This window comes from Perca fluviatilis, chromosome 16 (assembly GCF_010015445.1).
Source record: "Perca fluviatilis chromosome 16, GENO_Pfluv_1.0, whole genome shotgun sequence".
In the NCBI taxonomy this organism is placed as follows: Eukaryota; Metazoa; Chordata; class Actinopteri; order Perciformes; family Percidae; genus Perca; species Perca fluviatilis.
The window spans coordinates 1370833-1442921 of NC_053127.1; the positions used below are offsets into that span (position 1 = coordinate 1370833).

Consider the following 72089-nt stretch of genomic DNA (forward strand, 5'->3'; position numbering starts at 1 on the left):
CTGAACCAACCACAGACACTCATCTGTCCTGCTGTTATTACAGACACTGAACTCACCACAGACACTCTCATGTCCTACTGTTATTACAGACACTGAATCTAACCACAGACACTCATCTGTCCTGCTGTTATTACAGACACTGAACTAACCACAGACACTCATCTGTCCTGCTGTTATTACAGACACTGAACTAACCACAGACACTCATATGCCCTGCTTGTTATTACAGACACTGAACTAACCACACAACTCATTCATGTCTGTGATAAACAGACACTAGAACTAACCACAGACACTATATGTCCTGCTGTTATTACAGACACTGAACTAACCACAGACACTCATATGTCCTGCTGTAATTACAGACACTGAACTCACCACAGACACTTGCTATATGTCCTGCTGTTATTACATACACTGAACTAACCACAGACACTCATCTGTCCTGCTGTTATTACAGACACTGAACTAACCACAGACACTCATATGTCCTGCTGTTATTACAGACACTGAACTCACCACATACCTCATCTGTCCTGCTGTTGCATACAGACCCTGAACTCACCACAGACACTCATGTGTCCTGCTGTTTTACAGACCCTGAACCCACCACAGACACTCATCTGTCCTTGTTATTACAGACCCTTGAACTCAACACAGACACTCATCTGTCCCTGCTGTTATTACAGACACTGAACTAACCACAGACACTCATATAGTCCTGCTGTTATTACAGACCCTGAACTCACCACAGACACTCATCTGTCCGCTGTTATGCTACACAGCTCCCACACGGAACTCACCACACACAATGTCCTGCTGTATTACAGACACTAACTCACACCCCATGTCTCTTTATTAAACACTACTGAACTCACCACAGACACTCATCTGTCCTATAGATTACAGACCCTGAACTCACCACAGACACTCATCTGTCCTGCTGTTATTACAGACACTGAACTAACCACAGACACTCATATGTCCTACAGTTTATTACAGACAATTGAACTAACCACAGTACTCATCTGTCCTGCTGTTATTACAGACACTGAACTCACCACAGACACTCATGTGTCCTGCTGTTATTACAGACACTGAACTACCACAGACACTCATGTGTCCTGCTGTTATTAAAGACACTGAACTCACCACAGACACTCATCTGTCCTGCTGTAATTACAGACCCTGAACTCACCACAGACACTCATCTGTCCTGCTGTTATTACAGACACTGAACTCACCACAGACACTTATGTGTCCTGCTGTTATTACAGACACTGAACTCACCACAGACACTCATGTGTCCTGCTGTTATTACAGACACTGAACTAACCACAGACACTTTATATGTCCTGCTGTTATTACAGACACTGAACTAACCACAGACACTCATCTGTCCTGCTGTTATTACAGACACTGAACTAACCACATACACTCATCTGTCCTGCTGTTATTACAGACACTGAACTAACCACAGACACTCATATGCCCTGCTGTTATTACAGACACTGAACCTACCATACACACTATCTGTCCTGCTGTTATTACAGACACTGAACTAACCACAGACACTCATCTGTCTTGCTGTTATTACAGACACTGAACTCACCACAGACACTCATCTGTCCTGCTGTTATTACAGACACTGAACTCACCACAGACACTCATGTGTCCTGCTGTTATTACAGACACTGAACTAACCACAGACACTCATCTGTTGTGCTATTACAGACACTGAACTAACCACAGACACTCATCTGTCCTGCTGTTATTACAGACACTGAACTCAACTACAGACACTCTATGCCCTGCTGTTATTACAGACACTGAACTAACCACAGACACTCATCTGTCCTGCTGTAATTACAGACACTGAACTCACCACAGAGACACTCATCTGTCCTGCTGTTATTACAGACACTGAACTAACCACAGACACTCATCTGTCCTGCTGTTTATTACAGACACTGAACTAACCACAGACACTCATATGCCCTGCTGTTATTACAGACACTGAACTAACCACAGACACTCATCTGTCCTGCTGTAATTACACACACTGAACTCACCACAGACACTCATCTGTCCTGCGGTTATTACAGACACTGAACTCACCACAAGACACTCATATGTCCTGCTGTTATTACAGACACTGAACTAACCACAGACACTCATCTGTCCTGCTGTTATTACAGACACTAAACTAACCACAGACACTCATATGTCCTGCTGTTATTACAGACACTGAACTAACCACAGACACTCATCTGTCCTGCTGTTATTACAGACACTGAACTCTACCACAGACACTCATCTGTCGTGCTGTTATTACAGACACTGAACTAACCACAGACACTCATATGTCCTGCTGTTATTACAGACACTGATCTAACCACAGACACTCATCTGTCCTGCTGTTATTACAGACACTGAACTAACCACAGACACTCATCTATCCTGCTGTTATTACAGACACTGAACTGACCACAGACACTCATATGTCCTGCTGTTATTACAGACACTGAACTAACCACAGACACTCATCTGTTCTGCTGTTATTACAGACACTGAACTGACCACAGACACTCATATGTCCTGCTGTTATTACAGACACTGAACTAACCACAGACACTCATATGTCCTGCTGTTATTACAGACACTGAACTCACCACAGACACTCATATGTCCTGTGGTTTATTACAGACACTGAACTAACCACAGACACTCATCTGTCCTGCTGTTATTACAGACACTGAACTAACCACAGACACTCATATGTCCTGCTGTTATTACAGACACTGAAATCCAACACAGACACTCATCTGTCCTGCTGTTATTACAGACACTGAACTCACCACAGACACTCATATGTCCTGCTGTTATTACAGACACTGAACTAACCACAGACACTCATATGTCCTGCTGTTATTACAGACACTGAACCTTTTTCGTGCTTTTCGGCCTCCCTCCCGTTGATTTCTATGCTCTAACCTGTCTCCTATAACGTTCCAACAGTGAGATTGGGTTGTCCCCTCTAGTGTGTGTGCCATTGGTTGAACTGTGTGTTTGTTGTATCAGATATGAGCTGCTGGTGGGACCTGGTCACATGGAAGCCAGGGCTGTGGCTGCCCGGGCTGAGTTCTATGTCTGGGATAATGTCTCCATCGTCCTGCATGTGGAGAAACAGGTAAGACACACACACACACACCACACACACACACACACACACACACACACACACACACACACACACAAACACACAACACACACACACACACACACACACACACATATACACACATACACACACACACATATGGGCCGTGTTCTGCATTATTACAGTGATTACCCCATAATTCTCTGTGTTAGGTGCTGACCTTTGGAGGCCGACTGAGAGAGAACCCGTGCGTTCTGCAGGAGAGGAGCGGTCCAGATTGCTAAGATCTTTGATGACTTCCCAACAGCTGATCAGCTTGTTGTTGAGCTGTGGCCCCCCAACACTCCCCACTGGAGACAGATGAAGAGCCATGACCAGCTGGTCCTCTTGTTGGGTCTCTGTGAATTATAGACAGTGGTCTAGACCTACTCTATCTGTAAATGGTAGAGTGGTCTAGACCTACCCTATCTGTAAATTATAGAGAGTGGTCCAGACCTACTCTATCTGTAAATAATATGAGTGGTCTAGACCTACTCTATCTGTGAAATTATAGAGTGGTCTAGACCTACTCTATCTGTAAATAATAGAGTGGTCTAGACCGACTCACCTACCTGTAAATTATAGAGAGTGGTCCAGACCTACTCTATCTGTAAATTATAGAGTGGTCTAGACCTACTCTATCTGTAAATTATAGAGAGTGGTCTAGACCTACTCTATCTGTTAATTATAGAGAGTGGTCCAGACCTACCCTTATCTGTAAATTATAGAGAGTGGTCCAGACCTACTCTATCTGTAAATTATAGAGAGTGGTCCAGACCTACTCTATCTGTAAATTATAGAGAGTGGTCCGAACCCTACTCTATTCTGTAATTATAGAGAGTGGTCTAGACCTACTCTATCTGTTAATTATAGAGAGTGTCCAGACCTACTCTATCTGTAAATTATAGAGAGTGGTCTAGACCTACTCTATCTGTTAATTATAGAGAGTGGTCCAGACCTACTCTATCTGTAATTGAGAGTGGTCTAGACCTACTCTATCTGTAAATTATAGAGAGTGGTCCAGACCTACTCTATCTGTAATTATAGAGAGTGGTCTAGACCTACTCTATCTGTAAATTATAGAGAGTGGTCCAGACCTACTCTATCTGTGTATTGTAGAGAGTGGTCCAGACCTACTCTATCTGTAAATTATAGAGAGTGGTCTAGACCTACTCTATCTGTAAATTATAGAGAGTGGTCTAGACCTACTCTATCTGTAAATTATAGAGAGTGGTCCAGACCTACTCTATCTGTAAATTATAGAGAGTGGTCTAGTCCTACTCTATCTGTAAATTATAGAGAGTGGTCCAGACCTACTCTATCTGTAAGGTGTCCTGAGATAACCTCCTGTTAGGGTGGGACTCTTATGAATAAAGTTACATTGAAATAAAACACAAACATACACACAGACACACACAGACACACACACACACACACACACACACACACACACACACACACACACACACACACACACACACACACACACACACACACACACACACACACACACACACACACACACACACACACACACACACACACACACACACACACACACACACACACACACACACACACACACACACACACACACACACACACACACACACACACACACACACACACACGAGGGAACACATTGGGAATGATTGAGATTGTCTCTCGGCACAGCTACCAGAAGACTTCACACTTTCAGACAGGTTGCTCACGTCACACCTACGTCTTCAAGCTCAGTTTGAGGCTGCTCAGTAACGTCAGCCAGCACCGGAAAGAGACTTCTGACATCATCACTGGTCTCAGACCAGAGACACGGGGCTGCCCAAATGCCGCGCTTGTCGCTACGGCGCTCCACTCTATTCCTCTGGGTGACGCTGTTTAACTTCAACATGCCCGCGCGCATCCTGGGAAGGTGGTGCTGCATCGGAAAAAACGCTGGTTCAAAAAGCTGCCGACGCCCATCTTTACGCAATGAATCTGTTGAACGTGACGCGACTATCCAGTAGAAGTAGACCAAAATCTTCTAAACTGACCTTTGTTGATCTGAAATGAAGACAGATTCAGCAACTGCACGGTCTATTTCTCTCCTCACATGTTTTGAGAGAAATGTTTCGGGAACTATTTTAGTACGATATAGATCGTATTCTCAACGAGCCGCCATGACAGTTTGGCTTTGAAATTCTCGAACAGCCAGACCCACGGACGCGTCGTCCAATTAGCTGCCGGTCAGGAGTAACCAACCATGGCTGTAGTGATCGCGGCACCGCCACCATTCAGTCGTGTCGGACATATGGATCTGTACCATCAGACACTGTTTCAAAAAGTCACCACATGAAAGATGTCTAATGTACTGATCTGGTAACTTTGCACCGGTAGCATTTTCTGGTGCTGTTGACGGCTGATGCAAAATACGTTGTTGAGAATGTAACTTTCTAGCAGGTCCCCCGCTTTACTTTTGTTCCTCTTCACTGTATCTTGAGAATTATGGCTGTCAAACAATAACAATTTTAATTGCAATTAATCGGCCAAATATCTATAGTTAATCATGATTAATCATATGTTTTATCATATGAATAACACTTATTATTTTGCATTTCAGAACTGTTTTTAAGTCCACATTGACAATGGAAAGCCATCCTTACCTGTGTATCTTGATTCCGAATCAAATGAATGCAAAGAAAGTTACTTTATGAACTTGGCCTTTAAGATTTGTAATTGTTTATTTTTTATTTACTGTAAACAAAAGAAACATGTGTGAATTATTATCATCACTAATCATTATTGCACAATTCCTCTAAGTACCTAACCTAACTGAGATGTAACACTTACACTTTGCTTACACAGTACAAACTAAATGGTCCAAAACCAGATGCCACAGCAGGACATTTGTAACCTTTACATTTTCCTAATAAGCAATGTAACAATTCTCCTGGACAGAAAAGGGTGTGGACAATGTCCCAAATGACAAAAACAGTCCCAATTAAAACAATACAAACAACACAGTCCTAAAACCGTATGCTGATATACAGAGTCAATATAGTGTGCAGTAACTCCTATGTAAATAATGTTTATTACTCACTGACGTCCAGTGATCACCGGGTTAATGAGACAGCGTTGGCACTTTGCGCAGTTCCAGTGTGGCGGCTTCTCCGGGAGTACAGGCTGTGTATGGTGAAACTACTGTCCCCCGACAACTTTCATTATTGGTAAATGATGCAAATGTTTTGTTTCATAATGACGACGGAGATCATTCTCTTTAAGAACAGCCCGCGCTTTGTTTACAGATAAGACATAGTGCCGTAGACTTGATTTCACTTAAAAATTTCTGGTGTTGCCAACTATTTTAAACTTTCTCTTGTCAGTGTGCCAATGCCTCATATGATCCATGTTAGCGAAGCTTCTCCTCAGCCCTCTTCTTCACTCTTGTCATCATAAAGATCTGTGCTGACAGAAGCTAAATAGGGCCCCTTCGCCCCTTCTAAACCTATAGTTAAACTGTGGCCAGATAGTGAACTGCAACTGACCAGAGCGGGCCAAAAGAAATTGTGCGGGGACAAAGAGACCACTAGCGGTGCCAGGACTTTGATTGTAGATGGGCCTCCAGAAAACTGGATAGGCCAGTTCAAATAAGCCAAAAATAACGGGTTCCCCCTGCATACAGACACTAACGCTAACGTTAGCCTAACTATTAGCCTACTACTTGCCTTGCTGGTGAGAGTGGTGGCTACGGGAGGACTTGATGGGGAGAGGGCGACGGAGCAGGATGGTAACTCGTCACTTGTAACCGCGGCGCCTAAAATAGCAGGAGTTTCCTCCTCCTGCTCCTGAGCGTTCCTGCTGAATTTAAATGAAAACGAGCTGCTTTGCTTTGCTTTGCGTCTCATATTAGCTAACAGCTCCAGTCTCTGTCTGTCTCACTGAGCTTGCTTGAAAATCTTGCGGCAAATGGCATTCATCTCATTGGATCACTTGCTGGTTACGATGCAGCCTGTGGGCGGGCTTAAAAGTCCACGTGGTGGGGTAGAAGCCGTGCTGATTGGCTGAGAAGCTTTCACTCAAAGCTTTCCTCAGGCTGCTTATTGGATGAACTGCTAGAATGAAAATCACTCACTACTCACTATAGGCCTGGATCAAAATGGGGGCCGGACCCACCTGGGCCCAATGGTAGCGCCCGGGTGGTTGAGACATGATATTCTGACCAGCGTGGGCCAAAAAAATTCTTTGGCAATTTTGCGCGCGAGCGCCCCCTTAAATGGGCAGCTCTGGTCCAGAGCAACGTATCAAGCACACAGATAATGGACCCAAGAGGCAAGACTCAAAGTGTAAAATACAATAGTTTATTTAGACTATATACAGACGATCTCGCACTGGGGAGAGGGGAAGACAGAACTTAAATACACAACTAAATTAGAAACAGGTGTAACACATTAGGGCGGGACAAGTAATCACACAAGCGGGAAAAAACTAACAGGAAGTAAAACAAGAAAACACCAGGGAGAACAGAAAACCTTCAAGATAAAACAGAAAATTTAATACAAACTCAAAACGCACGAAACATGACACAACGGGATCGGGTTTTTTTTTTTATATAGTGTCTTTGCCCCTACATCCCTGCTCACACTGCAAACATTTTTCTGCACAACCCACAGAAAGCCATCTCTGTTTCTGGTGATAATTAAATCCATCTGGGTGTTGAGAGTCACACTGCAGAGCCCTGAGAATCAGAAGAGCATGTTCTGTCAATGCAAACTTTTCTTTGCTTGATAACCCGTGCTGTTGTGTATTTAAGTCGTCGTGTTTTGTTGTATGCGGGAACACCAGCCCTCAGCTGCATGCTCTGATGCAAATGATGTCCAGGTACTGAACACCTGGACACTGTGGGAGAGAAGGAAGAGACAACAGAGGGGACTGTATGATCGTGTGTGTGTGTGTGTGTGTGTGTGTGTGTGTGTGTGATTTCTGTAACGAAAGTAAAGAGTCTCATTAAATTATGTACCTGTTCACGGTTGAATCACGTTTGGGTTTATGGGCATTATAAAGACATCACAAATATTCTCACTGTCAGCAAACATTCCCCCCATCTAAACTGCCCCACCCATGTTTGACTAGCTAACTACAACAATAGCACCTGTTCCCATAGCTCAAAAAGCTTTTCTTCGCCACCTTGTCCCACACATACACACCACTAATTAAAGGCATACTATGCAACTTTTCCCAGCTTTGGTTCTTTTCTAGTAGGCGTTCCAGTGGAACTACAGCTGTAGTTCCACTGAGACTACCTGTAGCTGGATCTGAGAGGGAGATTCAGACCTGCGTCCTGCAGTCCTCCAGACCTCGTCTGATCCTGGTGGTGTTCAGCGTCGGACCGTTCACCAAAGAACAAGCTGAGGTTGTGAAGGCAGTTGAAAGAGTCCTCGGACCCTCAGGAGTTTGATAAGTGTCAGCTGGTCTTCACACATGGAGACGCCTTTACAGGACCGGTCTTTGGAGGATTTCATCTGTGGAGGTGAAGAAAGTTCATCGTACAGTGAAACATTTTCAGAGAGAAGTCATCTGAGAGGAGCCCGACCAGTCTCCTCTCCTTAACCTGTTTGTTTGTTTGTTTGTTTGTTTATCACAAACATCTATAACAGTGGTTCTCAACCTTTTTGAGACCAGTGCCCCCTATTCATTATCCAGCTGCCTTACCGCCCCATCAAATAAGATGTAGGCTAATTGCCCTAAATATTAATGATTAGGTCATATTATTGTTATGATAAATATTATCATTCTAATAATAATAATAATAATAATAGGTCCTATTTTTGTTGGTACTATTGTTATCAAAAGATAAACAATGTTAACGCTTAATATAGACTATACATTTCTCGACAAGACAGATTCATAATGCTGCCGTATGGAGTTTATATAAGATGATGCTCTGACGTCCCGGTCCCACAAAGGCACGCACAGAGCTACGGAGAAACACAGAAGAGAAGAAGAGTTACGGTCCGGTCGTCTTGCCAGTCGCCGGGCGTAAACTGGCAGGTTTTCATGTTGCAGACTTTACTTTTGCAAGTAGTTTAAAGTGTAAACTTGTATTGTTGTGATTCGTTGGTGTCGCTTTAAAACAAACGCCCCAGCGGCGCACCTTAACGCCCATCTCCACAACAGCCCAGTCTCACGGCAGTTCGTGAAATGGTGACATTATTTAATCTATTGATTCGTATAGCACGTGTCAAACTCAAGGCCGCAGGCCAAATCTGGCCCTCGCAGTTTAGATCCGGCCCGCATATCAATTTAGGTTCCCCAATAGATTTAGCCCCACCTAGTTTTGCGCAGGAAACCAAAAAAGACGGAAAAGCCTTTTTAAACTGTAAGTATGTTACCCTCAAAGCAGAATTTGGCAGATTTTCAGACTTTGAGACTCAGGAATTCTCCCAGAAGCAGCAGAGTTTTCATATTTAGGCTGTGAAACAGGTTGCTATAAAAAATTTATCATTGTTTAGCTTGATTTTCAAAACTCTATGATGGCAAAGGAACTTTTTATGTCAACATAACTGTAACTGTAAATAAGAAAGCTATATGAGACATGCAGTAATACAGTCAAATATGTTTGACTTTGATTAAATAAAAGTATGTCAATAAACTCTAGATGTCATGCCCCTGGTGTGATTCTTATTTCCAAGTATGGCTCTTAGTGAAGTTTAGTTTGACCCCTGGTGTACAGGGACACATTTTTCTGTTATTTATCGTGTTGGTGAGCACAAATTTTAAAGTATTTGAATAGGTAGTCAACGTGATAACTGCACGATTATTTTCCTCGCCACTGTCGCAATGCTTGCTCTTGAGGGAATTACTGTAATTGTTGGGGCTTTGTAAATTATAGAGTGTGGTCTAGACCTACTCTATCTGTAAAGTGTCTCGAGATAACTTATGTTATGATTTGATACTATAAATAAAATTGATTTGAATTGAATTATGGTAGCGAGTAGTACTGAAAAGCCAAAAATCCACATGCAGCCCAGACGCATGGCAGTTCGTGGAAATGGTAATCCTAATTCATGGTGACCACCATGAAATAAAGTAGAAAATTGTTTCCGATACACGAATCACTAGATCAAAATAACAAACCTTAATTCCGTACCGAACTGCCGTGAGACCGGGTTGTTCCACAATATTACTTCCAGCCCCCATCCTCTGAACGCCCCCAACGGGGTTGAGAACATGCTCCATTTGATCGCAAAAGAACATTTTGAGAAACTGAAAAAGTATATACTGTAATACTAATCAATCTAATAAAATACTGTACTAAACCTTGAAAACAAAACAATTTAATAAAAGCAGCTAACCAAAGAGTTCAGATATGTTTCTGTTTATTTGTTCAATGAAATCAATAAAAACAAACTGATCAACAGATTTATAAAATATCAGAATCATGTTGAACTCATGACAACAGAATACAAAGTTAAACGACTTCAGAAATCATGTTTATGAATTATTGATCAGAAACTTAAACTTGTTTATACTGTTAAAACTGTTACTTAGATATAACTTTATACAGTCAATGTGAAATCATGTGTCAGATTTTATAAAATGAATATCCAATAATGTGACATCATTTATATTCTGTTATATCTTAACTCTCTAAAAAAGACATCAGAAATATGAGAAAATTTGAAATTCATAAAATTCAGAGATACAACAAATTATTGTTTTTCAACATTAAAAACATTATAATAATGAATATATTGATTATGATATTTTTCAGTAGAAGCTTGAAATTAAGAATCAATAACTTGTAAATATTGAAACTTTTACAACAATAAGTGATCCAAACTAATGTATAATATGATTATATTGACAGTAAGTTATAAATGATGATTCAGCTGATTGAACAAACACACAAGAGGTCAAAGGTCAAACCAAAAACAATATTACAGTTAACACAACATTAACACAATAATCTATTACAAAATACACAAACCAAATCTAATAAAATGAAATGGATTATTATTATACCACTTCCATTATCCACAAACTCTTCCTGAGTTATGAAAGAGGGCAAACTATAGTAGGCAGGGCAAATCTTCAACAACAAAAATAGACAGATGCAGAAAATAAAGATAACAATATCTGCATATAAAATTAAATAACAAAAAGCCAGCAAAATAATAAAACAACAAACCAAGCAAATAAAAAAATATCTTGAAAACAAGTTTATATATGTATATTACATGCCTAACATAAAGGTAGCTCACATCGACAAAGAAGGAAATCAAATATGGTCAACCACACAATAATATAATAATATAAAACCTCATGATAACTCATTTAAGTGAAGGTAAGATTTGACTTTCTTATTAAAATGTGATATAACAAATGTTGTTAGAACCAAGCCGTGAATCAGAGAAATAATTGGTGGGATCTGGCAGCTTTCAGGAAGATGCAGACTGACGTGCTGCAACATGTTAACTCATCTTATCTCAAATCTTTGGTCTGAATGAAATTAATTATTAATTAATAATTAATAAATGGTCTTACAAACTGTTATTTGGTAAGGGACTATGGTACAAAAGGACCTTAGAGGTATCTGTTGTCAGGGAATAAATGGACTCCAGAGGTAACCATCCTGCCTGTTGTCTATTAATTCCTGTTAATAGACACTTAGTTAACCTCTTGTCCTGGAAAAAGACAGGTTTTATGGAGATATTGGCAGAGATATTGATGTGTCACTGATGGAGGACTTTAGTTTGGATGAATAATTTTAATTATAAGTGCAGAGAGGGTCAGTGGTTACTGATGGTTAATCTACAACAAGAACAAGTTACTTAGTTTATATGATGTGTTGTCTGAAAGTATAGAGTTTCTACCTGATGAGAACGCCAACACTGGAAGATAGAGACAAAAAATATTAAAATACTTACACTTCAAACTCTGAACAAGTGACAAGTTATCTTCAAACGTGTTACATGTTCAGAGTTTGAAAATCACGCCAATAGTTTAAACTCTGCCTAATTTCTTTCTTCCACACAGCGAAGCAGTCAGATTGAAATCAACTTTTAATTACATAACGCCATATAAAACAGAACCCATCACATGAGTGCTCGTGCTCATACGACTCCTGCTGCTGACAAGCCATTCCCCCACTGCTACTCCTGTCTTTTCTACTGTTGCGCTGCGCAGCTGCTAATCCTTCTAATACTGTTTCTACTTGTTTAAGTGCTTTTACTACTGCATTGTCTTCCTCCGCTGCTGCTGCTACTATAGATTTTGCTACTGTTACTCCTGTTGTTATTGCTTTTGCTATCGTTTCTAGGTTTACTCCTTTCACTATTGATAGTCCTAATTCTTCTACTATTAATTCACTACTGCCATACTTTCTCCACTACTGCCATCACTCTATTCACTAATTCCTTCACTGCTTTCTTCACTGCTTTCTTCACTGCTTCTTCACTGCTGCCTTCACTACTTCCCCTCTACTGCATTTATTTCTGCCTTCCCTACTACATTCAATACTACACTCACTACTGCCATCAATACTTCCTTCAATTTGTCCTTCAATACTACCTTCAATACTTCCATCAATACGCGGCCATTATCTCTGTTGTCCCTGCTGGTATAGCTGCTACTGCTGCTACTATTGCTACTCCTGCTGCTTTGTTAGCTATCTTGATAAATGTGTTTTTAAGAAACCCTATTATACTGCTTTCTGACACGTTCTTTAGTTCAGTTTGGGTCTCCATTGTTACCTGAGAACATCTCATGTACTTTTTCCAGGAAGACACTGACCTGGGCTCTGTTTGTTATGGTTTTGTTGTCAAACACACAGAATCTATTACCACACATGTCAACCAGGTCTTTCAACATGTTTGTTGGAATCAATGAAATTATTAATGGACTGACCTCCCAGCTCGCCTGCCGAGTGAAAAGCACCATGAAGTACTTCATAGCAGTCTTGGTGAATATTTGTTCCAGCAGCTTGAACAGTTTGATGTCTGTTTCTGTGATTCTTCCTATTCTGACCACAATAACAAAGGCATGAGGTCCTGGACTGGCCTCTACTACTGACTTCATGATCCCCTCATACAGCTGTTCACCAGTCGGATCAGTGAATCCTGGAGTATCGACCACCGTGACCCGACGACCCTCCACTATGGCTGACTTAGAGACAGTCTCAGTAGTGACTGAATCAAAGTCACCTCCTGATTTAAACTGATCTGATCTTAAGATGGTGTTCCCAGAGGAACTTTTTCCAGCTCCAGGAAGACCGATCAGCACCACCCTCCGCTTGTTGGGATCATCAGCTGGAAGACACAAAACAAATAAAAACAGAATTAATAATTACTTTTCTTATAACTACTGATCATCATTCATTCATACTCTGGAAAACACTTTGTTTAATGCATATGTGCAATTAATTCCTCCAAAACTAGGGGAGCTGCACATTGCACATAACCTAACTACCATATGTGAACTTCAATGAAAACGAACATGACTTGTGTCATCCGTCCAAACATATTTTACTTCATATAAACAATACAACAATACAAATATATCCTACAAATACCTGTATGGAGCTGTATATCAACTTGGTATTTGGGGTCAGGTTATTTATAGGTTAAGACCCCCTGCTGTTTTTATGGTCCCGCTGAACCAATAGGAAGACTCCAAAACTCTTGAAAGGGTGAAAAGTACAATGCTGTAGTCCTTTGACTTCCTGCCAGTTGTGAGGCGTTTCCCTTCTGGCTGGCACTTTCACATAGAGGTGTGAATTACCCCAGTTTTGGGGTTACATGGAGGCCAAGATTCCTTTGTCTTGGTCTAGGAAACTCCCTTGTCTTCACTTGCAACTCTGTTGCTGAAAGGAGGGCGCATGCGTTTGTGCTCAACTTCTATTTTCTGGAGAAAGTGGATTTAATTCGGAGGATCCTATGAAAAAACGCACCAGTGTTTTTCATAACTGCAGTGAGAAGGACACAACGTTTTCTTTCTCAAAGTCGACCAAACTATTCCCCTTACTGCCTTTTTGGAGGGAAGTTTCTCCGTGGCCCTGACGAGCGTCCGGGATTCATTCTGTTTCATTTCTGTGGAAATCGATGGACAGGAATAAATGGACTGAACACACCGTAAGAAGGCTTACGTCTGGGCAGAGATAAGTAGTGTGTTTATTAATGAGCAAAGGGTTCGCTACCACTTGTTGCCATTAATGTGATCTGATTTAATCATGTACTGGTCCATATGTGATTATTAATCTGTCTGTGAATATATATAGGATCATTATATTGTTTGATTCCGGTTGTGTTAAAGTAGCTGGGTTAAAACCGTAATCGCTATCTGCTGTAAATCACTCCTTTATCAGGAGTTAGTTACTGTCTGCGATAGAATCGCGAAAATCAGCTGTTAGCTACTGAAGTGGGCATAATGACGGTCTCCTCAGCAAACATAAGTCTCAGAGTCTGTCCTAACTACACGTTAGCCCAGACCTGAGTGACTGAGGGGAACTAGGTCATTATCGAACTTACTTACTTTACTCTTTCTCTTCTCTCTTTCTTTACTAACACACACACACACACGACACAGACTAGCCGCATTAGCTCCCGAGCTAACGCGGCAGGCTAGCTTCACACGGAGTCGGCATCACCTTGTACAGAGCTAACACATGACCTAGCATACTAGGCTAAGCGGGCGTCGTTGCTCTAGCAACCCCCTCGCTTCTTCAGCCCCTCCCTGCGCACGCGCACCACTACACGCCCTCTTGAGGCTAAATAGTTTTGTGCAGCTCACAGGAGTAGCCAGTTTGGTTTTTGTGTTAGGAATACATTTTGACACCGCCCTCCTCCTTCGCCCACACACACACACACACACACACACACACACACAGACACACACACACACACACACACACACAGACACACACACACACACACACACACACACACACACACACCCACCACAAACGTGTCCATGACACATGCTGCTCTGTTTTGGCTTTGTTTTTGGTTTGTGATATTGTAAAAAGGGGTATATGAGTTTATTATTGAAGGATTATTGTTTAGCTACTGATAATTGTGACATTAATAAATCTTATTATGCTTAATTAGCAGTTGCTTGTGATTATTTGTGTACTGGTTGTAACAATTGCTGGTCAAACAGGTCCGTTCGATCTCTTCACACCTTCCTTTAATTCCTTTTTAAAGGATTTATACAGAAATGAGACTGATCCACAGTTTGATTATTGGTCCCTGACTTGCAGGGTGGTGCCCCGTTGTGATCGTTTGTCGATTTGATAAAGTTATTAATAACCATATTTCATAACTTTATTAATATTGATAAAACATCTTTGATAATTTCCCAATGATCAAATCCGTACCCTAAGGGAATCCAACACTATGTCTTCCAGTTACTGAAGGCTAGCTTTAGCTTACGCTTGGAGCAGCAAGTTCATCTGCCTGTTGCCCCTGTCTGTCTTGTTCTATCCAACTCTTGTGAGGCTAGTTCTTCGTCTGTATACCGGGTTCAAATAAATAAGGATGACCATATAAAGGCAAAAAGGCTATTGTGTATTTCTGCTATATTCGCCATAGTTACGTTACTCCCAGCTTTTTCCCTTGTAAACAAATCTGCCCTTCACTCTTCACACACTAGCTCCGATCGGCACACTACTGTTTACCTTTTCTTGCTACAACTAGCAGCTACTACCGCACTACGTTTCTTTTAGGGGGCAATACACTTCAATACGTGACATGACCCGTCCTCTGGAGGACATAGCCACACCACCGTGGATTGTTATTGGGATGATTATCACAGAAGCCTGTCTGAATACACTCACATGACGGCAGCTACACTCACAGGACGGCAGCTAGCAGCTAACAGCTATCAGCTAGCAGGGCAAGCTAGCTACAGGCACGATACGTTGTTCACTGGCTGAGCCAATGCACCTTTCTAATGGATGCCTGAACGCATCCCAGCTCTGGGGAATAATTAATCACACATTAATCCATGCAGTAAATCACGGAGTGTCTATGATCAGTATTAACCACACATAATGTAACATCTAGCCATCGTCTTATCTGTGGTTATATTCGCTGTTGACCGGTGGATATTTCGACAGCTAGCTGGTCGGCTAAACGGCATAGGAGCTCCGCGACCCGGCATTTAGAAATTTGAAGCTAGTTTCCGTGCCATGTCATCTTTAATTTAACCAATATTTTTGTATGCGTGTTAAGTTAAATGATCAAGGGAACAGCTTACTTTTTGGGATATGTAGGTCAGTGAATAACCGATGATAGTTATGTGGGACCTTTAGCAGGAACAGCTGGTTAGCCCGGCAGCTAGCTGGGTGAGGACGTTTTTATTATTATTATTATTATTATTATTATTATTATTATTATTATTATTATTATTATTATTTATCAGTCATTTAAAATAGGCCTGTGTTGGTGGGGATTACTCTGCAGATTGTGTATGTGAGAACAAGAACAGCGAACCATATAAGCAGCGAACACGCTCTCGTTTGACTTGCCGTCCATCTACAGAATAGCTCTTCCGCCAGTCCGTCATGCGCGTTCATAATTCGCCGGGAGTAGAGTGTGACGTCACGTGCAAAGGGTCTATAAGGCGCCTGCTACAACCCATGTGGTAACTTGAGTACAGTCCTCAGTAAAAGTCCCAGCATGCTTTGTGGCTTGTTGTGTTTTACACATTTCCATGAATCATGGATGTGTTGATGACATAAATGAGGAAATATTAGAGGGCTTAAGGAGGATGATATTGAACTACGGCGGGATTTTGGACACTCCGGCGGAATCTTGTCCGGGAGTAATGCGCGATACGCCTGGTGGAGCGGGTGGACGGAGATGGAGTGGGGGAGGAGGAAGGGGCACAACAGGAGCAGGTGGTGTGTTTGGAGGCCCACGCTCCACGGCTGCAGCAGTCCTCTCCAGACTTGAGGAGATGCGCCCGGGAGGCCGCAGCAAAATCGCCACCCGTCCAAGACGGGCATTTATTACTTTGCCGCATCCCAGACAGCTCCCGCTGGCGCGCGCCAGGCCAATCCACCGTCATAATAGCAATCCGCCATGGAACAAGCGCACCTGATCTTGAAGGGAATGTGAGATGACGCCTCTGATTGGTTATTTTCACGTTACGTCCAAACCACACCTAGCTACTTCAGACCAATGCATTTAAGATTTGCGGCCAGGCGAAGACTCATTTATCCCGCCGGTATCATAGCAACAAAATCTACTTGCGTTTACGCGTTTCATATATGCGTTCTGGATCGTTAAAATAGGGCCCAAAGTCCCATTGACACCTCTTTCCTCTGCAATTCTCATATTTTAAAACTGCCTCTGAAAATGGGTGAATCTCAACCAAGATACCTTATTTGGCTCTACCTTCTATCTGGGATCAGTTTCTCTCGTGGAATCTAGGTCGCACAAATCTTAAACCGTCTTTTGTCAGCTATCATCCCAAATGAAGTCTCTTTGTGCCGGGGAGTGAGGCGCAGACCGAGGTGCTAGCTGGCTTAAAAGAGCATTAGATAACGTTACTAGTGAACTTATTCGTGGGTTAGTGCAGTGCTGCTTTTATCCGTGGTCAAAACAATCATACTACTAATAAGTTTATGAGCGTGTTGAACAATATTGTAACCCTGTAATGTTATCCACCAAGCATTAGCTAGCATTAACGCTAGCAACTTGTCAACCAGCACGTACATTGTACTAACATTAAGCTGGATTAATATTGATATATATCAATATATAAGGTTTCTGCTGTATTACTGTGTTGCAAAGTGGCATGTAATTAAAAAGCAAAAGCAGTGTTACCAGTATTCTTTCTGTGACATTGTATGATTTACAATTACTCTAACGTAGCATCTGGGTGGTCGTGTTTTGACAGAAGTTACGAGTAACTAGAGGATGAAAGGTTATCTGACGCCACTGACGGGCTTAAATAAAAAAACGTGACGTTTCTGAAAATAAAATAACAGATTTCTCTGGGTTTGCCATTTGATGGAAACATTTGGGATAGTCTAACTACAAAACTCAAAAAATTATATATTATATTAATTAATATGTTATTGGTTGTTTTAGACATTTAAATGCAGAAAAGTTACATATTGTACCTTTAAGGAACAGTGTGAAAAACCCTATATAATCATTCTATCACCCTTTAAACCAGAGACCCGTCTAGTGAACATGAGGGGTTAACAGAGCAGCAGCTGGATGGAAGAAACCTCTACAGCATGCGAAAGTCACTACAGAATCCTACTTTTGTTCCGATTTGAAGTGAGGAACGTAACAACCCTCCCAGTAGCTCTTCTGGTGCTGCTGTTTACTCATTAGCGTTAGCATTACCTCGCTAATAACAGTAGTAAAGCAAGGGTGGTATAGTCTGCAAGACTAAAGACAAGTTTTAGTCACTCGCCTTTTATGGCCCATTAATTTTTCATGTTTATTTCTGTGCTTTGTCCCATATCAGTTATTGTTGACAACTATATTTGTGTATGTTGTACTTTTTATTTCATTTTAAAGTTCTTTTATAGCACTTGGTCATCTTAAGCGGTGTTTAAATGTGTGGTATAAATGAACTTAACTTGCACTACTAGAATTTGGAGGAGGAACTGGGTCCATGTCGGTGGATCAGAGGACCTGCTGGAGAAAAAGGATCAGATTCACTAAGTTACAAAGGTACACTATTGTATTTGTTTGACAGCTAGAAGCATGATGCCATAGTGTCTCCCTATCAGAAGTCTAGTCTGGATCAACTGGAGAAAATTTTCAGGGTAAAACCTTCAGCTCTCGGTGTGTTTCCGACCCGGTCTGGAAGCCCCAAACAGGAAAGGTGTAACACTAGATTCTCCGTGACACAGTTGTTGGGGACCAAGAGTTTGGTTAAATCTGATTTTAACCAAAAGGCCTCAGATTAAACTGACCTCTGGATACAGGACACACATGTTTATTTAGCTCGGTATACCATCTCGTCTGACACGTCAGCAGGACGTGTCAGACAGTTTCAGACAGCAGAGAAAAAATAGATGCTACAATGAATACTGCTACCACTGCTGCTGATACCGCAAACACTCTTTCCACAACGGCCTGTGATACCTGCGTCGGTTTTAACGAGGGCAGTGCACTTTTAATCAAGGCAAATAAACAAATAGCAAACTTCAAAGAAGATATCCTACGGCTGTTGGAAGAACTTCGGAAGAAGGACTCCTTATTGTCCAGTTATGTAGATCTGGCCTGTGGACAGTCTCGGAAGTTGGCTTCTCTGGACTCAACCCTGCAGGACACTGTGACATGGGACCCAGCCGCATGTCAGCGGCCCTCTTCGTGCTCTACTCCACTCCATGGGTCATCTTGGGTGACGTAGTGGTCCGCGACCCGCAAGAGCGGCTTCGGACGGGACCGTCTCCCACGTCTCCTGTCACTCTCCAACCGATATGCTGCTTTAGCTGTGGAAAACCCGGTCCATCACGACCAAATCAGGTCGCTTCTCCACAACGCCTGTCAACCCCGTAGGCCAACCGCCCGAAGATAGCGGAAAAAGTTGACGCTGTCCAGGCTCCGGAAGAATCCAACGGAAAGTCAGCTCGGAGGCCTCCCTCCACCCGGACCTCGACCTCTGCTCGGGCGCAGGATCCTTAAAGAGGCTGTGCTCGTCACTCTGGTGGGCTTCCTCGACCGGACCGGGCAGGTAATCCTCCACTCAATACAGATTCAGCGGTCTTACAAAATTCTCCTGTTCCGTCATGCAGTGTAGTCCATACTCCTTGCTGACATGAGCATCCCAGCCTTCAGATTCCTCGTCCCCTTTTGCCCCGCACAACTCTGATAATGGGTGACAGTATTACCAGAAACATATGCTTTTTAACGCCATAACTCGTTGTTTTCCGGAGCAACGGTCCCAGTCCTTCTGGAGAAACTGCCAGGTCTACTGTAGCCTCTCACCCTCCATAACTCGGGTGATTATCCATGTGGGCCATAATGATATGGCACGTCGGGAATCGGTGAAAACAAGGAAGGATTTTAACGAATTTTGCCTTTTAGAGCTCTGTGGCAAATCTGTTTTATCAGTGGCCCCTTACCAATGGTGTCCCGTGGTTCAGAGCTTTTTAGCCTTAACACCTGGCTCCAGTCCACCTGCTGTGTCCATAATTTTGACGGATTTATCGACCAATTTTGACTTGTTTTGGAACCACTCCTCCTATTTCAGGAGCGATGGTGTCCACCCAAACAAGATGGGCAGCTCATTTTTAGCTTTGCTAACATACAGCACGTCTGTACAGTCCGCAGCCCGCTGAATGACTATTTACACCACACACCCCTTCACAGACTCTTCTTCTCTCAGTACCACTTCTTTCTCTCAGGACATTGTCAGCAGTGACATCTCCCCTACAGCCCGTCAGTGGCAATTACACATGAATCTCCACTCTATCGTCCCATACAGACCATTTTAACAATTAGGCCGTCCACCCTGAAGAAACGCTCTGGTGGATCACTTCCAAGGTATTCGCCCCTGGCACGGCCCCTGCTGTACTTAGCACTTTTATTCTGAATGATTTGTTTATTAATAGGTGCCTTGATTTCTTGTTCCTGACTGAGTCTTGGCAGAAAAACTTAGAATACCGCCCTCTAATTGAACTTTGTCCACCTGACTGTTGTTTTATCAGTACTCCCAGGACATCAGGTCGTGGTGGAGGACTCGCAATGGTATATAAAGGCTGCTTTCAAAGTCGGACAGTACCCAGTAGAGTTTTTTCGTCATTTGAACTGCAGGTTACCAAAGTTGGTAATTCTAATCCATTTTATTGTGTTTTAATTTATCGTCCACCTGGTTCTAACAGTTCTTTTTTGTCTGAATTTAGTGATTTTCTATCATCCATTATTATGTTGGATAACGTTATTATGGTTGGAGATTTTAACATCCATGTTGACGACTTGTCTAGTATTTTAGCTGCAGACTTTCTTAATGTAACTGAGGCTTTTAATTTTATCCAGCATGTTTCTGGTCCCACACACATTAGGGGTCACACTTTGGACCTTGTTTTTACGCATGGTCTTAATATTGACTCTGTTTGCACTGAGGAACTGCATATTACTGACCATGATTGTGTTTTTTTTTATTTGTTTTTTAATCCTGATGTATTGCCCAGTAAAAATATAAGATGTTCTCACATCTTAAATCACTCCTCAGCTGAGAGGTTTACTTCAGCTTTTGTCCAAAGCGCAGTGTTCCTCTTATGCTGACATTAATGATCTGGTCCATTCATTCAACACAAATTGCATATCAGTGTTGGATAAAGTGGCTCCATGTCAGATGCATCGTGTTTCCCCGTCAACACATCCCCATGGCTTAGTGACTCCATACGCTGTTTCAGGCGTACTTGCGGGCGGGAGCGGAACGAACCAGTGGAAATCCTCGAGCTTCATGTTCACCAACTATATTACAAGGACCTCTTTACTGAATACAACAACATGGTTAAGGAGGCAAGAACAACTTATTTTGCTAATCTTATTTCATCCAGTAAACAAAACCCTAAAATTCTTTTTTGAAACCATCAACAATATTGTCCGTCCTGCTCCTCCTGAAGTGCCATTTTTTTCAAACAAGGATTGCAGTGACTTTCTCAAGTTCTTTGTAAAGAAAATCAGTGATGTCAGAAATGGAATTATCCCTTCGACTACTTCATTTTCGGTAACTCAATCAGGCCATCAATCATGAACCATTTTGCTCCAATCTCGCTACAAGAACTCACTGATGTGGTTAGCAGTATGAAATCTTCCCTCGAGCCCAGGAGATATTATACCAACTTCATTATTTAAAAATGTTCTTGGGTCTGTGAGTACTTGGGTTCTCGCTATACTCAACAGCTCTCTGCAATCTGGTTGTGTCCCTTTATATTTTAAACATGCAAGTGTGCAGCCACTTTTAAAGAAAACCAACCTGGATACATCACTGCCGGAAAATATAGGCCCATTTCGAAATTACCTTTTATTCCAAAATTATAGAAAAAATTGTTGCTAAACAGCTCACTACTGTTCTGAATGAACACAACATTTTAGACAAATTTCAATCTGGTTTCCGTCAGAAACATTCAACTGAAACCGCTCTTCTTAGTGTCCAACGATTATATTAATGTCCTCTGACAAGGGTCAATGCTCTGTTTTGGTACTGCTGGATTTTAGTGCCGCTTTTGATACAGTGGATCATAACATCATGCTTGAAAGACTTAAGCATTGGGTTGGTATCTCAGGAAGCGCCCTGGATTGGATCCCTCCTATCTATCAGACAGAAGTTTTTCGGTTGTATCTTGGCCCCTATTCCTCAGAAACACTGGCCCTTTCCTGTGGGGTGCCACAGGGGTTCTGTGTTAGGTCCGCTTTTATTTGCATTGTACATGCTCCCCATGGGACATATAATTAGCCAAGTTGGAGATATTTCTTATCACTTATATGCAGATGACATCCAGCTGTATGTCTCTTTTGAGCCAGAAGACACTGACAAAGTGTTGAAATTGCTTAGATGTTTCAATTTGATTAAGGATTGGCTCCGCAAATAACTTTCTACAGCTCAATGAAAATAAGAACGAAGTAATTATTGTTGCTCCGGACCCTATAGTTTCCAAAGATTAATCGGCTGCTGGGCTCCTTGTCCTCGGCTGTTCAGTCCAAACTGAAAAATCTTGGTGTAATATTTGATAATAACATGTACTTGGATCAACATATTAAATCTCTGCTGTTCTTTCAATTAAGAATACTATTACCAAAATTAGAGGAACATTTCACATTCTGAGGATGATTATTCGATGCTTTTTTCGGTAACTGCAACTCTATTTTTACCTGTCTCCATCACATCCCAGGACCGTTTACAACTAGTCCAGAATTCTGCTGCAAGGCTGCTAACCAGGTCTAGCAGGATGTCACACATTACTCCAGTTTTATACTCATTACATTGTCTTCCGATTAACTACAGGATCAAATTTAAAGTTTTGGTTCTGCGACTTAAAGCTTTGCACGGTCAGGCTCCAGCGTATATCTCGGACCTGCTCCATTCATACCATACAAATAGGCCCCTCAGGTTGTCTAACCAGGGATTACTGGTTGTCCCACGCACCCGTTTAAAGACTAGAGGTGACCGTTCCTTTGAAGCGGTGGCTCTAACCTGTAGGAATGCGCTTCCTATTGCCTTACGTTCTGCAGTCTCTGTTGAAGCTTTTAAAAGCAGCTGAAGAACGCTTTTAAATTTGCTTTTGATGCATTTATGTAAAATGTTGCCTTTTAATGACTGTTTTAGTCTTTTATCTTTATTGTTGTATATTTCACTGTTTTGTACAAATTTTTATCTTGTGAAGCACTTTGTGATTCTGTCTGTGAAAGGTGCTATATCAAATAAACTTATTATTATTATTATTATTATTATATGCTCAGAGACAAAGGAACATGTGACCAAGACAAAGGAATCTTGGCCTCCATGTAAACCCCAAAGCTGGGGTAATTCACACCTCTATGCGAAGTCACTGTTTTGAGTCTTCCTATTGGTTCAGCGGGACCATAAACACAGCATGGGGCCTTAACCTATAAAAAGCCTGATCCTAGGAAACCCCCCCTCGTCTTCACCTGCAACTCCCGTTGCTGAAAGGGAGCGACGCGCAACGTGCGAACTTCCATTTTCTGCAGAAAGTGGATTTTATTTTGGTGGATCCTTGGAAACGGCCCAGTGTTTTCATATCTGCAGGGGAAGGAAACAACGTTTTCTTCTCAAAGTCGACCAAACTCTTCCCCTTACTGCCTTTTGGAGGGAGAGTTTCTCCGGTGGGCCCTGACGAGCCGGAATTCGTTCTGTTTCATTTCTGTGGAAATCTATGGACAGGAATAAACGGACTGAACACACCGTAAGAAGGCTGACGTCTGGGCAGAGATAAGTAGTGTGTTTATTAATGAGCAAAGGGTTCGCTACCACTTGTTGCCATTAATGTGATCTGATTTAATCATGTACTGGTCCATATGTGATTATTAATCTGTTCTGTGAATGTATAAAATTGATCATTATACCGTTTGATTTTTGTTGTGTTAAAGTAGCTGGTTCAAAACCATAAGCTACCCTTCCCCCCTCCTTTCATGGAGTTTAGTTACTGTCTGCAAATAGAATCGCAAAAATCAGCTGTTAGCTACTGGAGTGGTTATAGTGACGGTCTCCTCAGCAAAACCAAAAGTCTCAGAGTCTGTCCTAAACTACACGTTAGCCCAGACCTGAGGGGCTGAGGGGAACTGGGTCATTATCGATACTTGAGATCAGAGTGCCTCTTTTCTTTACTCTTTTACTCTTTCTTCTTTTACTAACACACACACACACACACACACACACACACACACACACACACACACACACACACACACACACACAAAAACACACACACACAGACGTGTCCATGACACATGCTGCTTTGTTTTGGCTTTGTTTTTGGTTGTGATATTGTAAAAGGTATAGAAGTTTATTATGGAAGGATTATTGATTAGCTACTGATAATTGTGAAGTTAATAAATCTTATTAACGTAATTAGCAGTTGCTTGTGATTATTTGTGTACTTGTTGTAATAATTGCTGGTCGATCAGGTCCGTGCTTGGATTCACCCCTTCCTTTATTTCCTTTTTAAAGGATTACCACAGAAATGAGACTGTTCCACAGTTTGATTATTGGTCCCTGACTTGCAGGGTGGGCGCCGTTTTGATTGTTTGTTGATTTGATAAAGTTATTAATAACCATATTCATAACTTTATTAATATTGATAAAACATCTTTGATAATTTGCCATGATCAAATCTGTACCCCTAAGGTAGGGATTCCCAAAGGGTATGTGACGTGCACCCCCAGGGGTACCGGAAGTACCACCAGGTCTGCCAGAGGAAAGATTTAATGGTCTGTTTTTTAAATGGGATTTTTCCATACAATAAAATTTAATAGGCTCGCGCCTATTGCTACAATGTTTCTTTTACGCTGGCTGAAAATAACGGTGCTTTCTTGTTAATTAGCCTCTGTCTGTCACTTGTCCTCTTAAAAGTGGAAGCTTGTGCGTGCTTTGTTGCATTATCTTGAAACTTTGTTGATGTTGTTATTGTCATGCGTGTTCTGGTTATTTCGCGATGATTAAACGTGAGTCTTTATATGGCGATAAAGAAAGCTTTGTGCGTTTTTTTTAAGTGGGGATTGGGGGTCGCCAACCCAGTTGGGATATAGAAGGGGGTGCGCAGGAAAAAGTTTGGGAACCGCTGCCCTAAGGGAATCCTACACAGTCCCCAACAAACTGCCCCGCTCCATAAAACCTTTTTAATGCTTTAATCATTATATTATATTCATACAAACAAAAAAAATGTACTTTATAATACGGACTGAGGCCTAAAGCTCATTGGAACACACTAAAGTCAGAAAGGACTTCAGGACCCAGAACATATAGGACCGACTACACAACAGGACCCAGTACATACAGGACCCCAGAACATACAGGACCGACTACATACAGGACCCAGTACATACGGACCCAGAACATACAGGACCGACTACATACGGACCCAGTACATACAGGGACACAGAACATACAGGACCGACTACATACAGGACCCAGTACATACAGGACCAAGAACATACAGGACTGACTACATACAGGACCCGAGTACATACATGACCCAGAATATACAGGACCGACTACATACAGGACCCAGTAAATACAGGAACCAGAACATACAGGACCGACTACATACGGACCCAGAACATACAGGACCCAGACTACATGGGACCCAAAGTACATACAGGACCCAGAACATACAGGACCGACTACATACAGGACCCAGTACATACAGGACCAGAACATACAGGGACCGACTACATACAGGACCCAGTACATACAGGACCCAGAACATACAGGACCGACCCCTTACAGGACCCAGGACATACAGGACAGACACGGGACCCATATACAGGACCGACTACATACAGGACCCAGTACATACAGGAACCAGAACATACAGGACCGACTACATGCGGACCCAGAACGCACAGGACCGACACATACTGGACCCAGTACATACAGGGACCCAGTACATACAGGACCCAGAACATACAGGACTGACTACATACAGGACCCAGTACATACAGGACCCAGAAAGTACCACAGGACATACAAAGGGACCCAGAACATAGGACCCAGTACATACAGGACCCAGAACATACAGGACCGACTACAGGGATCAGAACATACAGGACCCGATACATACAGGACCCAGTACATACACGAACCACAAATACATGGGACCCAGAACATACAGGACCCAGAACATACAGGACCGACTACATTACAGTACCCAGTACATACAGGACCCAGACATACAGGACGACTACATACACCAAAATAACCCAATACAGGACTAACATACAGGCATAGGAATTGACACAGACATACCTACATACAGACCAGTACATAGGACCAGAACATAGGACCATAATACAACCCAGTACATACAGGACCCAGAACATACAGGACTTAATATTGGGACCCAGTACATACAGGACCCAGAACTACAGGCGACTACATACAGGACCCAGTACATACAGGCCAGAACATACAGGACCATACGACGACATACAGGACCCAGAACATACAGGACCACTACATACAGGAGTACTAGACAGAACATACAGGCACTATTATACAGGACCAGAACATACAGGACTGACTACATACTGGACCCAGTACATACAGGACCATACATACAGGACCAAACATACAGGACCCATACATAACAGGACCCAGAACATACAGGACCACTACATAGCCACATACAGGACCCAGTACATACAGGACCAGAACATACAGGGACTACCACCTATACCCAGTACATACAGGACCCAGAACATACAGGACATACATACAGGACCCAGTACATACAGGACCCAGAACATACAGGACTGACTACATACAGGACCCAGTACATACAGGACCCAGAACATACAGGACCCACTACATACAGACCCAGTACATACAGGAACCAGAACATACAGGACCGACTACATACAGGACCCAGTACATACAGGACCCAGAACATACAGGACCCACTACATACAGGACCCAGAACATACAGGACCGACTACATACTGACCCAGTACATACAGGACCCAGAACATACAGGACCCAGTACATACAGGACCCAGAACATACAGGCCATACATACAGGACCAGTACATACAGGACAGAACATACAGGACCCAGTACATACCAGGACCCAGAACATACGGACCCAGTACACAGGACCCAGTACATACAGGACCCAGAACATACAGGACCGACTACATACAGGACCCAGTACACACAGGACCCAGAACATACAGGACCGACTACATACAGGACCCAGAATATACAGGACCCACTACATAGGACCAGTACATACAGGACGACTACATACAGGACCCAGAACATACAGAACCCGAACATACAGGACCCAGTACATACAGGGACCCAGTACATACAGTACCCAGTACACACAGGACCACTACATACAGGACCAGACATACAGAACCCAGAACATACAGGACCCAATACATACAGGCCGTACATACAGGACCCAGAACATACAGGACTATACATATAGGACCCAGTACATACATGACCCAGAATATAACAGGACCCACTACATTACGGACCCAGTACATACAGGAACCAGAACATACAGGACCGACTACATACAGGACCCAGTACATACAGGACCCAGAACATACAGGACCGACTACATACAGACCCAGAACATACAGGACCGACTACATACTGGACCCAGTACATACAGGACCCAGTACATACAGGACCCAGAACATACAGGACTGACTACATACAGAACCTAGTACATACAGGAACCAGAACATACAGGACCGACTACATACATTACCCAGTACATACAGGACCCAGAACATACAGGACCCTACATACAGGACCCAGTACATACAGGAACCAGAACATACAGGACCGACTACATACAGGACCCAGTACATACAGGACCCAGTACATACAGGAACCAGAACATACAGGACCGACTACATACTGGACCCAGTACATACAGAACCTAGTACATACAGGACCCAGAACATACAGGACCCAGAACATACAGGACCGACTACATACATTACCCAGTACATACATGACCCAGAACATACAGGACCGACTACATACAGGACCCAGTACATACAGGACCCAGAACATACAGGACCCAGAACATACAGGACCGACTACATACATTACCCAGTACATACAGGACCCAGAACATACAGGACCGACTACATACAGGACCCAGTACATACAGGACCCAGAACATACAGGACCGAGAACATACAGGACCGACTACATACAGGACCCAGTACATACAGGAACCAGAACATACAGGACCGACTACATACAGGACCCAGAACATACAGGACCACTACATACTGGACCCAGTACATACAGGACCCAGTACATACAGGACCCAGAACATACAGGACTGACAACATACAGGACCTAGTACATACAGGACCCAGAACATACAGGACCCAGAACATACAGGACCGACTACATACATTACCCAGTACATACAGGACCCAGAACATACAGGACCCACTACAACGGACCCAGAACATACAGGACTGAACATACAGGACCCAGTACATACAGGACCCAGAACATACAGGACCGACTACATACAGGACCCAGTACATACAGGAACCAGAACATACAGGACCCACACATACAGGACCCAGTACATACAGGACCCAGAACATACAGGACCCAATACCATACAGGACCCAGAACATACAGGACCGACTACAACTGGACCCAGTACATACAGGACCCAGAAAATACAGGACCCAGTACATACAGGACCCAGAACATACAGGACTGACTACATACAGGACCCAGTACATACAGGACCCAGAACATACGGACCCAGTACATACAGGACCCAGAACATACAGGACCCATACACACGACCCAGTACATACAGGACCCAGAACATACAGGACCGACTACATAGGACCCAGTACATACAGGACCCAGAACATACAGGACCGACTACATACGGACCCAGTACATACAGGACCCAGAACATACAGGACCCACTACATACAGGACCCAGAATATACAGGACCGACTACATACAGGAACCAGTACATACAGGACTCCTACATACAGGACCCAGAACATACAGAACCCAGAAAATACAGGACCCAGTACATACAGGACCCAGTACATACAGTACCAGTACACACAGGACCCACTACATACAGGACCCAGAACATACAGAACCCAGAACATACAGGACCGACTACATACAGGACCCAGTACATACAGGACCCAGAACATACAGGACTGACTACATACAGGACCCAGTACATACATGACCCAGAACATACAGGACCGACTACATACAGGACCCAGTACATACAGGAACCAGAACATACAGGACCCACCTACATACAGGACCCAGTACATACAGAACCCAGAACATACAGGACCCACTACATACAGGACCCAGAACATACAGGACCACTACATCATACTGACCCAGTACATACAGGACCCAGTACATACAGGACCCAGAACATACAGGACCGACTACAACAGAACCTAGTACATACAGGACCGAACATATAGCCATACATACATTACCCAGTACATACAGGACCCAGAACATACAGGACCGACTACATACAGGACCCAGTACATACAGGACCCAGAACATACAGGACTGACTACATACAGGACCCAGTACATACAGGACCGAGAACATACAGGACCCGACTACATACAGGACCCGTACAGCGAACCAGAACATACAGGACCGCCACTACATACAGGACCCAGTACATACAGGACCCAGAACATACAGGACCCGACTACATACAGGACCCAGAACATACAGGACCGACTACATACTGGACCCAGTAAACACAGGACCGACTACATACGGACCCAGAACATACAGGACCGACTACATACTGGACCCAGTACAGACCCAGTAAAGACCCAGAACATACAGGACTGACTACATACATTACCCAGTACATACAGGACCCAGAACATACAGGACCCACTACATACAGGACCCAGTACATACAGGACCCAGAACATACAGGACTGACTACATACAGGACCCAGTACATACAGGACCAAGAACATACAGGACCGACTACATACAGGACCCAGTACATAGAGGAACCAGAACATATAGGACCTACACAGACAGGACCCAGTACATACAGGACCCAGAACATACAGGACCCGACTACATACAGGACCAGAACATACAGGACCTGACTACATACTGGACCCAGTACAACGGACCCAGAAAATACAGGACCCAGTACATACAGGACCCAGAACATACAGACTACTACACAGGACCCAGTACATACAGGACAGACATACGGACCCAGTACATACAGGACCCAGAACATACAGGACCCAGTATACAGGACCCAGTACATACAGGACCCAGAACATACAGGACACTCATGACCCAGTACATACAGGGACCCAGAACATACAGGACCGACTACATACGGACCCAGAATATACAGGACCGACTACATACAGGAACCAGTACATACAGGACTGACTACATACAGGACCCAGAACATACAGAACCCAGAAAATACAGGACCCAGTACATACAGGGACCCAGTACATACAGGACCCAGTACATACAGGACCCACTACAACAGGACCCAGAACATACAGAACCCAGAACATACAGACCACTACATACAGGACCCAGACATACAGGACCCAGAACATACAGGACTGACTACATACAGGACCCAGTACATACATGACCCAGAATATACAGGACCGACTTACATACAGGACCCAGTACATACAGGAACCAGAACATACAGGACCGACTACATACAGGACCCAAGTACATACAGGACCCAGAACATACAGGACCGACTACATACAGGACCCAGAACATACCAGGACCGACTACATACTGGACCCAGTACATACAGGACCCAGTACATACAGGACCCAGAACATACAGGACTGACTCTACACACAGAACCTAGTACATACAGGACCCAGAACATACAGGACCGACTACATACATTACCCAGTACATACAGGACCCAGAACATACAGGACCCCACTACATACAGGACCCAGTACATACAGAACCAGAACATACAGGACCGACCACATACAGGACCCAGTGCATACAGGACCCAGAACATACAGGACCCACTACACACAGGACCCAGAACATACAGGACCGACTACATACTGGACCCAGTACATACAGGACCCAGAAAATACAGGACCCAGTACATACAGGACCCAGAACATACAGGACCCAGTACATACAGGACCCAGTACATACAGGACCCAGAACATACAGGACCGACTACATACAACCCAGTACATACAGGACCCAGAACATACAGGACCGACTACATACAGGACCCAGTACATACAGGACCCAGAAGATACAGGACTTACTACATACAGGACCCAATACATACAGGACCCGACTACAAGACCCAGCACATACAAGGACCCAGAACAAACGGAACCCAGAACATACAGGACCAACTACATACAGGACCCAGAACAAACAGAACCCAGAACATACAGGACCGAATTACATACAGGACCCAGTACATACAGGACTCATTATATACAGGACCCAGTACATACAGGACCGACTACATACAGGACCCAGTACATACAGGACCCAGAACACACAGGACTGACTATATACAGTACCCAGTACATACAGGACCCAGAACATACAGGACTGACTACATACAGGACCCAGTACATACATGACCCAGAATATACAGGACCGACTACATACAGGACCCAGTACATACAGGAACCAGAACATACAGGACCGACTTCATACAGGACCCAGTACATACAGGACCCAGAACATACAGGACCGACTACATACAGGACCCAGAACATACAGGACCCAGAACATACAGGACCCACTACATACTGGACCCAGTACATACAGGACCCAGTACATACAGGACCCAGAACATACAGGACTGACTACATACAGGACCCAGAACATACAGGACCCACACATACTGGACCCAGTACATACAGGACCCAGAACATACATGACCCAGAACATACAGGACCCAGTATATACAGGACCCAGAACATACAGGACCCACTACATACAGGACCCAGTACATACAGACCCAGAACATACAGGACTGACTACATACATGACCCAGTACATACAGGACCGAGAACATACAGGACCGACTACATACAGGACCCAGTACATACCGGACCCAGAACATACAGGACCGACTACATACAGGACCCAGAACATACAGGACCCATACATACGGACCCAGTACATACAGACCCAGAACATACAGGACCACTACATACAGGACCCAGAACATACAGGAATCACATACAGGACCCAGAACATACATGACCCAGTAATATACAGGACCCAGTATATACAGGACCCAGAACATACAGGACCCTACATACAGGACCCAGTACATACAGGACCCAGAACATACAGGACTGACTACATACATGACCCAGTACATACAGGACCGACAACATACAGGACCCAGTACATACCGGACCCAGAACATACAGGACCCGACTACATACAGGACCCAGAACATACAGGACCGACTACATACAGGACCCAGTACATACCGGACCCAGAACATACAGGACCCACTACATACAGGACCCAGACATACAGGACCGACTACACACTGGTCCCAGTACATACAGGACCCAGAAAAATACAGGACCCAGAACATACAGGACTGACTACATACAGGACCCACTACATACATGATCCAGAATATACAGGACCGACTACATACAGGACCCAGTACATACAGGAACCAGAACATACAGGACCGACTACATACAGGACCCAGTACATACAGGACCCAGAACATACAGGACCGACTACATACAGGACCCGAGAACATACAGGACCGACTACATACTGGACCCAGTACATACAGGGACCCCAGACTAACTATAAAACCAGAATACAGGACCCAGAGTACAAGGACCCAGTACATACAGGACCCAGAACATACAGGACCGACTACATACAGGACCCAGTACATACAGGACCCAACATAAAGGACCCAGTACATACAGGACCCAGAACATACAGGACCCAGAACATACAGGACTGACTCACAAGCAGACCAATACATACAGGACCCAGAATATACAGGACCCACTACATACAGGACCCAGTACATACAGGAACCACAGAACATACAGGACCGACTACATACAGGACCCAGTACATACAGGACCCAGAACATACAGGACCACATACAGGACCCAGTACATACAGGACCGACTATACTACTCGACCCAGTACATACAGGACCCAGAACATACAGGACCCAGTACATACAGGACCCAGAACATACAGGACCCAGAACATACAGGACCCACTACATACAACCCAGTACATACAGACAGAAATACCCTACATACCCAGTACATACAGGACCGTACATACAGGACCCAGACATACAGGCCACTACATACAGGACCCAGTACATACAGGACCCAAAACATACAGGCTCAGTACATACAGGACCCAGAACATACAGGACCGACTACATAAGTACCCAACATACAGGACCCAGACATACAGGACCGACTACATACAGGACCCACATAAGCACGCTACATACAGGACCCAGTACATACAGGACCCAGTACAACAGGACCCAGTACATACAGGACCCAGAACATACAGGACCGACTACATACTGGACCCAGTACATACAGGACCCAGAAAATACAGGTTATACTACATACAGGACCAGTACATACAGGACCACTACATAAACCCAGTACAAGGACAATAAAAGATGTGTTTGTTCCATGTTGCCCATCACTACTCAGCAGCTGTCTCACTACCTTCCTGAGATTCTTTTCCCTCGCAGACCCAGACTGCTCCTGGATCAGTCACTAGAGACCATTTCACAGCCTTAAACATATTCTAAAAGTATTTCCTGTAACAGCAAGTTAACAAGGGTGGGTCTCCATATTTCTGCAGCTGATCTTTGCTGTCTTTTTATTTTCTTTGGCTGATTGACTCAATAAACTCTGAAACTTTCTCTGGTCATCATTTTCTTGCCAAAAGATCAGACCTTTAATAAAGTTTCACATAAAAACATCAAATCTGAGTTCATGGAAATTAATCCAAATTCTAAAAGTAAAGAACTGAGATAAAACTCAGAAGAAAAATAAAACATATATAATGTATTCCTCCGGAGAGATTTACCTGCTCAGGTGTGAAGAAATAAACAATAAAACCAACTCCCTGATAACAACACAACGATCTCTCTTACTCTTCTGATCTGCTTCTCACTCTGAAGAGATGTGCATACAGACATGATCAGATTTCAAAATAAAAGCTCCACTTTCATTTTAAGAGTAATAAAATATTTGACCCAAGTAAAGTAGAAGTACATGTTTAAAGATGCACTCAGAGAGGACATTTACTTTACTTTGGAATAATAATGCATACAATATCAATATAAAGTATACAGTAAAACAGACAATGAGTTAGGGCTGTGCAATTAATCGAAATGTAATCGTTATGATTTAATTTCCCATTGATCACAAAAACAGAATAATTGAGAAAACAATTATTTAGCTCATTACTGTCACGGACGACCAGGAGACAGACTGGAGTAGTGAAGCAGATCTTTATTAACAATGATCCAACAAAGAGCAGGAAGCAAGAGGCAGGAATCCGGTAGCTGAGTAGGCAGGTTTAGAGCAGCAGCAGACAACAGGATACGAAGTACTGGTAAGGCAAACTTGGATAGACTAGACATAACGTGTGTGAGTCAGAGCGTCATGTAGAAACAAGACTAGACAAAGAGTGTGTGTGGTTGTGCTGCTTATGTAGGTGGTTGTTGATTAGCTGCAGGTGGTGAACTGAGGATGTGGCTTGATGAGGTGCAGGTGTGTGTAATCAGTACTGGAAGGGGAGGAAAGCGACTGACTCTGCCTGAGTAGGCAGGGTATGAATCAGTGGGAGGGAGTGTGTCTGGAGAATGAGAAGGAGGAGTGAGTGCTGGTGGGACCCTGACAGTAACCCCTCCTCCCAAGGAGGCTCCTGACAGCTGAGAAGAGGGTCGAATCGGCGACGAGGCCTGCCCGGCCCCGAGAGGATCAGGACGGTCGTGGGACTGGTCGAGGAGAGCGGGGTCCAGGACGTCATCCCGCGGACCCACGACCGCTCCTCAGGACGGCGAAGGTCCCGTTTGGACAGCCACACTTTCTGGTCGGGTTGGTACTGTGGGGTGTCGGACCGACGTCGTTCTGCAGGTTCCTTGTGCCTGTGGACAGCTTGTTGGAGCTGCCGCGTGAGCTGCATCCCATACCCTCTCACTGCTCATACGGCAGGCACCTCTGATGTCTCACCCGACCAAGGGAAAAGCGGGGTATATAACCTAGGATGCATTGGAAAGGGGTGAGTCCTGTGTTGGTTTGTCGAGGGGAATTCTGGGCATATTCTGCCCAGGGAGGAAACGGCTCCAACTGTTCTGGTTCTGGTGGCACTAGGTCCTGAGATGACGTTCTATTTCTTGGATCTTCCGTTCAGTTTGTCCGTTTGTCTGAGGGTAAGATAACCTGACGATAGACTGACTGTCACTCCCAGAAGTCTGAAGAAGGCATGCCAAACTCTAGAGATGAACTGAGGTCTTCTGTCAGAGATGATGTCCTCTGGAATGCGAAGGTTCCTGAACACATGACAGAAAAGTGCTTCTGCCATTATGAGGGCAGTGGGAAGCCTGGGTAGAGGAATCAGCCTACAACCCTTGGAGAACCTGTCCACTACTACCAGGATGCAGGTGTGGCCATCGGATTAAGGAAGGTCAGTCATGAAGTCTATCCCTAAGTGGGACCATGGGCGTCGAGGAACAGGAAGGGGCATGAGCTTGCCTTCTGGGAGATTTCTGGGGGTGTTGGTTATGGCACAAACTGAACAGCCGGAAACATAACGGGACACATCCTGAGAGATGGTGGGCCACCAGTACCGTTGGCGGAGGAGGGGAGAGGGTACGCTTTCTACCCGGATGTCCCGAACCCGGAACGGTGTGGGCTGAGTCCAGCAGGATGGTACGGGAACTGAGGAGGGACGAAGACCCCACCCCCGGACCTCCTGGCCGAGGGAGCCGAAGGTGAAGGTTTGCCTGGGTGATCTGTTCGATGTCCCAGACAATAGGATTGACGATCAAAGGAAGGAGGTATGATGGGTTCAGGTTGGAGATCCTCAGCAGCTGATTGATGGAGATTAGAGAGGGCATCAGCCTTGCCATTCTTGCTACCTGGTCTATAGGTGATGTGGAAGTCAAAGCGAGTAAGAAGAGAGCCCAACAGGCTTGGCGAGGGTTCAATCGTTTTGCCTCTCTGATGTTTTTCCAGGTTGCGATGATCTGTTATGACCTCGAACTGGTGATCGGCTCCCTCTAACCAATGTCTCCCTCCTCAAGGGCCAGTTTGATAGCCAGTAGTTCCCGGTTTCGAAGTCGTAATTCTGTTCTGCTGTAGAAAGCTTCTTGGAGAGAAGGCACAGGGATGGAGTCTGGGAGGTGTTCCTGCCGTTGGCACAGTACCGCTCCTGCCCCAGTGGGAGGACGCGTCAACCTCAACAACAAAGGGCAGGTCCGGGTTAGGATGAGCCAGGATGGGAGCGGTTATGAAGGCATCCTTAAGACGAGCAAAGGCGGTGATGGCCTCCTGAGTCAGGGACAGGGATTTGGGCTGCCCCTTGAGGGCCGAGGTCAGAGGAGCGCTGATGTCACTGTCGCAGAGGATGAAATGTCTATAAAAGTTGGCAAATCCCAGAAACCGCTGGAGGTCCTTGATGGTGGAGGGAAGAGGCCAATGACGGATGGTGTCTACTTTCTTTTGATCCATCTGGACCCGTGTTGGTCGATGACGTAAACCCAGAAACTGCACAGATGGGGTGTGGAACTCACAATTCTTCAGCTTCAGATACAGTTCGTTCTGCTTCGGCTTCTTCAGCACGGAACGTGTAGTTGGTGTTCGGAGAGAAGAGGAATAGATGAGGAAGCCATCAATGTAGACCAAAACGAAGCGGTTGAGGAATTCCCGGAGGACCTCGTTCATGAATCCCCGGAATACAGCTGGAGCATTAGCCAGTCCGAAAGGCATGACCTGATACCGTAATGACCAGAGGGGTGACAAAGGCTGTCTTTTAGTGTCACCTCAACGGATGCGGATCAGGTTGTTAAGCCCGTAAATCCAACCGTGGCAGCGGCGGGCTCCCCGCGCTCTCGGAGGCACGCGGAACCAGAGGAAGGGATATCTGAACTTTATGGTTTGGGAGTTGAGGGATCTATAGTCAATGCATGGTCTCAAACCTCCATCCTTTTTGGCCACAAAAAAAACTGGAAGCGGCAGGAGAGGTGGATGGGTGGATGAACTGCTGCTGAAGGGCCTCCTTCACATATTCCTCCATGGCTTTCTGTTCTGGGATGGAGAGGCCATAGACCCCTCCCTTAAGGGCCATGGCTCGGGGTTCAGATCAACAGCACAGTCCCAGGGTCGATGTGGAGGCAACTTCATAGCCAGTTGTTTACTAAACGGGCCCTCGAAGTCCTTGTAAACAACGGAAGGACCCGCCGACTGAAGAAAGACGTCGGGGCTCTCAGTGGTAGTGGAACGGCGGGAAACCGGGGTCCATTGCTTGTGGATGAAGAAGGAGGTTTTGGAGGTGTTTCCTTCCTGTAGAGCGGTGTGACGCATGCATGAATACAGTCCTCTCCCCATTGTAGAACCTCTCCAGTCGTCTAGGTTGATGCTGCACTAGCCATGGCCTTCCCAGCGATGATTTTGGCTGTGGAGTCTTCTAGTACCATGAAGGTGAGTTTTCAGAGTGCAAACTGCCTACCCGGAGCGTCAGTGTAGGGGAAACATGCAAATCCGGCCCTTTCCCAGCAGCTTGCCTTGGATGGTGTGAATTTCCAAATCCTGCGGGATCCGACGTTTGTTGACACCTTACGTCTGGAGGAGAGGAATGGAGATGAAATTCCCCCCGAACCTGAGTCGATGAGGGCATGCGCTGTGACACAGAAACGGGTAGTCAATACTTGTACAGGAGTGCGAATCAGAGTCTCAATTCTTGCGGGAGTTGGATGGCACTCACCGTTGGGGGCGGGGACGGATAGGGTAGTCTCTGATGAAGTGCATGTCCCCTCCACAGTACAGACAGAGCCTTAGCCCTAGGCGCGGTGACGCGCTCAGCGGGTGACAGGCGAGCAGAATCGACTTGCATAGGTTCAGTGGCTGTCTTGTTCCAACCACTAGCAGCCGCTACGATACGAAACTGGAGAGCATATGTACTCACAGACGATCCTCCCTGGCGAAGCCGATAAAGTTGATCATGCACAGTAAGGTCAGCCGCCACCTGCCGAAAACTTCGCGCAAGTGTTGATTGAAAGCCGACAAAGATGTCACCAACCCGAGTCAGAGTTCCACACAACGCTGGGCCCACTGGAGAGCACAGCCTGACAGCAGGGAGATCACAAAGGCCACTCGGGCGTGTCGTTGTTAAACAGGTGGGCTTGCATCTGGAAATACAGCGACACCTGGAGCAGAAATCCACTGCAGTCCTCCGCCTCTCCAGTGAATGTCGCTGGTCGGGTGATGGGACTCCGAAGCGGCGGCAGTAGCTGTAGCCGAAAAAGCCGGTGTTTGTGGAAGCAAATGTCTCTGTGCAGAGCGCAGGGATCTCTTCGGGCGCGGTGGGCGGATTAACGAGGCGGAGAAGGCAGGAGAGATAAAACCGCCTGTACAAGCTCCGTGAGTGGATCAAGAACAGAATCCACCACGGGCTCTGTTGGATCTTGCATCTTGGTCTAGTCTTCTGTCACGGACGACCAGGAGACAGACTGGGTAGTGAAGCAGATCTTTATTAACAATGATCCAACAAAGGCAGGAAGCAACAGGCAGGAATCCGGTAGCTGAGTAGGCAGGTTTAGAGCAGCAGCAGACAACAGGATACAAAGTACTGTTAAGGCAAACTTGGATAGACTAGGCATAACTTGTGTGTGTCGGCGTCATATAGAAACGAGACTAGACAAAGAGTGTGTGTGGTTGTGCTGCTTATATAGGTGGTTGTTGATTAGTTGCAGGTGGTGAACTGAGGATGAGGCTTGATGAGGTGCAGGTGTGTGTAATCAGTACTGAGGGGACTGGGAGCGACTTTCTGCCTGAGTGACGAGGAGTATGAACCAGTCGGAGGAGTGTGTGCTGGAGAATGAAAAGAATGAGTGCTGGTGCCGGTGGGAACCTGACAATTACATTTAGCAAGTAAACTTGTATTTTCTATTTTGTTCTGAATGAAAAAAATCAAGTTTAAATAGAAAAGTATTAAGGTAAAGTCCACAGTACTGTGTTATTTTACTTTTATTTAAATTTGTCCACTGTTTTTAAGTTCAATAATTGCAACATCTTTCAGAGTAAGTAGAAGTAATGCGTGTTAAATTATCGTTGATTTCATATTGACCAAAATAATCCTGATTATATTTTTTTCCCATAATCCATCAGCCCTACAATGAGTGTTCATGAGTGGGTCAATGATCAGCTCCTAGTATTACTGCAGTTTTCCAGTCCCATCTGTATCCAGATTTAAACCTGTTTCCTCATAAAGTCAGGACTAACTGATGCTGTGCAGACAAACTGTCTCAACTCTTCCGACTCTCTCTCTCTCTCTCTCTCTCTCTCTGAGGGACTTGTTGTCTATGACCTTTATTTATTGAGAAAAGGCGGTGAACAGAAAGGACATATTTTATTGCACCAGAAATTATGATTGCCTGAATTTTGTGTGTTGTAACTTAACATGGCATATCTCAGGAAGTCAGCACTGCTTGGGTGGAGACACACAGCCCTAATCATCATTATTCAGGAAAAGGGTTGGGGGCTCTGCTGCTGTTATCACAGAGGAACAAACTACTTCTGGTGTTGGCAGGGTGCATGCCATGTACATTCTGTATAAAACATTTGTATAAAAGTAGAGAACTGCAGATTTATAAAAAAAAATAAACAAAAATAAAAACAGATTAATACATTTATATTACATAACGTAACCTAGTAGTGCTACAAATCAATGAAGAAAAGGTTAAGTGCATGCACGTAGCCTAGAGTTTAAAGGTTCCCCATCAGTTGATCGTCTATTACTCATTAGAACTTTTATATATATATATATATATATATATATATATATATATATATATATAGTGACACTGGCGATCAGAATCGGTACATTCCTGATTACAACCAACCTTTTTTCCAGAACAGAGAGAGAGGGAGTGTGTGTGAGTTACCTGACAGGTGATCCACAGTTGCACTGAAGGAGTCTCTTCCCAGTATGGTGTTTCCACTGGAGCTCTTTCCTGATCCAGTTTTCCCAACAAGAACCAGCCTCAGGTCTGACAGGTCAGAAAACAGAAAACAGAGAATGAAACTCTGACCCTGAGATTAAACCAGACGTGGATACTCCTCCGTATGCTTCATAACACACCAGGAGAATCATTTTATTTAACCAGGAAGAGTGTCCTGGCAGCAGTACAGTCCCACAGACACATAAAACAACTAAAGCAGCAAATATTACCCAAAATCAACCCCAATCATAAAAACATCTGGCTAAACATCTACAGTGAGATACATCTGTCTCCAGGTCATTCAACATCCTCTGATAAGCGACCAATGAAAGCAGCTCATTAAGTTTTAAAGGTTTAGAAGCGACTCAACACCCCGCACCTCAATCAAAACTAGACCTGACACATATTTTCATCGGGTGGGGAGACGCTTCTGGGACGCACAATTCTCTTAAAGAGATATGCTAGAAGGGCCTTGAACACTTCGTACCTACAGTCTACTATCAATCAGCCTTCAAGCAGTCGAGACCATTGGTCTCATGTGACAGAATCAAATCACATTTATTATATTTCTTTACTCCCATGCTTGATTTAACTGGAGAGCCTATAACACATGGAACTTTCAAAAATCAAAAGGATTTCTGTCCCCTTCTTTCTGTTGGAGTATTCATAATTAATAGATAAAGTGCTCATATCATTCAATCTAATCCACTTTATCCAATCCACTTTATTTATATAACACAATTTTAACAAACACAAGGTTTCCAAATTGCAATAGAAAATAAAGAGGGCCAAGCACAGAGCCCTGTGGGACCCTACAGGAGAGGGGAGCAGTGGAGGACACCGAGTCATCAAGGCCGACACAGAAAGTCCGATGTGACAGGTAGGACGGTAGGACCATTCCAGTGCTGTGCCACTGAGGCCACCCACTGCTCCAAACGAGCAATGAGGATGTCATGGTCCACTGTATCAAATGCTGCAGTCAAATCTAAAAGTACAAGGATAACACAGTGACCAGGGTCAGTAGCTAAAAGGATATCATTAAAAACTCTTAAAAGCACTGATTCTGTGCTGTGCAATGTTTTAAAACCGGATTGGAAAATTTCAAGAATATTTTGTTCATTTAAAAAGTCCATGAGCTGGGAATATACAATCTTCTCTGAGATTTTAGAGAAGAAGGACAATTTGGAGATAAGCCTAAAAGTTTGCCAAAATAGTATGATCCAGCCCAGGTTTTTTAATAAAGGTAGCACAACTGCATGTTTAAGATTTAGAGGGACTACTCCAGATGACAGACTGCTATTAATAACTGTGAGACAAGATGGCCCAACAGTGGGAAAAACCTCCTTAAAAAATCGAGGTGGGACAGTATCATCCGGAGAACCCGAGGGGCTTCAAATGACCCACAATCTCCTGCACAAAAGGCAGGGTCACAGGCTCAAACATGTCGAACACAGCAGGGCAGGGGACAAACACCGAAGGATCAGGAGCAGAAGGTGAAATAAGTGATCTGGTAGAAGTGACTTTATGAATGAAGTAGTGAAGAAAATTCTCACACACAGCAGGAGAGGCCTCAATTACATTCTGTGGTGCATTAGAGCCGGAGTTGATAACTTTAAACAACACACTGGGTTTAGAAGTTTTATTTTTAGTTTAGAAGAGCAATTTCAGAAAAGTATTTTCTTTTAGCCTCTTTCACAGTGGATTGGTAATGACGCCAGCAATCCCTCAATATTTCAAAAGACACTTTTTCCACTTTGGCTCAGCTCTTCGACAATCCTGTCTGGCAGTGCGGGTAGTTTCATTCAGCCAAGGCTCTGATTTGGCTTTCTGCTGCCTGGGCTCTCATTATAAACGTCGTACGCCGCTTCCCACACAAAGGTTGCGATTTATAAAAAAAACTTGACAGGAGAGTATGCGGTCCTCCACCAAGCTCTACGCCATGCAAACGCACATTTTGGAGACAAAATAGGAATTGGCAACTCAGATGGTGAGGTGGTGAACGTAATATTGTCTAGTATTGATGCCGACGCACATTCTTTCACTCCATATCATCCACATTACCATGAAGATGAAATCCAGCAGTGTCATTTGCTTGTACTGAGTGATATCTGTTCCATAAACACCTCCAACTCAAATCTTAAATAAAAATTTGTTCTTAATATTTAATCAGCTGTCTCGCCGTCACATTGTCCTTCTACGGAGCGCAGGAGGAGGCTATGAGGATGAGACGGCCCGACTACATGGAATAAAGGATAGCATCAAATACCCTACCATTAGATAACTGCAGAACATAGTGAAAATAACTAAATATCTATCTATATATATATATATATATATATATATATATATATATATATATATATATATATATATAATATTGACCGAAATAATCAGGATTATATTTTTTCCCTTAATCAGAGCCTGGGCCTCACAATGAATGTTGATCAGTGGGTCAATACCTGCAGTATTCCAGTCTTTTAAATAATAATATTTTTTTTTTTAAAGCCTGAACTTCCTCACACCCCTATTTTGTGTGTTGTAACTCAACATGAAGTCTCTCAGGAGGTCAGCACTGCTTGGGTGGAGACACAAAACTCTAATGTTCATTTCTCGGAAACCGGACTTGGGGGTGGGGAGGAGGGGACTAGGGTCGTGGGAGAGACTGGTCTGAACCAGCTCTGTGTTTATCACAGAGGAACTAACTACTTCTGGTGTTAGCAGGGTCATCATCAGTACATTCTGTATAAAACATTTATACAAAAGTAGAAAGTGCAGATTTATAAGAAAGATTAAGCAAGAGTATAACAGATTAATACATTTATATTACATAACGTAACCTAATAGTGCTACAAATCAATGAAGAAAAGTTCATGTTTATGTGGAAGTTGTGCTTCTGTTTTCTATTACCGATCATCTATTACTCATTAGAACTATATATAGGATTTGTCATATTTACACATTTTAAGTACCCTTAAAGCTTGAGGAACTAACTTTAAATATAAATAGCCTATATAATTTCTTAATGTTATTAGGTTAAGGATACTAATATTAAAAATTTATCTTTTTTTCCTGCCAGCAGTACAGTTTGGGCCCCACTGGGTTAAAATCGATATAAATGTGTGAATATAACAGTTGAGATAAGAAATGAATGTTGATGCAGTCTTTAAACATCCTAGGGAGTATGATCTACTTTAGATTGACCTGATTTGACTTCATACATCTCTACGTCTCCTGAGTTTATTCATCTGATCAGATTCCTTTATTTAGTTACTGTGATGTGGGATTAGTTTTAAACATCTGTTTGTTCTTGAAGATAAAATATAGTTTTAGAGTCACCTCTGATAAGAGGACACGTCTGTTGTTTAGCAGTTTATAGAAATAAAGGAAGATTTTCACTCCAGTTATATACAAACACAAACACACACACACACACAGAGACACAGACACACACACACACACACACATACACAGTTATATACACACACACACACACACACACACATACACAGTTATATACACACACACACACAAAGAGACACACACACACACAGACACACACACAGAGACACACACACACACACACACAAAGAGACACACACACAGACACACACACAGACACACAGACAAACACACACACACACACACACAAATACACAGTTATATACAAAACACACACACACACACACACAAAGAGAGACACAGACACACACACAGACACACACACACACATACACAGTTATATACAAACACACACACACACATACAAACACACACAAAGAGACACACACACACACATACACAGTTATATACACACACACACACACACACACACACACACACAGAGAACACACACACAGACACACACACACACACACACACACACACAATACACATACACAGTTATATACACACACAGACACACACACACACACACACACATACACAGTTATATACACACACACACACACACAGACACACACAAATACACAGTTATATACAAACACAAACACACACACACACACAAAGAGAGACACAGATACACACACAGACACACACACAGACATACACAGTTATATACACACACACACACACACATACACAGTTATATACAAACACACACACACACACACACACACACACAAAGAGACACACACACACACACACATACACAGTTATATACACACACACACACAAAGAGTCACACACACACACACGACACACACACACACAGACACACACACACACAGACACACACAAAGAGAGACACGAACACACACACACAGACACAGTTATATATACACACACACACATACACAGTTATATACAAACACACACACACACACACACACAAAGGACACACACACACACACACAAACACAGACCAAGAAATGAATACTCAGGATCCGTTCAGTTAAACTATAACAATCTTTAGTAAAAGGATATTGTAAACAGATCTTTCATATGCATATGGATCAGCCGCGTCGCCCGAGACTTTCTCTCCATAACCACCAACAAAGTCTCTCCGGGTCTGACCCCGGACCTTCCTTTTTCCTTTTCTTTTAATCATCTTCAGGTTCCTCCTCTCGCCATTGCGTGTGGGCCGTAATCGGTTGGATATCCCTCAGACTTTCTGTCTCCGAGAAGATAGAGAAGTTGCGCTAGAGATTGTCTGTTCCTTTAAGAGATTTCATTAGGTGCATTCTGTTCCAATTGTTTATTAAACAAAACAGGAGCACTTTTGCTCCACTAAATTTGAACCCGTCTTATCTTACACATGCCAGACAGGAGGAGACAGCGAGGACATCCCAGGCTACAGCACATTCTTATTCTAAACCCAATAGATTTCTACAGAGGACACATCTGTTGTTTAGCAGTTTATAGAAATAAAGGAAGATTTTCACTCATTTGTCTATAGCTCATTCTGTTATAAACATCCTGAGAGAATCAGGACGTTAGGGAGCTTATGAGTTTGGATCATATTCTGGATATGGGGTACTGCAGTACTAGTTGTATTTTACGTGTGGAGGAATAAATCATTGAAAGTGGATTTTCAGCATTTCACAGTGTTTTGAATCTCTCAGTGTTTAGTTCCTCCGGCAGCACTTTGTTGGACTGCTTACAGCCCAGACATGGTGTTAACATGCTCACATAAACAGGACCCCAACACACTAGTTGGTGCATGCAGACAGAGAGGAAAGAGGACGAGACCATGCTGGTAGAGACACATTACAGACAGATAACTGGTATCTTTGATTGAGGGGAAGATGTTCACTCTGGGTTGCCAGGGTTACAGCTTTAATCCCACTTTAAAAACTTTGTTCTGTTTAAAGAGTTCTGACTGTAACAAATTCAAATTCATGTTTTCACATTAGTCCTAATCCTCTTCTGTAAAACACAGATTTCACTAGACCACATGTTTCTTTTTTATAAAATCGTTCACGCTGAATTTGATGCAACATATTTTAAATAAAAGCCACAACTTCCTGTTTATCAACAACTGAAAAGCTTTATTTGCAGTGTCATCAGATATTTTTATTCAATGAGTTCAAAGTAATTAAAATAACTTTAATTTAAAACTTCTATAACTGCTGTCTGCACATATTACTGCAGAGATGTCCATTAAGTCTGCTTACTGTTTATTTCTGTTTCTGTTTATTTGTTCAATAAGTCAATTAAAAACAAAGTGATCAACAGATTTATAAAATATCAGAATTATGACTTCAGAAATCATGTTTTTATTAATTATAGTCAATGTGAGAACATGGGTCAGATTAATGAAATTAATGATATTGATATGAAATTAATAATGTGACATTATTTATGTTCTGTTACATCATAACTCTTTAAAACTGATTTCATCAGAAATATGAGAAAATAAAACATGAATGTAGAGATGTATACAATTCAGAGATACAACAAATGATTGTTTATGAACATTAAAACATTATGATAATGAATATATTGATTATATTTTTCAGAAGAAGCTTGAAATCAAGAGTCAATAACTTGTAAATATTCAAACGTTTACAACAATAAGTGATGAAAACTAATGTATAATATGATTATATAGGCGGTAAGTTATATTATAAATACATACATACATACATTATAAATGATGATTCAGCTGATTGAACAAACACACAAGAGGTCAAAGGTAAAAACGGTAAAACCATGAATAGAAACACACTCAGAACAAGTCAGACTGTCATCTGAAGAACACACAACTATATTACAGCTAACACAACATCAACACAATCATCTATTACAAAATACCTAACCAGATATAATAAAAATGAAATGGATTAATACTATAGTGGGCGGGCAAATCTTCAATCATAAAAAAAGGAAAAGAAAGATAACAATATCTGCATATAAAACTAAATAACAAAAAGCAACCAAAATAAAAATAAAAACAACAAACCAAGCAAATAAAGAAATATCTTGAAATATATTACAGTATATTACATGCCTAACATGTTGGTGAGAGTTAGGCTGTAAGTGAAGGTAAGACTTGACTTTCTTATTAAAATACCTTTTTTTTTTTTTTTTTACCTTTCCTGTGATAAAACAAATGTTAAAACCAAGCCCTGAATCAGAGAAATAAAATGTGTTTTCACAAACAAATGATATATCAAGATACAAAAAAGCCTAAAAGTCTGAAATTAGAACAGAAGTACAAAGAGGCGTTGCCATGGAGATGATAGACCGTCTCCTCTCATTGGTGGGATCTGGCAGCTTTCAGAACGCTGCAGACCCGGCGGCTACAACAAGTTAACTCGTCTTGTCGCAAATCTTTGGTCTGAAATGAAAACATTAACTAATCCTCTGAATTTTTTTTATTTGGTCTTATTTTGGTCCTACAACTGCTGGCAATGCTGCTTCCAATACTTTTGCTCCTAGTGTTTCTTCTGCTTCTGTTTCTTCTGCTGTCGCTGCTGCGTTTGCTTCTATAGCTGCTACTACTTCTGCTACTACTTCTGCTCCTATTGCTTCTCCTATTGCTTCTCCTATTGCTTCTCCTATTGCTTCTTCTATTGCAGCCAGGTTTATACCGTCTTCTTCATGAGTCTCTATGAGATTCATAAATATGTCCCATACACTGCTGTTTGATGGTCCTGCATTACCTGACAGTTTCCTTCTTTCATTTGGGAATGTCTGAGCCATCTCACCAGTGTAGTGTTCTCCACCGTTATCTGAGACCATCTCATCTACTTTCCTCAGGAAGTTTCTGACCTGATCTCTGCTTATTTTAGTTTTGTTGTCAAACACACAGAATCTCGACCACATGGAGACCAGGTCAGACACATGTTGGTTGGACCGGATCAAACCATCAATGGACCGACCTCCCAGCTCGTCTCCGTGAGTAAAAAGCACCATGGAGTACTTCAGAGCATCTCTTTCAAACAGTTGTTTCAGCAGCTTGAACAGTTTGATGTCTGCTGTAAACATGCTGCCGATTCTGACCACAATAACAAAGACATGTGGTCCTGGACTGGCCTCTGCTATCCACTTCCTGATCCCCTCATACAGGCAATTACCGGTTGGATCAGTGATTCCTGGAGTGTCAACCACTGTGACCTGACGGCCCTCAACCTCTGCTGACTTAGAGACAGTCTCAGCACTGACTGATTTAAACCGATTTGATCCTAAGATGGTGTTCCCAGAGGAACTTTTTCCAGCTCCGAGAAGACCGATCAGCACCACCCTCCGGTCAGCTGGAAGACACGAAACAAATAAAAACAGAATTAATAATTATTTTTCTTGTGTTATTACATGGCTTCGTTGAATACTTGGTTCTGATAGGTCAATTACAGCATATATACAGACTAATGGCTAATTTTAATAGACTGTTGCCATTGGTAGAGTTTTGATCACAGACTCTGGTGGACCATTATTAAATCAATTCATTATTTTTTTAATCAATATTTGTGCTCATACAGAGCTAATAGTGCTGATCAGCAGCTAAAAATAAATGTCAAAATAAGCATTGATCCAACCAAACTGTGTCTTTTGATGTTGCTTTTCTTTAAATAACCAATTTTATTAACTTTAATTTCTTATACTGCACTATCAATTTTATTCTTGTCTTTTACTGTTTTTAATTTGTTTATTAATGTTTTTAAATTGTTTTTAATTGTTTCTAACTGCTCTTTAATGTTTTATGTAAAGCACTTTGAATTGCCCTGTTGCTGAAATGTGCTATACAAATAAAGCTGCCTTGCCTTGCCTTGCCTTATACAGTGCCCTCCACAATTACTGGCACCCCTGTTTAAGATGGGGTCATGGACTTCTAAAAATTCTCCTCTTTTTTTAAACAACATAGAACTCAAATGCAAAAAGAGAAAAATCCAACCTTTATTTAAGTACATTACTTTGGTGGTAAAAAAGAAAATCGCATTTAGAAAAGAAAAGAAACTGGAAATCATGTGTCCCACAATTATTGGCACTCCTGATGTTAATACTTTGTACAACCCCCTTTGCCAACAAGACGGCACATTAATCTCCTTCTATAACATTTCACAAGATTGGAGAACACAGAGAGAGGGATCTTTGACCATTCTTCTTTGCACAATCTTTCTAGATCATCCAGAGTCCTGGGTCCTCTCTCATGCACTCTCCTCTTTAGCTCACCCCACAGGTTTTTGATTGAGGTCTGGGGTCTGAGATGGCAATGGAGAGACCTTGAGTTTGTGACTGCTGAACCATTTTTGTGTAGATTTTGCCACATGTTTAGGATCATTATCCTGCTGAAAGACCCAGTGACGCACCCATCTTCAGCTTTCTGGCAGAGGCCGTTAGGTTTTATTTAAAATGTCTTGGTTGTTCAAAGCATTCATAATGCCATGCACCCTAACAAGGTTCCCAGGGCCTTTGGAAGAGAAACAGCCCCAAAGCATCACAGATCCTCCACCATACTTCAACGGTGGTGAAGGTGCTTTGGGCATACTCATCTTTTGTTTTACGCCAGACCCACTTAGAGTGTTTGTTGCCAAAAGCTCAATCTTAGTCTCATCTGACCAAAGCACCACGATCCCAGTTGAAGTCCCAGTGCCGCTTAGCAAACTCCAGACGTTTACGTTTGTGAGTGTTAGTGAAAAAGGCTTTTTCCTTGCATGCCTCCCAAACAGCTTGTTGGCATGTAGAGAGCGTCTGATGGTTGTTTTTAGACTTCGTGACCCCAAGATGCCACTCTTTGATGCAATTCTGTGACAGTGAGCTTAGGACTTTTTTTACTTCTCTTACCATCCTCCCTCACTGTGCGTTGTGGCAAGATAAACTTGGGACCTCTTCCAGCCTTGTTTGTCACTGTTCCAGTTGTTTTAAACTTCTTAATGATTCCTCTGACTGTAGATAGCGGCCAAGTTAAGGCCAGTGGCTATTTTCTTGTAGCCATTGCCTGACTTACAAAGGTCGACACACATCTGCCTTACTTGAATTGTGTGTTCTCTTGTCTTTGCCATGTTGACAAACGGGTAAGAGAATTAGGACACTGTGTCACATCATATTTATACCCCAGGGAAACAGGAAGTCATGAATTACTATTTAAAAGTTCCTAGATACCCTGACCAACTACGTTAAAAGCACCATATATAAAAAAATAAAAATGTATTACATTTTCTGCGTTAATTGTTATGGGTTCCAATATATGTGGGACACATGATTTAAAAGTTTTTTTTAAATGTGTGATTTTTTTTTACCACCAAAGTAATGTACTTAAATAAAAGGTTGGATTTTTCTCTTTTTGCATTTGAGTTCTATGTTGTTTAAAAAAGGAGAATTTTTAGAAGTCCATGACCCCATCTTAAACAGGGTTGCCAGTAATTGTGGAGGGCACTGAATAATAGTAGAATAACACACAAGTTGAAGGCCAATTACATGGTTTATCAGATGGTCACCTGCCAATGTTCAAACATTTTGCTTTTCACGTGCAAACAACCAGTAATAAGACATCTTCCAGCTGTGAGGATTCATTCTGGACTCTGATAATGAAGACGCTGTCCATCAACCTCTCATCCCTAAAATATAATTGTTAAAAAGAAAAGAAAATATAAAGCCTGTGTTTGATGAGCTCCTGTGAGATCAGAGATTCTGATAGCAGCTGAAACTGAGGTGTCAATCACATTCAACTTTAGACCAATGTAAGAATTATATCCCACGGTACCTGGTGAATCAGGTTGGTCCTGGGTTGGGAGGGGACTGGACTTCACCAGCAGCTCTTTGACTGTCTGTGCCTGCCCTATGTGGATAGAGATTGTTGTGGATTTTTTGGCATCTGTTGCTCAAGAATTATGTTATGGACTTTTTTTTTTAAACTAAATTGAGCTTGAGGTTTTCAAAAAGTGGTGGGTACAAAATGACTCATGATGAAATCTGGTAGCGGTCCGCCCACCACCCGCCCAACGAAATCAACGCCTATGCTAGTATTACTCATTTATTAGACCTTTTATAGAAGATCTTAATTTTTATAGACTAATCAAACATAATCAAGGATTTATGTTTTGATTCTCCACATTAACACAACTGACGGATCCATTTCCAATCTGTACCAAACTCCATCCTCAAAACCCACATTTTAACGGAAATATACCCTTAAAATATGCATTGAGTTTGGTTGGTGCCCGAAGTTTAAAACGGCATTTAAAAACAGCAGGGATCTCCGGTTGCTTTAGATCAATGTAAGAGTAGATCAGACAGTACCTGGTGAATCAGGCTGGTCCTGGGTTGGGACGTGCGGACTTCTTCAACAGCTCTCTGACTTGTTCTTCATCATCATCTTTATTGTTGAAGAAGTGATACCCCGCAAACTTTCTAACAACTTTTGGAAGCTCTCTTCCCATCCCTTTAAAGATCAAATCCTTCAATGTCCTGCCCTGTAACATATCACCACCAGTGAAGAGCAGGTAACTCTTTTTCACCCCCGAAATCCCGAGGGACTTTCCTAGCTACTTTTCACAGCCTTCTTGTCCTCCTCTGTGAACAGTCCAACTCTGATCACCACCAGAAACAGACAACGTCTGCGGGATGACACAAAGCTTCTTACCGTACTTCTTAATCTTCTTTGTGTCCTTCCTCCCTAATATTCCCGGAGTATCGACCACTGAGATTGGTTTCCCGAGCACATTTCCTGTTTGTTCAGAGATCTGTGTCGTCACTGGTTCAAAGGACGGCTTCGACACAAACGCTGGTCGTCCCAGGATGGTGTTTCCTGAAGCACTTTTACCGACTCCGGCGTGTCCCAGAAGGACGATGGTGAGATCTGGAGGAGGAACTGGGTCCATGTCTGAGGATCAGAAGACCTGCTGGAGGAAAGGGTCAGATTCACTAAGTTGCAAGGGTACACGATTGTATTTGTGGAAATCAACAGCTAGAAGCATGATGCCATTGTGTCTCCCCTATCAGAAGTGTAGTCTAGATCAATTGAAGAACATTTTCAGGGTAAAACCTTTAGCTCTCTGTGTGCTTCCCGACCACGGTCTGGGAGCCCCAAACAGGAAAGGTGTCACACAGTCCCCTGTAAGACTGCCCGCCCCATAAAACCTCTCTTCAATGCTTTTAACAATAATTATAATATTATATTCATACAAATAAAATGTACTTTCTATTGCACAACTGAGGCCTAAAGCTCATGATCCCACTGAAGTTAAAAGAAGGACTATCTGCATTCAGGGATTTGGAGGGACTGGTACTTTCAAACAGTTTGACAGGCTGACCCAGTACATACAGGACAATAAAAATATGTGTTTGTTCCATCTCTACTACATCACTACTCAGCAGCTGACTCACTACCTTCCTGAGATTCTTGTCCCTCTCAGACCCAAACTGCTCTTGGATCAGTCACTAGAGACCATTTCACAGCTGGAAACATATTCTAAAAGTATATTTACACTAACAGGACATTAACAAGAGGGGTCTACATATTTCTACAGCTGATCTTTGCTGTCTGGTTATTTTCTTTGGCTGATTGACTACAATAAACTCTGAAACTTTTCGTCATTTTTTCTCCAAAACATCAGACCTTTAATAAAGTTTCACACATAAAAACATCAAATCTGAGTTCATGGAAATTAATCCAAACTAAAAGTAAAGAACTGAGATAAAACTCAGAAGAAAAAATAATAAAACATATATATGTATTCCTCCGGAGAGATTTACCTGCTCAGGTGTGAAGAAATAAACAATAAAACCAACTCCCTGATAACTAACACGACGATCTCTCTTACTCTTCTGATCTGCTTCTCACTCTGAAGAGATGTGCATACAGACATGATCAGATTTCAAAATAAAGCTCCACTTTCATTTTAAGAGTACTAAAATATTTGACTCAAGTAAAAGTAGAAGTACTTGTTTAAAGACACATTCAGAGAGGACATGTAATTTACTTTGGAATAATACATACAATATAAATAATATAAAGTACACAGTAAAACAGACAATGAGTTAGGGCTGTGCAATTAATTGAAATGTAATCGTGATTATGATTTCAGCTCCCAATGATCACAAAAACAGAATAATTGAGAAAAACAATTATTAAGCTCATTACGTTTAGCAAGTAAACTTTTCTAAAAAAAAGTTTTCTATTTTGTTCTGAGTGAAAACATCAAGTTTTAAATAGAAAACGTATTAAGGTAAAGTCCAGAGTAGTGTGTGTTATTTACTGTTGATTTAACTTTTTCCACTGTTTTTAAGTTCAATATTTGCAACATCTTTCCAGAAGTCAACGAGTAATCGTGTTAAATTATCTTGATTTCAATATTGACCAAAATAATCGTAATTATATTTTTCCCATAATCGAAGCAGCCCTACAATGAATCTTGATCAGTGGGTCAATGATCAGCTCCAACTATCACTGCAGTATTCCAGTCCCATCTGTATCCAGATTTAGTTTCCTCAGAAAATGAGGACTAACTGATGCCATGTAGACAATTCTTCACACTCTCTCTGTGAGGGCCTTGCTGTCTATGACCATTAATTTGAAAAGTAGGACCAGAAATTAATGTCTTTTTTTTAAAGACTGAACCTTTCTCACACCCCCATTTTGTGTGTTGTAACTTAGCATGGTGTTTCTCAGAAAGTCAGCACTTCCTGGGTGGAGACACAAAGTCTCCAGAGGGTGTCAAGTAACAAAGTACAAATACTTTGTTACCTTACTTAAAGGTCCAATATGTAATATTTGTACTGTAAAAATCAAAAAATGACACCAATGCCTCATCAGATATTAAGGAAACATGTTAAGCTGAAATACTATCTTTTCTGACAACAATGCTAATGTCAGTATTTTTCTTTTTGAAATTTACGTTCCGTGACAGAATTTCTGTTTATGTTTTGATCTGTGTGTTGTTATCAACGGCCCAGTTTGACAGCCAGGCCGGTTGCCAGATATACCTGTAAAAACGTAAACCCAGCGCGCTACAGCTGTAACGGTAGTACAGCCATGAAAGCAGCAAACAAACAAACAGGATCAACGGAGATAGATTCTACCCGACCTAAACAAAACAGATGCGTGACCAGAGACGCAACAACCCCCCGGTAAATATTGGAGATGTATTTGGAAGATGGAGACAGCTTAGATCCCAAAAGGGACGCAGAGTTGGCTTATTTCCTCCTGAACAGGTAAGCACTAGCTTCACACTAATTTATCACAGCCACTAGGGACGGGCTTTAGGTCATTTCAACATTTGTGTTCTCACATTGAATTATATAGCTAGAGTACCCGAGTTGGTTACTGCAAAACAATTGAGACACAGCCAGTAAAGTGATCCCGACTGGTCTGGCTAACGATCCATGCTAACCCCGCTAACTGCTAACGTTACCGGGGGGGACCAGGCAAGGCGCCCATGGCTGTTTACAGCGTGTAGTTCAGCAGCTGGAGCCGACAACGGTGAGTTATTTTAAGCCACGAGAGGGGGGGCTGTGAATCGGGAAGAGAGGACTGTGAGTTTGCAGTGTGTTTAGCGATTGTTGACGTAATTCTAAGCCAATGGAAGTGTGTTCCGTCGGTAAAATGGTATTTTTAGCGTTTCGTATTGTAATTCTAAGCCGAGGAAGTGTGCCCGACTGGCGTGTGGAGAGGACGGTGAGGTTGTTGTGTTTTTAGCGGTTCATACTGTAATTTTGAAGCCAAAAAGTGTGTCTGTCAGTTGGTTACAGAGCTCTGCGTGAGCACGGGCTTTTATGACTGTCAATATAGCCAGCATCTACCGTTAGCTACTCCGCTGTGCTGTGGAGTAATGTCTAGCTATGTGAGAAAAGCATCTAGCAACATTGTTGTGAATGCTGCGGTCTCAGCCTGGCAACCCCGTGGAACTTCGAAGTCGGGTAGGAGGGGGGCGGGGAACGACTCTCCAGTATTTTGAATTGGTAGTGCAGTAACTATTTTAACCGCTAGCTGCCAGTATTACATACAATATTACATATTGCACCTTTAAGTAGAAATTTTGGGTATCTATACTTTACTGGAGTAATTATTTTACAGCAGACTTTTTACTTCCACCTCGACATTTTCACGCAATTATCTGTACTTTCTACATTTTAAAATAGCCTCGTTACTCCTATTTCAGTTCGGCTTGTCTTCATTCCGCTCGTCATCGTTAAAAAAAAAAACACACACACACACATACAACAAAAACATCTGGAGAAAGTGAATTTGATTGTGGTTGGATGAGAAGTATAAACATTTACCATTCCGACACCCTATTGGGTTTGTATGCGATCAATCGCACCTGCACAGACCCGGTGCTTTAACGACAGTTACTACCGGACCGAATAGCATTGCAGATTTCGGTGCCTTATTTAGAATAGCCTACCATTAGCTAGCAGCTGGTTGTAAGCATGGTTAAAATGCTGAGAGCTAAACGGTGTAAAGTGTCTGTATTTCACTGGAGAGGATTCTAACACCAGACTGTAGCGTGCTGTTGTCTGAAAAACACAGAAGAGATGTGTCACCTTTTTCAGCCCTTCTGAGTTTGCAGGTATGATATTATCATAGTCATATGGTTTGTCCCCACGTTTAGGGGCTGCTGTTGTCCTTAATGGCATTTCCCCCTTACATCAGGGTCTTCAACATTTTTAGGCCAAGGACCCCTTAACTTAAAGTGAGATGTAGCAGGGACCCCTACTACATATTGTATGAAATTAAGTTGCATATTAAACTGGGCCTACAATAACTGTTAGGGCAACCTAAAGCCTTCTTACATACCCTTTTTTCATAAGCTATTGAACTATTAATTGTTGGCATGATTTTTATAAATCATATTTGAATGTTAGTATGTGGCACAGTAAATCTAGAATTAACTGTATCTGTGGGCTGATATCTTAGTGACTACCTTACCTATAGGCCAGTAAGCCTATCATCAGTGGGGAATTATATTTGCTAAAAATATGTTGGAATTATTTTATGGCACTTTAATTATTTATTTTTTAAAGACTCAAGAATGTACGCTAATTTGGAGGCCCCCTGCAATGACTCGGACCCCCTGTTGAAGATCTCTGCCTTACATTACTTTTACTTTTATACTTTAAGTAGTTTTGAAACCAGTACTTTTATACTTTTATTTGAGTAAAAAGTTTGAGTTTATACTTCAACTTCTACAAAAGTCTTTTCAAACCCTAGTATCTATACTTCTACATGAGTAATGAATGTGAATACTTTTGACACCTCTGCAAAGCTCTAATGTTTAATATTCAGGAAAAGGGTTGGGGGTGGGAGGTGGGGGAGAGACTGGTCCGAACCAGCTCTGTGGTTATCACAGAGGAACAAACTACTTCTGGTGTGCAGGGTGCATGCATACATCAGCACATTTTGTACAAAACATTTGTATAAAACTAGAAACTGCAGATTTATAAGAAAGATTAAGCAAGACTATAACAGATTAATACATTTATACTACACAACGTAACCCTAATAATCCTACAAATCAATGAAGAAAAGTTCATATTTATGTGTCGTAGCCTAGAGTTTAAAGATTCCCCATCAGCTGATAATCTATTACTCATTAAAACATCATATCTAGCTCATAAAGCCTCCCACTTTGAGTGCAGGTGAATAGGAAGGGTAATGAATATGCAAAACTCCTGTTCACAGTTTAGAGCAGGTTGGATGGGACTGCAGAGAGCCTACAGCAGGGATATTCAACTGCAGTATATGATTCACAGCACAGAGAGCTCCCTGAGCTATAGTCAATAAAATACATCATATAATTCCTCATTCACATAGATATTAATTAGCCATGTGGATTTACTGCTCCAGCAGAGAGGATGTTGTTTACACCAGCAGGTCATTAATAAGATCTCGTGGTAAACTAAGATCAACAGACTACAAATCAACACTTTCATTATAGCTGGGTGTGATAGTATCTGAGTAAGTTTATGATTACAATGATGAGTACATGCTCACGCATCAGACGGATCCTGGTATCGGTGCATCCCTGATTACAACCAACCGTTTACCAGAACAGAGAGAGAGGGAGTGTGTGTGAGTTACCTGACATGTGATCCACAGCTGCACTGAAGGCGTCTCTTCGCAGTATGGTGTTTCCACTGGAGCTCTTTCCTGATCCAGTTTTCCCAACGAGAACCAGCCTCATGTCTGACAGGTCAGAAAACAGAAAACAAGACAGGATGAAACTCTGAATCTGAAATTAAACCAAGCGTGGATACACCTCCGTATTGCTTCACAACACACCAGGACAATCATTTTTATTTAACCAGGAAGAGTGTCCTGGCAGCAGTACAGTCCCACAGACACATAAAACAACTAAAGCAGCAAATATTACCCAAAATCAACCCCAATCCATAAAACATCTGGCTAAACATCTACAGTGAGATACATCTGTCTGCAGGTCATTCAGCATCCTCTGATAAGCGACCAATGAGAGCAGCTCATTAAGTTTTAAGGTTTAGAAGCGACTCAACACCTCGCGCTCAGTCAAAACTAGACCTAACACATTTTGGGGTTTTTTTCGAGCGGGAAGATGCTTCTGGGACGCACAATTCTCTTAAAGAGATATGCTAGAAGGACGCAAACACTCATACCTATGGTCTACTATCAATCAGCCTTCAAGCAGTCGAGACCATTGGTCTCATGTGACAGAATCAAATCAAATGGAATCATTCATATAAGTGGATTAACCCTAAAAGGGGCAGCCATAATTATGTCTTTACTCCCATGCTTGATTTAACTGGAGAGCCTATAACACATGGATGTATTTTACCTGTTTAATTAAAAAAAGTTAAAGTGTGGACCTTTCAAAATCAAAAGGATTTCTGTCCCCTTCTTTCTGTTGGAGTATTCATCATTATTAGATAAAGTGCTCATGTTATTCAATCCAATCCACTTTATCCAATCCATTTTATTTATATAGCACGATTTTAACAAACACAAGGTTTCCAAAGTGCAAAATAAAAGAGGGCCAAGCACAGAACCCTGTGGGACCCCACATGAGAGAGGAGCAGTGGAGGACACCGAGTCATCAAGGCCGACACAGAAAGTCCGATGTGACAGGTAGGACGGTAGGACCATTCCAGTGCTGTGCCACTGAGGCCACCCACTGCTCCAAACGAGCAATGAGAATATCATGGTCGACTGTATCAAATGCTGCAGTCAAATCTAAAAGTACAAGGATAACACAGTGACCAGGGTCAGTAGCTAAAAGGATATCATTAAAAACTCTTAAAAGCGCTGATTCTGTGCTGTGCAATGTTTTAAAACCCGGATTGGAAAATTTCAAGAATATTTTGTTCATTTAAAAAGTCCATGAGCTGGGAATATACAATCTTCTCTAAGATTTTTGAGAAGAAAGGGCATGGAGATAGGCCAAAAATTTGCCAAAATAGTAGGATCCAGCCCAGGTTTTTTAAATAAAGGTAGCACAACTACATGTTTAAGATTTACAGGAACTAGTCCAGACTGCTATTAATAACTGTGAGACAAGATGGCCCAACAGTAGAAAAAACCTCCTTAAAAAATTGGGGGTGGGACAGTATCATCCGGAGAACCCGAGGGCTTCAGATGACCCACAATCTCCTGCACAAAAAGGCAGGGTCACAGGCTCAAACATGTCGAACACAGCAGGGCAGGGGACAAACACGAAGGATCAGGAGCAGAAGGTGAAATAAGTGATCTGGTAGAAGTGACTTTATGAATGAAGTAGTGAAGAAAATTCTCACACACAGCAGGAGAGGCCTCAATTACATTCTGTGGTGCATTAGAGCCGAGTTGATAACTTTAAACAACACACTGGGTTTAGAAGTTTTATTTTTAGTTTAGAAGAGCAATTTCAGTAAAGTATTTCTTTTAGCCTCTTTCACAGTGGATTGGTAATGACGCCAGCAATCCCTCAATATTTCAAAAGACACTTTTTCCACTTTCGCTCAGCTCTTCGGACAATCCTGTCTGGCAGGCGCCGGGTAGTTTCATTCAGCCAAGGCTCTGATTTGGCTTTCTGCTGCCTGGGCTCTCATTATAAACGCGCATGCCGCGCCTCCCACAAAGGTTGCGACGTTTTATAAAAAAAACTTGACAGGAGAATGTGCGGTCCTCCACGCAAGCTCGGACCCATGCGAAACGCACATTTTGGAGACAAAATAGGAATTGGCAACTCAGATGGTGAGGTGGTGAACGTACATTGTCTAGTATTGATGCCGCACGCACATTCTTTCCAGCAGCGTTATTTGTGCTTGTACTGAGTGATAACTGTTCCATAAACACCTCCAACTCAAATCTTAAATAAAATTTGTTCTTAATATTTAATCGGGCGCTTGTCTCACCGGTCACATTGTCCGGGCTACGGAGCGGAGGAGGAGATAGCCCAACTGCATGGAATACAGGATAGCATCAAATACCCTACCATTAGATAACTGCAGAACATAGTGAAAATAACTATATATATATATATATATATATATATATATATATATATATATAAATTGACCGAAAAATCAGGATTAGATTTTTTCCCATAATTGAGCAGCCCTATAATGAGTGTTGATCAGTGGGTCAATACCTGCAGTATTCCAGTCCCATCTGTATCCACATCTAAACCTGTTTCCTCATAAAGTCAGGACTAACTGATGCTGTGTAGACAAACTGTTTAAATTCTTCAGACTCACTTTTCTGTGTGTGACTTGTTGTCTATGACCTTTATTTTGAAAAGTAGGACCAGAAATTAATGTCTTTTTTTAAAGCCTGAACTTCCCTCAAACCCCTATTTTGTGTGTTGTAACTCAACATGAAGTCTCTCAGGAGGTCAGCACTGCTTGGGTGAGAGACACAAAACTCTAATGTTCATTTCTCGGAAACCGGACTTGGGGGTGGGGGAGAGGGGGACTAGGGTCGTGGGAGAGACTGGTCTGAACCAGCTCTGTGTTTATCACAGAGGAACTAACTACTTCTGGTGTTAGCAGGGTCATCATCAGTACATTCTGTATAAAACATTTATACAAAAGTAGAAAGTGCAGATTTATAAGAAAGATTAAGCAAGAGTATAACAGATTAATACATTTATATTACATAACGTAACCTAATAGTGCTACAAATCAATGAAGAAAAGTTCATGTTTATGTGGAAGTTGTGCTTCTGTTTTCTATTACCGATCATCTATTACTCATTAGAACTATATATAGGATTTGTCATATTTACACATTTTAAGTACCCTTAAAGCTTGAGGCGAATTAACTTTAAATATAAATAGCCTATATAATTTCTTAATGTTATTAGGTTAAGGATACTAATATTAAAATTTATCTTTTTTTCCTGCCAGCAGTACAGTTTGGGCCCCACTGGGTTAAAATCGATATAAATGTGTGAATATAACAGTTGAGATAAGAAATGAATGTTGATGCAGTCTTTAAACATCCTAGGGAGTATGATCTACTTTAGATTGACCTGATTTGACTTCATACATCTCTACGTCTCCTGAGTTTATTCATCTGATCAGATTCCTTTATTTAGTTACTGTGATGTGGGATTAGTTTTAAACATCTGTTTGTTCTTGAAGATAAAATATAGTTTTAGAGTCACCTCTGATAAGAGGACACGTCTGTTGTTTAGCAGTTTATAGAAATAAAGGAAGATTTTCACTCATTTGTCTACAGCTCATTCTGTTATAAACATCCTGAGAGAATCAGGACGTTAGGGAGCTTATGAGTTTGGATCATATTCTGGATATGGGGTACTGCAGTACTAGTTGTATTTTACGTGTGGAGGAATAAATCATTGAAAGTGGATTTTCAGCATTTCACAGTGTTTTTAATCTCTCGTGTTGAGTTCCTCGGCAGCACTTTGTTGGACTGCTTACAGATGCAACGTGGTGCACATGCTCACATAAATGGGATCCAGATGTCTATGTAAACACACTAGTTGTTGTTGCAGACAGAGAGAAGGGAGGACCAGAGCATGCTGGGAGAGAGACATTACACACAGGCCACTGTTATCTTTGATTCAGGGAGAAGCTGTTGACTCTGGGTTGCTGTACATTGACTTATATATTACTGCTTAACTTAAACACTCTTTCGGCCAACCTGCACTTTCCCCACGACACAGACACTATTACAGGTTATCCTTTGATGGGCGAAATGAATGAACATTCTTTCTGATTAGAGACAACAGTAGAGAGTAGCATGTAGAGAGACTACAGTAGAGAGTAGTATGTAGAGACAACAGTAGAGTAATATGTAGAGAGAACAGTAGAGATAGTATGAAAGACAACAGTAGAGTAGTATGTAGAGAGACAGCAGTAGAGAGTAGGTATGTAGAGAGACAACAGTAGAGTAATATGTAGAGAGACAACAGTAGAGAGTATTTGTAGAGAGACAGCAGTAGAGAGTAGTATGTAGAGAGACAACAGTAGAGAGTAGTATGTAGAGACAGCAGTAGAGAGTAGGTGTGTAGAGAGACAGCAGTAGAGATTAGTATGTAGAGATCACAGTATAGAGAGGTAGTAGGAGTAGTAAGTAGATAGATCAATGTAGACGGTGCAGAGAGTAGTATGTAGAGAGAACAGTAGAGACCAAATTGAGAGTAGTACGTAGAGAGACAGCAGTAGAGATTAGTGTAGAGAGACAACAGTAGAGCAAACAATAGAGATGAGTATATGGAGACAGCAGAGATATAGGCAGATTAGTATGTAAGAGAGACAACAGTAAGAGGTAGAGACAGCGTAGAGTATGTGAGTTAGACAAACAGTGAGAGAGTAGTGTTAGAGACAGGAGGAGTGGTATAATATGTAGAGAGACAGCAGTAGAGAGTGAGTATGTAGAGAGACAGTGCTGAGAGTGAGTATGTAGAGAGACAACAGTAGAGAGTGAGTATGTAGAGAGACAACAGTAGAGAGTAGTATGAAGAGGGAACAACAGTAGAGAGTAGTATGTAGAGGAGACAGCAGTGGGAGTGAGTATGTAGAGAGACAGCAGTGAGAGTGTTAAGTATGTAGAGAGACAACAGTAGAGAGTGGTATGTAGAGACAGCAGTAAGAGTGAGTATGTAGAGAGACAACAGTAGAGGAGTCAACAGTAAGAGAGTAGTATGTAGAGACAACAGTGAGAGTGAGTATGTAGAGAGACAACAGTAGTGAGTAGTATGTAGAGAGCAACAGTGAGAGTCAACAGTGAGAGTGAGTATGTAGAGAGACAACAGTAGAGGAGTCAAGCAGTAGAGAGTGGTATGTAGAGACAGCAGTAGAGAGTATGTAAGAGACAACAGTAGAGAGTGAGTATGCGGAACAGCAGTGAGAGGTAGTATGTAGAGAGAGAGTAGATGTGGAGACACAGAGAGTGGTATGTAAGAGACAGCAGTAGGGAGTCAACAGTAGAGAGTAGTATGTAGAGAGACAACAATAGAGGGTAACAGTAGAGACAGTGGTATGTAAGAGACAACAGTAGAGAGTCAACAGTGAGAGTAGTATGTAGAGAGAGACGAATGAGTATGTAAGAGACAACAGTAGAAGTGAGTAGCATGAGACACAGTAGAGGAGTAGTATGTAGAGGAGACAACAGTGAGAGTCAACAGTAGAGTGAGTATGTAGAGACAACAGTAGAATCAACAGTAGAGAGTGTATGTGAGAGACAACAGTGAGAGTCACAGTAGAGGAGTAGTATAGAGAGACAGCGTAGATTGAGAGACAACAGTAGGAGGTATGCGAGACAGCAGTAGAGGAGTAGGTAGTATGTAGAGAACAGAGTAGAGTCAACAGTAGAGAGTAGTATGTAGAGACAACAGTAGGGGGTCAACAGTAGAAGTGAGTATGTAGAGAGCACAGTAGAGGTCAACAGTAAATTAGGTATGTAGAGGACAGCAGTAGAGGGAAGAGAACAAAGTAGAGGAGTGGTAGGAGGACAGCAGTAAGTATGTAGAGACAACAGTGAGAGAGTAGTATGTAGAGACAGCAGTAGGGAGTCCAACAGTGAGAGTGGTATGTAAGAGCACGTTAGTCAACGTAGAGAGTGAGTATGTAGAGAGAGCACAGTAGAGAGTCAACAGTAGAAGTGAGTATGTAGAGACAGCAGATAGAGTATGTAGAGACAACAGTAGAGTGAGTACAGATGAGCAGCAGTAGAGGTATGTAAGAGGAGACAACGTAGAGAGTGGTATGTAAGAGACAGGTAGAGGCGTAGAGAGTGGTATGTAGAGAGACTAGTCAACAGTAAGTAGGTATGTAGGACAAAGTCAACGTAGAGAGCGTAGTATGTAGAGAACGGAGGTAACGTAGAAGTGAGTATGTAGAGAGACAGTAGAGTGAGTATGTAGAGAGCACAGTAGATGGGTATGAGTGAGGACAGCAGTGGGAGTGAGTATGAGTGGGACAGCAGTAGAAGTAGTATGTAGAGAGACAACAGTAGAGAGTAGGTATGTAGAGAGACAACGTGAGAGTGAGTATGTAGCAGACAGCAGTAGAGAGTAGTAAGCAGAGGAACAATAGTACAGAGACAACAGTAGAGAGAGTGGTATGTAATTAGGTGAAATGTGTCACGTTCGAAAATTGTGACCTGTACACGAAATAAACGAGAAAATTGTGACCTGTACACAAAATAAATGAGAAAAATCGCGACCTGTAAGGCAGATCAATAAAATAAAATAACGTTGATTATTTTAGGGGAACTGGCGTGAGACCAGGTTTGGTATTGCCTTTAATACCAATGTGGGCCGGCCGGTCCTGGCAGCTAATCTCAGACAACATCTGCCGATGGGTCTGATAGTGTGTTTCCTCGTGGACTTCTGGCTCTGTGCCACTTCCTCTTGCAGACACTAAATCAACTGTTCTTTTGTGTTTTGGGAAACGATGAAACTTCATAGTTGACTTAAAAACCTACAAATCATTCCCACGAACAACAATGTCTTTACACAATGTTATGACAGCCTTCAGTCTGGTATGTATGTAGGGCAGGTTTTTGAATAATTCTATTGAATCGGTATAACCCTAACCCTTGCTGTAAGTTTTACAATACCACAAAATGCCCAGTAAACCTACCATAAAATATCTTTGCAGTTAGTTACTGTAATTTGCATTACAGGTTCAAATACATCGTGCTCACAGCGGCTCATATTTCCCTGCACTGCACCTTCAAAACGTCATAATGGATGGAAACAAACTGTTGTTGGTTTTGTGGTTCTGTTTATAGAAACTACATCCTGTTATATCGCACGATCATACATGAATTAGCGAGATCTCACGTATGATCGTAAAGTATTACAACCACTAAGGTCTATATAAAAAAACTTCAGATACAGTATTAAGGGACCACTAAGGTCTATATAAAAGAGACTTCCAGATACAGTATTGGGGACCACTAAGGTCTATATAAAAGAGACTTCAGATACAGTATTAGGGGACCACTAAGGTCTATATAAAAAGAGACTTCAGATACAGTATTAGGGGACCACTAAGGCCTATATAAAAGAGACTTCAGATACAGTATTAGGGAACACTAAGGCCTATATAAAGAGACTTCAGATACAGTATTAGGGGACCACTAAGGTCTATATAAAGAGACTTCAGATACAGTATTGGGGACCACTAGGGTCTATATAAAAAAGAGGCTTCAGATACAGTATTAGGGGACCACTAGGGTCTATATAAAAGAGGCTTCAGATACAGTATTAGGGGACCACTAAGGTCTATATAAAAGAGGCTTCAGATACAGTATTAGGGGACCACTAAGGTCTATATAAAAGAGGCTTCAGATACAGTATTAGGGGACCACTAAGGTCTATATAAAAGAGACTTCAGATACAGTATTAGGGGACCACTAAGGTCTATATAAAAGAGACTTCAGATACAGTATTAGGGGACCACTAAGGTCTATATAAAAGAGCTTCAGATACAGTATTAGGGGACCACTAAGGCCTATATAAAAAGAGGCTTCAGATACAGTATTAGGGGACCACTAAGGTCTATATAAAGAGACTTCAGATACAGTATTAGGGGACCACTAAGGTCTATATAAAGAGACTTCAGATACAGTATTAAGGGCACCACTAAAGGTCTATATAAAGAGACTTCAGATACAGTATTAGGGGACCACTAAGGTCTATAAAAAAGAGACTTCAGATACAGTATTAGGGGACCACTAAGGTCTATATAAAAGAGACTTCAGATACAGTATTAGGGGACCACTAAAGGTCTATATAAAGAGACTTCAGATACAGTATTAGGGGACCACTAAGGTCTATATAAAGAGACTTCAGATACAGTATTAGGGGCCCACTAAGGTCTATATAAAAGAGACTTCAGATACAGTATTAGGGGACCACTAAGGTCTATATAAAAGAGACTTCAGATACAGTATTAGGGGACCACTAGGGTCTATATAAAGAGGCTTCAGATACAGTATTGGGGACCACTAAGGTCTATATAAAAGAGGCTTCAGATACAGTATTAGGGGACCACTAAGGTCTATATAAAAGAGGCTTCAGATACAGTATTAGGGGACCACTAAGGTCTATATAAAGAGACTTCAGATACAGTATTAGGGGACCACTAAGGTCTATATAAAAGAGACTTCAGATACAGTATTAGGGACCACTAAGGTCTATATAAAAGAGACTTCAGATACAGTATTAGGGGACCACTAAGGCCTATATAAAGAGACTTCAGATACAGTATTAGGGGACCACTAAGGTCTATATAAAAGAGACTTCAGATACAGTATTAGGGGACCACTAAGGCCTATATAAAGAGACTTCAGATACAGTATTAGGGGGACCACTAAGGTCTATATAAAAGAGACTTCAGATACAGTATTAGGGGACCACTAAGGCCTATATAACCTCCTGACCCTCAACCCCATCCACAATGTTTATAACTATGTCACTGTGTGTACAGTAGCCCGGCTGGATCTCTTCGTTCTGCCACCATGAAGTATGGTGGTGTCTATTGTTACCAATATTCTTAAATGCCGTTATAACGGGGGAGAACTGGCTGAGCCTGTTTCCTGCTGTGCATGGAAACACACCGTGGGACATATCTGAGAAGTTGTTCAACTAGCAAGCAGACTTCCCAAGTTTAGGTTTGGTAACGTTTTAAAATATGCACTTCCCACGCAACGTATACCTACTTAAATCCATTTAACTACTTTTTGGTGTATGAAGACTGTTCACTTCAGATCAATATTGAACTTTCATGTCCAGTTCCTCCTCTGTTTACCTCTGACTGGCTGATAGATACTGCAGCTCACGCGCATCAAACATCCTGGGTGCATATGGACATTTGGCTATAACTTTACATATATATACACACACACACACACACACACACACACACACACACACACAACAGACAGACACACACACACACACACACACACACACACACACACACACACAGACACACACACACATACACACACACACACACACACAGACAGACAGACAGACACACAGACACACACACACACACACACACACAACAGAGACAGACAGACACACAACACACACACACACACAGACAAACACACACACACACACACACACACACACACACACACACACACAGAGACAGACACACACACACACACACAGAGACAGACAGACACACACACACACACAACACACACACACACACACAACACACACACACACACAGACACACACACACACACACACACACACACACACACACACACAGAGATAGACACACACACACACACACACACACACACACACACACACACACACACACACAGAGACAGACACACACAGAGACAGACACACACACACAACTTACAGACAGACAGACAGACAGACAGACAGACACACACACACACACACACACACACACACACAAAACACACACACACACACACACACAGACACATACACACACACACACACACACACACAGACAAACACACACACACACACACACACACACACACAGACACACACACACACACACACACACACACACACACACAGACACACACACACACAGACACACACAGACTGGCTGATAGGTAGTCAGGTAGACGTGAGGTGGGTTAGGTGAGAGTACCAGGGGTGATGAGCCAATCAGAAGCAGAGTATCCTCCAACAGGTGTGGTTCATATGGAGCCTATATATCACCTGTTGTGATCACACTATCTTCACTTCACACACACACAGATTCACAGAGACAGACTTTTAATCTATACTTCGCACACTTCTAAAACATGAGGATCGGACTGAACAGGAGAAGATATCTAGAATATATATTTATAGGTCGGCACGGAAGCTGAATGATTTCGATACGAAGACCGCGAGGGCTTGCACATAGCGAGATATCTCGCCAAAGACAAGATCCCGGCCTCCCCTCGCCCAGAGTTCCTCGTGTCCTACCTGAGACACGCAGCCGCGACGGAGACGGGCTGCGTGGCATCAGGCTGGACCGTGGCTTCAGGGACCCTACTCTGAGCTGGGTCTGGTGTGGTGGAGTCTGTCTTGGGACCTGGGAGATCAGGTCAGCTGAGAGGAGGCTCCTGCAGGGATCCTACCCAGACCAGACTGAGGACCAGCTCCGGGACCAGCAGGGCTTCCTGCAGAGGTTCACCACCTCCCCTGCCTTCCTGAAGAGCTCCAGACTGGGCTCGTACCGCTTCCACCTTCCCCTGGAGCAGGTGCTGGAGGCCTACAGCCAGCAGGTACACAGGGAGGGGTCATTAGTATGTCTGGTATACCTGTGTATCACTAGACCTCTGAGGGAGGGGTCATTAGTATGTCTGGTATACCTGTGCTTCACTAGACCACTGAGGGGAGGGGCTATACTGTGTTAGTATGTTGAGTAATATAGAGTCTGGGGGCCTATTTTAACTATCTAAGAGCACGCGTTAAAGCGCCTGGTGCAGATGCGTTCAGGGTCTGTCCAAAGCCCCACTTTTGCTACTTTGACCATTTTTTTGTCGCCCTTTTTGCTGCCATTTCACTGCCTTTTCGGTTGCCTTTTTTGTTGACCTTTCATTGTCTTTTTGTCTCCTTTTCCGTCACTTTTGTCTCCTTTTCACCACGCCTTTTGCTGCCTTTTTGTCTCCCTTTTCACCGCCTTTTGCTGCCTTTTCGTCTCTTTGCCATCGCCCTTTTTGTCTCCTTTTCGTTCCGCCTTTATGTCTCCTTTTTCATCACCTTTTTGTCTCCTTTTTCATCACCTTTTCGATTACGCCTTTTGTCTCCTTTTCATCACCTTTTCGTCTCCTTTTCATCACCTTTTCACTTCCGCCTTTTACTTACAGAGATGGCTGCTTCATCTCGAGGCCTTAATCAGTGGTGTGTTTTGGGCGTAACATGCAATCAACCAATCAGAGATCATCTCCCATTCATCAACCAATCAGAGATCATCTCCCAATTCCCTTTAAAAGCCAGGCGCATTTGGCCCTTGGGTTATTGCTGTTATGATGGAGGATTTACACCCTAATATTTTTATTTGTAATCTTCTGCATGTCTCTGTGGGTTTTGTGTGTGTGTGTGTATGTGTCTGTGTGTGTGTGTGTGTCTGTATGTGTATGTGTGTGTGTGTGTGTGCGTATATGTGTGTAATGTTGTGTATGTGTGTGCTGCTATGTGTCCCTGTGTGTGTAACAAGTTATAGTGTTGCGGCGCTGTGCGAGCCTAGGAGCATTTTACTAATTCTCTGTTAAAATAACAATGAAATGCTGCGTTATTGACTTTAGACCAGGTTTTTGTTGGTCAATGGAGCAATCACTTCCCGCTGCCTCAAGATAGCAATACTCCCAGAATGCACCTGAACACACCTCCCTGTAAGACCAGCATACCCAGAATGCACCTGAACACACCTCCCTGTAAGACCAGCATACCCAGAATGCACCTGAACACACCTCCCTGTAAGACCAGATGGGAGCAGGTGCATTTCCAACCTTATAGAAGACTTGATGAGTGTATTTCTTTGTGCGTTGTCTAATAATCCATCTTCTGTTGTCCCAGTTCTGCTTCTACGCTCCGCCCGTCATGCGGGTGTTCAACACCACCCTGTACAAACAGGAAGTGAATCACGTGGTGCTGGTCCACAGTCCAGACCAGGACCAGTTCTCAGACTATCCTCTGCTGACTGACCACCCAGACGCTGTCTGCACTTACAGAGACGGCTGCTTCATCTGGAGGCCTGAGGCCATGAGTGAGACACACAGGTTAGAAATACACACACACACACACACACACACACACACACACACACACACACACACACACACACACACACACACACACACACACACACACACACACACACACACACACATACACACACAGACACACACACACACACACAGAGACACATACACACACACACACACACACACACACACACACACACACACACACACACACACACACACACACACACACAAACACACACACACACACACACAACAACACACACACACACAGAGACACACACACACACACACACACACACACAGAGACACATACACACACACACACACACACACAGAGACACACACACACACACACACACACACACACACACACACACACACACACACACACACACACACACACACACACACACACAGATACACACACACACACACACACACACACACACACACACAGAGACACACACACACACACACAGAGACACACACACACACACACACACACACAGAGACACACACACACACACACACAGACAGACACACACACACACACACAGCAGCACACAACACACACACACACACAGATACACACACACACACACACACACACACAGACACACACACACACACACACACACACACACACACACACACACACACACACACACACACACACACACACACACACACAGGTTAGAACCACAGACACTCATATGTCCTGATGTTATTACAGACACTGAACTCACCACAGGCACTCATCTGTCCTGCTGTTATTACAGACACTGAACTCACCACAGGCACTCATCTGTCCTGCTGTTATTACAGACACTGAACTCACCACAGACACTCATGTGTCCTGCTGTTATTACAGACACTGAACTCACCACAGACACTCATCTGTCCTGCTTTTATTACAGACACTGAACTCACCACAGACACTCATGTGTCCTGCTGTTATTACAGACACTGAACTCACCACAGACACTCATCTGTCCTGCTGTTATTACAGACACTGAACTCACCACAGACGCTCATCTGTCCTGCTGTTATTACAGACACTGAACTCACCACAGACACTCATCTGTCCTGCTGTTATTACAGACCCTGAACTCACCACAGACACTCATGTGTCCTGCTGTTATTACAGACACTGAACTAACCACAGACACTCATCTGTCCTGCTGTTATTACAGACACTGAACTCACCACAGGCACTCATCTGTCCTGCTGTTATTACAGACACTGAACTCACCACAGACACTCATGTGTCCTGCTGTTATTACAGACACTGAACTCACCACAGACACTCATCTGTCCTGCTGTTATTACAGACACTGAACTCACCACAGACACTCATGTGTCCTGCTGTTATTACAGACACTGAACTCACCACAGACACTCATCTGTCCTGCTGTTATTACAGACACTGAACTCACCACAGACACTCATCTGTCCTGCTGTTATTACAGACACTGAACTCACCACAGACACTCATGTGTCCTGCTGTTATTACAGACACTGAACTCACCACAGACACTGATCTGTCCTGCTGTTATTACAGACCCTGAACTCACCACAGACACTGATCTGTCCTGCTGTTATTACAGACACTGAACTCACCACAGACACTGATCTGTCCTGCTGTTATTACAGACACTGAACTCACCACAGACACTGATCTGTCCTGCTGTTATTACAGACACTGAACTCACCACAGACACTGATCTGTCCTGCTGTTATTACAGACACTGAACTCACCACAGACACTGATCTGTCCTGCTGTTATTACAGACACTGAACTCACCACAGACACTGATCTGTCCTGCTGTTATTACAGACACTGAACTCACCACAGACACTGATCTGTCCTGCTGTTATTACAGACACTGAACTCACCACAGACACTGATCTGTCCTGTGTCATGAGCTCCAGTGATTGTAGGACCTGAATGCAGACACCAGGCAGAATAGAGCTTGAATATTTAATAAAGAGAATTCTTACAACCAAATGTGTCCTGAAAACAGCCGGCAAAAATCCCCAAAACCCTCCTGAACAGACGAGGGAAAGACAGAGAGTAAATACGAGAGGTAACGAGCAGACAAGGGTCATGTGACACACATCAGGGCGGGGCAGGGCAGTCACACAGGCAGGAAGTAAACAAAGACAAGACTAAACAGAGACTTCAAAATAAAACTGCAAAGTCAAAACAAACTCCAGGAGAGCTAAGGGGAGGCGACCGATGTGTGACAAGAGATTACCTCATTTAATTTTTGCTGCCTTTTTTGCGTGCCGTTTTCCTTTTCGTCACCTTTTTTGTCTCCTAACTGCTTAATGAATATCATCAAATGGAGCAAAAATACAAAAATGTGCCGCCAGTTGTGCCGCCTGGCCGTCAAGTGTTTCAAATAGTGTCGGGCACACGTGTCAAACTTGAGGCCCGCGGACCGAATCCGGCCCCTCGCAGATGTTGATCCGGTCCGCATATCAGTTTTGGTTTACAATACCTTTTGGCCCACCTAGTTTTTGTCGCTTTTTCTTTGTTTTTGCCTCTTTCTGCTATGGCGCGCAGCCCTCTAGTCTCATACAGCTGCAGTAAGGGAGGTCTTCGCCTTTTCATCACCTTTTTGTCGCCTTTTCATCACCTTTTTGCTGCCCTTTCATCACCTTTTTGTCGCCTTTTCATCACCTTTTTTGTGCCTTTTGTTTGCCTTTCATCACCTTTTGTTGCCTTTTCATCACCCTTTTTGCTGCCTTTTCATCACCTTTTTGTGTCGCCTTTTTCATCACCTTTTTGTGCGCTTTTCATCACCTTTTGTTGCCTTTTCATCACCTTTTTGTCGCCTTTT

General features: G+C 42.7%; 1 protein-coding gene and 1 long non-coding RNA gene across 3 annotated transcripts; both read right to left on the bottom strand.

The window, feature by feature from the left end:
• Positions 1–12227: 12227 nt before the first annotated feature.
• On the bottom strand, positions 12228–34647 carry LOC120544182. 2 transcript variants are annotated; one of them, XR_005636467.1, is made up of 4 exons: positions 34512–34647; positions 18786–18834; positions 16036–16040; positions 12228–13468 (listed from the first exon to the last, which is right to left on the bottom strand). It is a non-coding gene; the product is annotated as an uncharacterized LOC120544182 (long non-coding RNA). The 2 variants fall into 2 exon arrangements; XR_005636466.1 differs by lacking the exon at positions 34512–34647 and having other exon boundaries at positions 18786–18989.
• A 12587-nt stretch (positions 34648–47234) lies between these two features.
• LOC120544175 lies at positions 47235–51376 on the bottom strand. The gene is made up of 3 exons (XM_039777782.1): positions 51349–51376; positions 50813–50887; positions 47235–48365 (listed from the first exon to the last, which is right to left on the bottom strand). The coding sequence occupies exon 3, from the start codon at positions 48097–48099 to the stop codon at positions 47497–47499; it is 603 nt and encodes a 200-aa protein (XP_039633716.1). The 5' UTR covers positions 48100–48365; positions 50813–50887; positions 51349–51376; the 3' UTR covers positions 47235–47496.
• Between the last annotated feature and the right edge of the window lie 20713 nt (positions 51377–72089).

Bases quoted from the DNA above. Each gene is read 5' to 3' on its own strand.
- LOC120544175 (XM_039777782.1), bottom strand. From the start codon at position 48,099: ATGTTTACAGCAGACATCAAACTGTTCAAGCTGCTGAAACAACTGTTT.